This window comes from Macaca mulatta, chromosome 11 (assembly GCF_049350105.2).
Source record: "Macaca mulatta isolate MMU2019108-1 chromosome 11, T2T-MMU8v2.0, whole genome shotgun sequence".
Classification (NCBI taxonomy): Eukaryota; Metazoa; Chordata; class Mammalia; order Primates; family Cercopithecidae; genus Macaca; species Macaca mulatta.
Genome location: NC_133416.1, coordinates 20,562,854 through 20,633,730, shown reverse-complemented (window position 1 = coordinate 20,633,730; position 70,877 = coordinate 20,562,854). Strand labels below are relative to the sequence as shown.

The following is a 70,877-nucleotide window of genomic DNA, read 5'->3' as shown; positions in this document are numbered from 1 at the left end:
GGATTGCTGGGTCAAATGGTATTTCTGGTTCTAGATCCTGGAGGTATCACCACAGTGTCTTCCACAGTAGTTGAACTAATTTACACTCCCACCAACAGCATAAAAGTGTTCTTATTTCTCCACAGCCTCACCAGCATCTATTGTTTCTTGACTTTTCAGTAATCACCATTCTAACTGGCATGAGATGGCATCTCATTGTGGTTTTGAGATGTGTCTGTTCACATTCTTTGTCCACTTTTCGATGGGTTTGTTTGTTTTTTTCTTGTAAATTGTTTTAAGTTCCTTGTGGATCCTGGATATCAGACCTTTATCAGACGGATAGATTGCAAAAATTTTCTCCCATTCTGTAGGTTGCCTGTTCACTCTGATGATAGTTTCTTTTGCTATGTGGAAGTTCTTTAGTTGAATTAGATCCCAGTTGTCAATTTTGGCTTTTGTTGCAATTGCTTTTGGTGTTTTAGTCATGAAGTCTTTGCACATGCCTATGTCCTGAATGGTGTTGCCTGGGTTTCCTTCTAGGGATTTTATGGTTCTAGGTTTTACCTTTAAGTCTTTAATCCATCTTGAGTTAATTTTTGTATAAGGTGAAAGGAAGGGGCCTAGTCTCATCATTTATTAAATAGAGAATCCTTTCCCCATTGCTTGTTTTTGTCAGGTTTGTCAAAGATCAGATGGTTGTAGATGTGTGGTGTTATTTCTGAGGTCTCTGTTCTGTTCCTTTGGTTTACATATCTCTTTTGTTACCAGTACCATGCTGTTTTGGTTACTGTAGTCAGACAGTCTTACTTGTGAAATGTCTAAAGTTTCAAAGCACTGATAAGATCTATTCTATACAAACTTTTCAAAAATTTGAGGAGGTAGAGTGCAAACTTTATGAAGCTCTGTAATACTAACATCAGAACTAGATAGCAAGCTAATAGAGAAAATAACTATAGAAAAAGTTTAATTTACTTAGATGAAAAAATACTAGCAAATAGTATGACATGTTATAATCATGTAGAGTTTAATTAGGCATGCAAGAATAGGTAAATACCTGACAATCTGTCAATATGAAACTACATGTGAAACTATATCTCAAAAATTATAGCAGAATACTTTTAATAAAATTCAATAAATATAAAAGTATCAGGCCCAGAAGTTTTCACTGACGAATTCTACCAAACATTTAAAGAAGAGGTTATATCCATTCATGGCAACTCTTCCAGAAAGTAGAAGCAGATGGAATAATTTTGAAATTATTCTGTGAGGCAAGCATTATCCTAATACTGAAACCAAATAAGGGTGTTGTTACAAGAAAGCAAAACAACAGACCAATCTCTTATGAACATATGTGCAAATATCTTCAACAAAATATTAGCAGATCAAATCCAACATGTACAAAAATAATTATACATGACAGGGCAGCATGTATTACAAGTATAAAAAGATTCAACATTCAAAAATCAACTAAAGAAATTTATCATGTCGACAGGCTAAAGAAGAAAAATCATATGTCAACAGATGCAGAATAAGAGTTTGATAAATTCCAACATACATTTATGATAAAAATTCTAAGTAAACGAGGAATAGAGAGAAACTTCAGAACCATGATTTTTAAAAGAATTTATAAAAGTCTACAGTTAACATCATACTTAATGGCAGGAAACAATATTTCCACCTTTAGAATAAGGCAAGACATCACCTCTCTGCAGTCTTAGTCAACATTGTAGATAATCCAGTAAAACAAGAAAAGAAAATGTATACCAATTGAAAAGAAAGAAATAAAACTTCTATATTCTCAGATACTATGTAGAAAATACCAAAGAATCAACAACAAAAAACCTCATGGAACTAGTAAGTGACTATAGCAAGATTATAGGATACCAGGTTAATATACAAAAGTCAATCATTTTCCTATATACCAGCAGGGAACAACAGAATTTGACACTAAAAACACAGTATCCTTTATATTAGCACCAAAAAATTAAAATACTTAGGTGTAATTTGAACCAGATATACATGACATATATGAGAAAAATAACAAAACTCTAACAAAATAAGTTTATAAAGAACTAAACAAATGGAACAGTATTCCATATTTTGGATAGGAAGACAATATTGTTAAAGTACCTGTTATTTCCAACTTTATTTTTTAGAGTCATTATACTTTCATTAAAATACAAAGAAGTTATTGTATAAATATTCACAAATTGACTCTAAAGTTTATATGAAAATGTTGTAGATCCAGAATAGCTAATACAATAAAAAAGTGGTAAAACTAATATTACCCCAGGATTTAGGATAAAGCTATCAGTATGAATCAGTACAATGTGATAGTGATGAAAGACTATACAGGTAGATAATGGAATAGAATTATGAGCCCAGGAAGAAATGTACACAAATATAGCAAACTCATCATTGATGGAGGAAAGGCAAGTCAAGGGAGGAAAGACTGTCTTTTCACCAAATGGTGCTAGAATAGATGTAAAATTGTGAAGATAGACCAGATGTTACATGTTTCACAAAATTTAACTCAAAATGGATCGTAGACCTAAATGTGAAATACAACATCATAAAACTTCTAGAGGATAATATGGGAAAAAATTAGGTTGAATTTGGTGACCTGTATTGGTTGACTGAATTTGGTAATCACTTTTTAGATACAATACCAGAAGCACTATCTACAGAAGAAAAATTTGGTAAGTTGAACTTCATTAAAATTTTAAAATTCTACTCCACGAGGCACTGTTAGGAGAACAAAAATATATACCGGAGACTGGAAGAAAATATTTGCAAAACACATAGCTGATAAGTGAGTGATATTCAAAATATACAAAGAACTCTTAAAACTCAACAACAAGAAAAGACCCCACTTAATTAAAAATGAACAAAATATCTAACAGAGACGGCATATAAGCATATGAAAAAAATGCTCAGTATCATATGCCATTAGAGAATTGCAATTTAAAATAACAATGAGACACCATAATACTAAACACCCCTTAGAATGGCTAAAATCTATTTTTTTTAAAATAACAAGACTGAAAATATACAATGCTGGCAAAAAATGTTAAGCAAAATGAATTATCATTCATTGTCAATGGGAATGCAAAATTATACAGCCGCTTTAGAAGAGAGTTTGGCAGTTTCTTACAAAGCTATATATAGTCTTACATATGATCCATCAATCATTCTGTTAGGTATTTACCTGAGTTGAAAACATATCCACATCAAAGTCTGCATAAGAGTCTTTATAATACCTTTGTTAATAACTGTCCCAAACTTCAAACAACCAAAATAACTTTCAATACATAAACAGACTATGGGACATCCAGACAATGGATTTTTTTTAGCTGTATAGAGAAATTATCAAGCCACCAAAAATTTATGAAACTTAAATGTACATTACTAAATGATAGAAGCCTATCTGTAAAGGCTACTGTATGATTCCAGCTACATGACATTCTGAAAAAGGCAAGACTACACAGACAGTAAAGGATCAATTGTTGCTGGTGATAAAGAGGTATAGGGAGGAATAGACCAAGCAGAGGATTTTAGGACATTTAAACTATTCTGTATGATAATGTAATGTGAACTCATGCCTTTACGCATTTGTCAAGACCCATAGAGCTTTACTACACAAAAAGTTAATCTTAATGTAAACTATGAATTTAGTTAATAATGATGTATTGATATTCATTCATTGTAACACTCGTATCACACTAATGTAAGATGTTAATTATGTGTGAAACTGTGAGCAGGGAAAAAGGCACATGGGAAATCTATACTATCTGCTCAATTTTTCTGTAAATTCAAAATTATTCTAAAACTAAGTCTACCAAGTAAGATTCCAATATTAGTTTGTATAAAAACCACAGAATAGGATGGAGAAAGCTGGAACATGGTACTGAATGAGGCAAATAAAATATATCCAGAATTCGAGGAGGAATTTGCTTCTTGCTGTCAAGATCTACTACAAAGCTCTATCAATTCACACAAGTTGGTACTGGCACAGGGAAAGGTTAACTGGAACAACTTAATTCATGAAAATTACAGAAACAGACTCATGGACAAATGGAACTTCAATCCCATGAATTAGGAAGCATTGCAAATCAGTGAACAAAGAATGTATTATTCAATGGGGCAGGAAATAATGCTCTTACATGTGGAAAAACATATTAAAATTCTACCTCATACAGAACATATTGAAAGTAATTTCTGATGCATAAAAGAGATATGAGAAAAACAAAGTTTAAAATTTTTGAAAGAAAAAATATAACTATGGCAGTGAAGCATTCCTTGAGTAAGACTCAAAGTCTCCAACCCTAAAATAATATTTGTAGTAATTTGGCTATATTAACAAATGTTTTCCTGAAGGATACAATAAAACTTAATAGAAAAACTGCAGACTAAGAGAAAATAATTACAACACTATATTTGACAAAGGGCTAGTGTACAATGTTTCCTAATTAATATGAGAAACTCAACAACAGAATAGAAAAATGAGAAAAATATGTAACAAAATCTGAGTGACTTTTTATGAATAAATGTTCAATCATTATTTAGAACATTTGGAAAATGCAAAATAAAACGATACTATTTTGCACTCACTAGAAAGGCAAAAGTGAAAATATTTGCTAACACTAAGCTTTGGTAGAATTATGGAGAAACACAGATTTCTAAACCATGATAATGGGAGTATAACTGGTACAATTTGGTAAATAATTTGATAATATCTAGTAAATTTTAAAAATGCACTTTTTACTCAAAAATTCCACTTGAAGCTAAAAAGTTACTATTTTGTTATTGTTATATTCTTGTTAATATGTATGGTTTTGTGTGTCCAATATAGAACTCTAAAAATTCTATTTGTTGTAAAAGTTATATTTTATTTTGACTTTGTTTCAGGACATTCACCCAGCAAACAAAGCATTGGTCATTGGAGAGAAACACATATTTCAAGCATGGCCTTCATTCTATTCAGAAATATAACTATTCAATTGTATTATTATAGTTCTTCAAATAGAAGATAATAGAAATGGTTTCTTTTAACTTACTAGTGAAGATCAAACTTATCTAACTCTTTATTTGGTTTGTTTTTCTCTCAAAAGAGAAAATGGTTTTGAAGGACAAATCATATTTGATACTTTTTGAGAATTCTGGTTCATAGACAAATATCCCACTGGTATTTCCATCATTCACAACAAGCTCGCTCCGTTTTACCTTTTGTGTGGGCTCTGACAATATAATGATTTTCTAAGCCTTTTATTTCTGATCTTGAGCAAGAATCCTGGTGAGGCTGTCAGGATTTTAAATGAAAGTGAAAAGGAATTATACACCATGATGCCAGCAAATGAAAGGCAAATGTATAATTTGAAGTGTTAAATTTTAGAGAAACTAAAAGGAATTTGCTATTTTTAAGAACGTTTACTAGGAATTTATGAGAAAAAGACCTAAGTCAATATATTTCTAACAGCTTGATCATAAATATAACTTACCAATTCTTATATTGATGCAGTAATAACCAATGTTTTTTACACCAACTTTAGGCACTGCAGACATTACTAAAATAGATTTTTTGATTACTATAGTCTTTATCAAATACACTTACTTTGTTAACATTATGTTGTGAGAGTATATTACTCGACTTAGTATAAAAATAAGGAATAAATGTATTTTGAAAATTTCATTAATTATATGAGTTAAAAATATATTTATGAAAGATACTAATCCAAAGTGAATATTCAAATGTGATATTTGATATTTATTTCCTCTTATTACATTATTTCTATTATATGTCTGACTTTCAGGCAGAGAATTAAAAAAAATTCAGTTTAAATACTTTTGGCATCTTAAAATAAAACTTCATTAAAGTTTACTGAAACAAGTTTACAATTGCTTAAATAATACATATTGTGTTTTAACTGTAAGTAATGTGTTCAAGTGTAAGTTCATTTGCTTGACACATAACATTGTCTTACCTTTTCATACTGTAAGCAAACTTCTGAAAATAAATATCCAAGCTAAGAAGAGATACCATTTTCCTTGAAGTATTATTTGTATTTCCCCTTGAGAGGTTTAATTAGGCTAAAATTTATGGTGTTACGAAATTTTTCAAAAACACTTCAGTTAAATTTTGGGTTTAAGGAATAAATTCAACAGAAATTCCTCTTTAAATTATTGTGAAAAATACTTTCCTTAAATTCTACATAATATTTATTTATTATCCTGATAAGATGCAAAGATACACATTTTGAATGTTACATGCAATTCATATTAATTCATTTTTAAGGTTATATTTGGAAACTTTCTAATATTAGTACTCTAAAGCAAAACAATCTATTTCAAAATATTTTTTTCTTTCATGTTCTTAAAGGCAAATAACTATTTTAGGTATTAGTTATTCATATTTTGTCTCATTTATTTATTTTCTTCTCATGTGTTTTAATTCTTATTGGGAAAGGGCCTAGCAGAGCAACTTGAATAGTCTAATGTTATAAAGCTGAAAAGAGAGTAGAAAAATGTTATAATTGCTTTTAGGTTAGCAATTATTAATGACATTTATTTTTAGGATTAAATTTATAAAATTATTTTATATGAATACTGATGTTATATTTCATTGAGAATTGACTATGTGTCAAGCACTCCGGTAAGTAGTTTACCCAGAATATTTTACTTAGCCCTCAAATGACCCTACACATCATTAGGTACTGCTATGATTCCTATTTTATGAAAGCAAGACTGAACTTTAGATAATAGGAAATCACATAACTATTACAGCAAAGCTAGTAAGTGGTACAGCCACTATAGCATATTATCCCTGTCTCTCCCCCTCTCTTTCTCTGTCTCCATCTATCTACTGATTTTCTGTCTGTTTGATCTGTTTATTACTGATAAAAGAAACTTTGAAGACTCCAACTGTAACAAATTTGTCTATTTCTCCTTTTAGTTCTGTCAATTATACTTAAGAATTTTTCGTGGTTTCCCTAGAGTTTACAATATACTTTTTAAATTAACATAAGTCCACCTTTAAATAACACTATATTGCCTCATGTGTCTACCTTATACCAGAGTGTTACCAATTCTACCATTCCACTCTTTGTGATATTTTTCTCATGTGCTTCACTTATCTATTGACTATAGTCATACAATTCATCATTACTACTATTACTTTAAGCAAATGGCAATATTTTAGGTCAATAAAGAATATGAAAAATAAGAGATTTTATTTTTCATTTATTCCTTATCCAATACTCTTCCTTTCTTTATGAGAATCCAAATTTCAGACCTATATTATTTTCTTCTCCCTCAGGAACTTCTTTGAACATTGCTTGCAAGGCACATCTGCTGGTGATAAATACCTCAATTTTTGTTTTCAAAAAATATTTATTTTTTCTTTCATTTTAAAAGACAACTTTACTGCTTATTGAATTCTAGATTTTTTTTTCAATATTTTAAGTACTTCATATTATTCTCTTCTTACTTGCCTGGTTTCAGATGAGGGGCCTATAGAGGAACAGTATAAGGTGCCTTTGTAGGAGCAGTGTAACAATTACAGAAGAGTTCTCATCTGAAACTCTTCTCATCGCCCCACTGCAAACTGGGTTCTGTCAAGATTTTTCCTCTTCTCTGGTTTTATACAATTTGAATATGATATGGCTAGGTTCGGTATTTATCTTGTTTTGTGTTCTGAGTTCTGTGGATTTGTGTTTAATGTCTGTCATTAATTTTTGAAAATTCTTGACCATTGTTACTATAAGAATTCAAGTATTTTCTCTACTCCTTCCTCTTTTACTCTTCTCCTCTGATATTTAAATTAGATGTATTTTATAACTTTTTATACAGTTCCACATTTCTTTGTTTTGTTTGTTTGTTTTGTTTTTCTTGAGACAGGATCTCGCTTTGTCACCCAGGCTGGAGTGCAGTGGTACAATCATAGCTTACTGCAGCCTTGAACTCTTGAGCTCAAGAGGTCCTCCCTCCTCAGCCTCAAGAGTAGCTAAGACAACAGGCATGCACCACCATGCTGAGCTAATTTATTTTTTATTTATTTATATTTTTTGTAGAGACGTGGTCTTGCTATGTTGTCTAGGCTGTTATTGAACTTCTGGCCTCAAGTGATTCTCCTGTCTCAGACTCTCAAAATGCTGGGATTACAGGCATGAACAATTGTGTCCCACCTCACATTTCTTGTATGTTCTGTTTTGTTTTGTTCATTCTTTTTTCCCTTTGCATTTTATAATCTTCAGGTTATATATCTGTGTTTTAGTGAGTCTGTGTATCTGGGCTGTGACCTTCTAAGTATTCTTCCAATGGTACCATTTTCTTTTCCTTTGTTCCTACTGGCTTCCCTATGTGTATTATTTTCAATGTATACCTTTCAAGCCCTGACCTCTGTTAATACCGCCACACCCCACCCCCAACCTCCCTGTAACTTAGATGAAATAGGAGGGCTAGAAGAAGAAGTGGTGAGAGGAATAAGGCTCTGGCAAAGTATTTTTTCTATAGAGTTAGACTTTGATATGGAGAAGGTTCTGGACATGTTTCACAGTGGCTTCTCTTCCCCCGCCATTGCCTGCCCCTCTCCCTCCCAACCTCCACCACCCAACAGAACCAGCCCAGAAACCTTCTTTTGATCTTCACAGTGAGAACTCAAGTTTGTAGGTCTCTCAAGACTGTAGCTCCCAGAAGTTTTTCCACTCTACGTTCAGTGTCTAGCAATTTGTAAAAATTACAATGAAAGTATTTTACCAATGTATGATCCCAGCTTCTGTTCCATGTACATAGATCTTGGTTGTGTCTCTTTAGATTTACCTGTCCTTCCAGATTTTAGTGTGAATGTTTTCCCTGCAACCTCAACTTACTATTTTATCCAAGTAATGGATTTTCAGCTTATCTGGGTTTCTTCTTCCTTCTTCCTTCGTCCTTCTTTCTTCTTTCTTCTTCTTCTTTTTTTTTTAAGACGTCAGTTACAACTTGCATTCTCCTTCTATATCGGAGATGAAAGTGAAAATCCAAGTGCAATCAAAGACTCGGATAAAAGACATTAATTTAGAATCTTGCACCACAGGTATAGAATGTCACTGGTGGGGCTTAAAAAGTCAAATCTTATGCAAATCAAAGACTTTTTTGCTATAATCTTATTTCTTCCCATTTTACCGTCTTTACTGTATGTTGGATCATCTGGCATAAAATCAACTGCTTGTAGCTTTTGTGTTTCCTTGGTCTATAGAAATACATATATATCTTCCCATTAATGCCAATTAGGAGTTGGTGCAAAAGTTATTGCGGTTTTTGCATTGTTGAAATTTGCTGTTTGATATTGGAATACGCTCTTAAATAAATGTGGTTATGTTATACTGTTACTGGTGGAGGGTGTCCAGGTTCTTGGCATCTTAAAGAATTGGACAAAATGCACAAACAAAGCAAAAAAAGAATGAAGCAACAAAAACAAAGTTATTGAAAATGATAATACACTCCACACTGTGGGGGCAGGTCCAACCATATGGGTTCAAGGGCTACATTACACAAATACCCTCTAGAGGATTTCACTGGTTACTAGAGGATTTCACTGGTTACACCCTATGTAAATGAAGAGGATGAAGTAAAGTTACAAAGTCATTTACTCAGTGTATGCCCTACGGAGAGGATATTTCCTGTCATAGCTAAAGTGTGAATCTACCTTGCATTCCCTGTCTCCAGACCATATTTTCCTACCTCATTTCCCCCTGAGAGATGTAATCCCTATAAATCTTTTCAGGAGGCAGTGGGACCGATGGCCTTTCTTCTGTAACTGCTTCATGCTGGCTAACCTATTGGGTATCACAGAATTCTCACCCTGCTCTGTTTAGTGGAGGCAGGGTAGCTTCTTGAAGGCGAGGGTGGTGTTTTCACTTGGAACTAGCTGGAACCTTTGTTGCATGATCATCTGAAGCTTGATGGTCTCCAGGTGAAAGGAAATGAATTTGGTTAAAAGATTTAATAGAAACTTCAAGGAATGCATACCTATTGTTATAAAGTTTTGGTTTCACAAAAGAAATCGCACTTGAATATGAAATTTTCTTTTTAATTCTCAGCAAATCAATGTACTTCTGTAGAAGGGTGTGCCCTTACAGCTGGAGCAATGGTGAGCGCACACTTGGACAAAGGAGGGGAAGGGGTTCTTATTCCTGAGGCACCTGGCCCCTGCTGCTGTGTTGTTCCCCTATTGGCTAGGGTTAGACTGCACAGGCTAAACTAATTCCAATTGGCTAATTTGAAGAGCAGGACAGGATGAGTGGTTTGGCGGAAGTCAGGGTGAGCAGATAAGGGTGGAGCAGGTGATCAGAATGAGTCAGGGCGGAGCCAGTAATTGGAATGAGTCAGCATAGAGCAGGTGATCAAAAAAGTTTGCTTTACGAGGAAGTTAAGTTTAAAAGTAGGAGGCAAAGAATTGAACATACTACATGTTGATTCTTTGTAGAAAAATTTAGAACTCATATCTGATAATTCTCTCCTCTTGCATTTTCCTTACAGCTCTTTCTCTTCAAACTTCTTTAACATGTCCTGGCTTAGCTGTTCTCCTTGATTTTCCAGAAGAAGAATCTTCTCTAGGTAAGGTGGAGGATAGTTAAGGGAGGTTTTAATAAGTGCCATTTCTATGAGCCTCTGCACCAACCCATGGTCGCATGGTATGACACAGTACCTGACAAGAATAATTACATCCATTACAGCTGTGAGGGTGGTAAGAATTGAGGCTATTACACTTTTCCATTTACCGAACCACTTTTCTAGCCATCCTGTAAAGGGGTCATTTACCCGTGAGTTGTTGGATAACTCATTGGACAGAGCAGTCAGACATTACAATACGTTTGTTATACTTCCATCAGGGGCAGTGTTGTTTGCGATGAAGGTACAACATTGAGTTTTAATCATGACACAAACGCCTCCTCTTTCTGCTAATATCATGTCTAAGGCTATCCTATTTTCCAAAGCCATCTGGCTAGCAGCCCCTAATTGCTCAGCTATTCCTTTAACAGCATCTATACATCTACCACAACCAAAAGCAATTTATTAACTACACAAAGCATCTCGAGTATAGTTAATAAATTGCTGTTGGTTGTAGTAGATGTAGTTTATCCAATTTACATTTTTATTCATTGTCACCCACCAAAATATTGACTCAAATTCTGCAGCTATTTGATTTCGGGCTTTAAATTGATCTGGTATTACCCATAGGACTCCAATTCCATTTAAATAGATGTGAGAGTCAAAAGACCCATAAGGGGCTTCTCTTGCTTTACAATGTCTTATTTTCCTTCCCCTGGTTGATGAAATGCCAGGTTGAAAGGGATAGCCAACTGGACTAAAGCACAAGTGCCACTCCAGTAATTCAGCAGAGTGTCCAGTAAAGGTCCACCACAATACCACCACACATCTGCTCAGGGATGAACAAGGGCTGACTGATTGATAAGCGCTTGAGAATTCTTAAGCTCAGTGCATCCCTTCATGTTTCCAAGGAACAGTAAGTTTCCTCCTGGTTGTGAGAGACACGAAGTGAACTTAGTGTTGGGAGATGGAAGCTGGATGGCCCTCTGGGGCTGACCCGCAAGGTGCCAGACTTCGGGATATAGCAGAGAGAGAGCTTGGCACGACTTGTTACTCCAGGCTGTAGAATCCTGGAAAAGAACTACCATGCAGCCCACGCCCAGTTGACTGGAGGACCACCCTAGTGGAGAAGGGACAATCTGGGCCTCTGGCTTGCCATGAGCACAAGCATAACAATTCCTTTTGTTTAACGTGTAGATGCCATTCCAACCAGGCATTTGCATCTTGGTATCCTGTCTTAATTGCCAAAGTTTGTTTTAAGTCTTTCACTTCTATGATAGCTATCTTGGTCTTAACATTGGATGGAGGAGGAGCAATTGTTCCATTGTGAGAGGTTTTGGAAGAATGCTTAGAGGAAGGTGCAGGCAGCAGGGGATCAAATAAACACATTTCAAAGCATCCAATAGGGTCTGTCCCTGAAACCTCAGCCCCTATACCATAAAACCAGCTTAAAGAAGGGAAGTGGCCTAGAAAAGGGGAAGAACTTTGAGGTTTTGTGATAATAACCTGTGTAGGATTGTACTGGTTTAGCTGAGAGTTGCGGGGGAGGGGCTGTCTTTCTGGTAAAATGAATGTATGGTTTTAGGAAATTACAAAAACCGGTTGGGGCAGTCCATTCTTGCTCTTTAGTGGTCCACAGAAGGTTTGACCAACTACGGCATAAAAGCTCTACATCAGGGCAGCAAGATTCCTGGTTGACACTGGGATCTTTATCGAAATCTTTCCGGATTAAATGGTCCCAATTCACTAATGCCCAGTGTGAGGAGAGTCGGGGGTACAGAGGTACTTTTATTAAGTAGAGAGCTGTCTTTGACTTGGCAAGTCCCCACAGGGTATAACAAGGCAAGTATCAAATGCAATAGTTTGAGGCAAAATTGACTTGGTTATGTTAATAACTAGATGGTCAGCAATAGAGCAAGGAAAGAAGAAAGAGTAATAGAATAGATGAAAGAGAGTTAAATTTCTCTTAGCTTTAGTTTGGTAGGGTTTTCCCCTGGGACTATGGCCCATGACTCTGAAAGGGGTGGCACTTTCTTGACTTGGCTGTGATGAGTCCATCCCCTTTCCACTGTACAAACAGCAGTCTCAGTGGTTAGCAGCCCAAGGTAGGGTCCTTCCCAGGCTGGCTCAAATTTTCCTTCTTTCTACCCTCTGATGAGAACACGATCTTCAGACCTGGTGCTGGTTTACCGGAAATTCTAGGGTTAGTACCTGTGCCAAAAGACTTCTAATTTTGAGGGAAAGGAAAGTGGAAGATAAACCAAGTATATAATTTCTAAGAAATTGATCTTTTTTTTAAAATGTGGGGACATCAGCAGTGGACTTTCTAGTCCGTGTGCCTTCTTACTGAGAAATTTTCTTTAGCATCTATTTTCATTAGCTTTTATACCAAAGAAAGCCAAAGACCATTTTATATTTGACAATGCTTCCTGTATGATTTTTATACCAAATAAGCTAAATTTCACTTTATATTAGTGTGTTACTAATGTTAAACTCAATTTTAATAAAACCTTGTAGACATATTTATCCAATTTTAATGTCTAACCATAAGGTAAGATTTTTATAGACTCTTTTTAACTTTTTATAATTTTTTTTAAAGAGCAGGTTAGTGCTTCAAGAAAAACCTGTTTTGCTTTTATTTTGATGTCCAGTTCACAGAAAGACTGGACGACACCCCTTTAACTGTAGCCAATGGGTTTACACACAGAATTTCATTTACAATTAACATTTTTAAAGCTTGCTTAAGCCTTTAAAACAAATTTTTTTAACCTTTTAATTGTAGGTAAAAATCCACATTCTTATGCCTCCTTAAAATCCTTTTTCCAAAAGTATATTTTACTTTTCTTCCACACCTTGCACATAAACTGTTTCTTCAATAGTTTTACCATCAGGAGGCCTAATTACTTTTAAATTATACAACATTTCTTGCATAAATCCCCTTTATCACTTTTTCATGACTTTAACAATCTTTGACATGCCTCAACCTTCTGACTTGTTGCAAACATCCCTTTCTTTAAACAACCAGTTAATTTATTTTAGGGCAAGAATTTACCATATAATAATCTTTTTATATAAATTATTCCCCTCCCCCCACTTTTTTTCCCCATTCTTCTCCAAAGAGAACTTCCTTCATGTCTGTGGACTAGACTGCCTAAGGTCACAAGATTAGAAGTTAGGATAATACATGTTACACTGTTAACTTTTAGCAAACTTTACTTTTGTTGAAAACCTTGTAAGTCTGGGATTTCAATTTTTCTTTGCTATTTATAAGACCTCATTTAGTCCAAATTAACTTAGAAATGATATAGATGGTTCCTTCCTGGTTCTGTAAGTACTTTAAGGCTTGGCTGAATGCAAGCAGCTCACATGTTTGAGCAGAACAATTATTAGGCAATTTTCCTAACTCTGCTTCTACAAGAGTTTCCCTATCAATCACTGCATACCCATTGTACCTTTTTACCTCAGTCACCCAGGAGGAACCATCTATCGTTCTGTCCTGAAGGGAGTTCCTCCTAGGTCTGGTTGGACCTTTGTATAGTAGTTAATTCAGATTTAGATACACTGGTAGGAAACCTGCTGGGTTAAGGGAATTTTTAGTGGTTAATGTTGAATCATTTTTTTTTTTTTTTTTTTTTTTTTTTTTTTTTTTTTTTTTTTACAGAATAGCCTCATACTTTCTTCTGTTAGCAAAGCAGTTGTTGCTACAGAATGAATGTGTTTGGGCCATCCGCAGGTTACTGGGTTAAGGATTTTTGATTAAGAAGGCTACGGGTTGTCAGTGGCCTCAGTGCTCTCGGGCTATGCCCTTGTTTACGCTGACAACAAGGTGGTATTGGAGTGTTATAGGGTTATGGAGAAGACCTTTAATTATCAATTATAGGTTTTAAATTTACCCTGGCTTTTAGAGGAATAGGGTACACTGTTTTCTCTTTACTCCTTCTATGTCTCTCTTTCTCTCTTTCTTTCTCTGTTTGATTTTCTGTCTCTCTCTTCCTCTGTCTCTCTTTGACTCCCTCTTTGTCTCTGTCTCTTCCTCTCTCTCTCTGCCTCTCTCTTTCTCCCTCTTTGACTCTGTCTCTTTCTCTCTCTCTCCTTTTCCTCTCTGCTGATCTTTCCCTGCCTCTACCAGCTGCTTACGCTGCTGTTTTCCCCTCTCTTTCCCCTTCCCCTAGAGGAGGGACCAGCGGGAGTGGAGATACTTTCTTCTCCCAGGAAGAAAGGAAAGGGGGGCTTTGTGTGAGGGTCAACCCCTCAAACTAGGGATGTTTTGCCTTGTCTTCCCTGGAAGGCTTAGCCCTTCAAACCAGGGGTGTCTTGTTTTAACTGCCCTGGAAGGCTCAACCTCTCAAACCAGGGGTGTCTTTCTTGTCTTGCCTGTCCTGGAAGTTTGACCTGTTTCCCCCCTTTCCCTCTCTTAAGGTCCTTTGCACACTTCTCACTCATGGAAAGAACACATTCACTTCGTCCAGCAGTAGGACTTGTCACCATCCATGTGAACAACACTGCAAGCAGGGTTGTTTGTGATCATTCACACACCTCCACACACACATTCAGCCCTCCAGAATTTGGCCACCAAGGAAGTACTTTACTGTCTCCTGTGGCTTCTCCTTTCTTGGTCTGTGCCCAGAGTCGTCGCTGCAGTATGTGAGGATCCTTTACCCTTGGTTGCTGGCCAGTTTCTTTTTGCATTGCTGAGAGCGCGGGTTATGCCTCACACTAGGTAGGTCCTGATTTCTCACCCTGAAGCCACCATAAGGAGGTGGGGCATGCCTCCTCAAGAGAGAAGCAGAGGCCACCCCCAGAGGGGAAATGTAATCCCGGATGAGCCCCCAAATTCTTATAAATAAAGTTTCGGTGCTGCAAAAGAAATAGCACTTAAATATAAAATTTTCTTTTTAATTCTCAGCAAGGCAATGTACTTCTATAGAAGCGTGCACCCTCACAGGTGGAGCAATGGTGAGCACACACTTAGAAAAGGGAGGGGAAGGGCTTCTTATCCCTGGGACGAATGTGGCCCCTGCTGCTGTGTCATTCCCCTATTGGCTAGAATTAGACAGCACAGGGTAAACTAATTCGATTGGCTAATTTAAAGACAGTGATGGGGTGAGTGGTTTGGTGAGAGTCATAGTGGAGCAGATAAAGGTGGAGCAGGTGCTCAGAATGAGTCAGGGTGGAGCCAGTAATTGGAATGAGTCAGGGTGGAGCAGGTGATCAAAAAAGGTTGCTTTTTGAGGAAGTTATGTTTAAAAGTAGAAGGCAAAGAACCGAACATAGTGACATATTGATTCTTTGAAGGGAAATTTAGAACTCATATCTAATACTATGTTCAGGAATGTTTGTTATAAAGATTTGTAGGAGGAAAAAACAAAACCTGGTCTGTTGTAGAATTTATGTGTTTCCTTAAAGTCTTAGCAGAAGCAACTCTATTTTTGGTTTGGTTTGGTCTGTTGGGGCCTAGTACATGAGCTTAGTCTAAAACCATGGTGTCCCAGGATTTTTTTTAAAAAAATTCCCCCTTTATGCTCAGGCTCTTACTTAGGTGAAAGTGTGACCAAAATGTAGGGCCTTAGCACCACTCTCAGTTACCAGCATTTTGAGTTTCCAGTCTCAGCATGTTATTATATGTTATGGTGTCCTCATGGTTGCACATTTATTTCAGCTCTTGTCATTCCATTTGAAGAGAGAACATTTGACTTTCTGGAGATGGCTGCATGCAAGCATTTAAAGCCTTGAGAGAATATAGAGCACCAGGGAGACTATTATTATGACTATTGGGAGAATAATAGCAAGAGTTCAGAGTAGGCTCCTTACCCAAGGTCTCCATAAACCAAACATTCTAAAATCAAATAGATCAATGAATGAGCTAGATAGAGTTTCCTCACTTAAGTAAGCAGTCTCTTTGTTAATCCCCTACCACTGAATTTCTATAATCTTCACTTGATGTGTTTCTCCATAGGCCACAAGTGCCAGCAACTGCACAGACACTCTTCTGTTCAGCCAATTCTATCATAACTTTCACAAGAGAATTCAAAGTTTGTTGTGTAACTGTAGCCTTTACAGTAGAATTTGCTATACAGCCTATCACGGAGGATACATTTCTATTCATTGCTTCTTTTACTCTAAACCATTGAAAAAGAACCTAACAAATGATTCCCTCCTAGAAGAGTGGAGGCCTCCTGGCAATGTTCTCTTTAACCCATGATGAGGGTTAAAAGGAATGAATCAATTGTTTTGTTTCTGACAGATTATGAAGCAATGTATGTAACATAGTTTACAAATGTTGGAGAAAGTAGAAGAGAAAGTAGAGAGAGAGAAATATGACTCAAATTCTGTTTCTGAGAGCATACTTGACACACTTAAAGTATCAAGAAGCTTAAAATCCAAAAAGTTAGTTTAAGGTTTAAAGGCTAGTGTGCTCCATTAATTCCTGTGGGCTTCAGAAAGGTAGCTTAGGAATTCCAGATAAATGAAACAAATGATGCCTTGCTAGAAATGCACAGGGAACAAAAAAGTATTCACAGAGCCAAATAAGAGCCTTAACGGTATATTTTTTTAAAAATTGCCAAACTGCCAATGCATTTATTTTTACAATACTTCTTATTTCACTTGAATTAAAACTAAGAGCTTTAACTATGAAAATGTTAATTAGCCAAATGTCTACAATTCTATGTCAGCTTTAAAAAAATATTTTATTATGTAAACTTTTTCCACATCTTTCTCTCCTACTTAATGGTTCCTTACTACATTCTTTCATAAATAACCCTTTTATCTGCAATTTGAACTATCTTTTGGCTAACTTCTGAATTAGACAAAATTATTTTTCTTTTCACTAATAACATTACCCTTTCTGGCATATTTTGTTTACAGAATTACGTGTTGACTAAAATTCTCATTGTTAGTAACCTAAAACTTCAGTAAAACCCTAAAAAGCAAGAAATCCTGAACTATCAGATATGAGCATTTATAGATAAGAAAAATTCCACAATTTTAGAAACAAACATATCACGACTCTTTCTTAATTGGAAAAGACCCAGATAGTAAATGAGCATTAAAAATAACTTTAAGATTTTAATTTAAAAGACCAGAGAATGATAGACGTTGAGTTCTTTGCCAACTTCTCCTGTAGTTGTAAAAGGATCAGCTTCGATGATTGCTCTCTATTGGTCATAGTCAGCTTCTGATGGCTGGCCACTACACTCCTCATCATCAAAGCTGATCTTCTTACAACTACAGGAGAAATTGCCAAAGAACTCAATGTCGACCACTCTGTGGTCTTTTAACATTTGAAGCAAATTGGAAAGGTAAAAAAGCTCTGTAAGTGGGTGCTTCATGAGCTGAGCAAAAATTTTAAAAAATTGCAGTTTGGAAGTATCATCCTCTCTTATTCTATGCAACAACAATGAACCATTTATTGATCGAATTGTGATGTGCAATGGAAAGTGGATTTTATACAACTGGTGATAACCAGCTCAGGGGTTGAACTGAGAAGAAGTTCCAAAGGACTCCCCAAAGCCAAACTTGCACTAAAAAAAGGTCATGGTCACTGTTTGGTGGTCTGCTACTGGTCTGATCCACTACAGCTTTCTGAATCCAGGTAAAACCATTACACCTGGGAAGTATGCTCAGCAAATTGATGAGATGCACCGAAAACTGCAATGTCTGCAGCCGGCATTGGTCAATAGAAAGGGCCAAATTCTTCTCCACAATACCCAACCACACAGTGCACAACCAATGCCTCAAAAGTTGAATGAATTGGGCTACAAAGTTTTGCCTCATCCATTATATTCACCTGAACTCTCACCAACCGACTATCACTTCTTCAAGCATCTCAACAAGTTTTTGCAGGGAAAATGCTTCCACAACCAGCAGGATGCAGAAAATGCTTCCCAAGAGTTCATCAAATCCCAAAGCATGGATTTTTATGCTACAGGAGTAAACAAGTTTACTCTTGTTGTTGGCAAAAATGTGTTGACTGTAATGGTTCCTATTTTGATTAGTAAAGATGTGTTTGAACCTAGTTCTTAGATAATGATTTAAAATTCATGGTCCAAAACTGCAAATACTTTTGCACCAACCTATAGGAATAGGAAGCCAACTGAAGTTTAGAGAATTGAATTTAAGAAACTCTGAGTATGACTTATCCATATACATCCATATCTATATGTATATGTTGTAAGCCTAATTCTCCACCCACAAAATTAATGTATTCAAGCTTGCCTGAAGAACATTTTACACTTTCTCATTTTTCTATTCCATTCCACCTAAGTCATTTAGGAGACTCTCTTGAATATTTACTACCACTTAAATATTTTCTTCAAGTCACTGTGCTTTTGAGCTCAACTTTCTCAGTAGATATTCAGAGCTGTGTAGAGCTGTGATGGATTGAAGCACTCAGATAGAAGGAAATTTTTTATTTCACTAAAATGTGTAATTCAATCTTTCTATAATATAATGTGAGTGAAGCTCATGAATACATTCTAGTTCTGAACAAAAGGACAATACCAAAGTTGATAATTTAATATTACATCAAATAATTTGGTGATAAAATGACCATATATTGTTGTCTGTGCTTTCATATGCAAAGATGTTGAGGCCTTTTCACATCTCACTGTGATTTCTGCAGATGTAACCCAAACCTTTTCTGTTCTCCAGTAGTAGATATTTTAGTTTTCCACTACTGCAGTATATAAAATTTTTAGGGTTGATTTGAATATTAATGTATTAATGTAGGATATAGTAATGACAATTATAAGAGTAACATCTTAAAACATCAGCATTTAATTTAACTCAGTGTTATTAAAATCTCAAAGAAAAATGTCCAGATTTTATTTTTGAGAAAGAATAAGGCAAAGAATTTATTTTCTTTTTGTCAAAAGTAAATTTTTCAATTTATCTTAATGTGACAGTTTTGCTAGACAAAAAGCTTCTCCAGGCTAAAGAAGCAAGATACTCTACGTACTGATTCTTTTCATTAAATAAATATTATTATTCTTACTAACTCCAATTAACAGAAAGTCAACTGAGGTTTCGAGAGTTTAAGAAACTCTGAGGGTGGAACTCTGGCATCATCCGTGACTGTTTCCAGCCATATGGGATAAGTCACTTTTTAGCAAGTGAGAATCAGAACAGGTAAAGGGAAGAGACAGAGAAACAGGAGAGTACATGCGGGAACCTGATTTGGTGAGCTTCCCTCTTGCTTTGTCGATGGTTTGGTTAGCTATATAATTTGTGTGTAACATATAAGCATACTGGCAAGAATCTAATTTCAGTCACTGCAACATAGAGGCCCTAAATATTCATGGATGAAGCAAATAAAAGTTTGTTTCCTGATTGGCTCTGCTCTAAGGGACCCCTTCAATGATAAAGAGGTGGAAATATAAAAGAAAAGTAGATTCAGATATTTGGGGCTGTATGAGTCTGAGTAAAACAGATTTTAAGTTTTGCAGACTTTAGACACATACTCATGATGGTGAGTAGGGGCTTAACTCTCCAACGCAGAAAACTGAGGCTCTGAGAAGTGAAATACGATGCCGAAGGTTGTACTCTCCCCATTGCAAGCATGTAGACAAAAGGTAATCAAAACTCAGGTTATTCTGACCCTAAGAACCCCCTAATAAGCTTTATATTCTCACAGTGAACTGAACCATTGAACAATTAGTTCAATTTTGATAGAAATGGGAAGAAAGATAGCATTATAGGCAAGGTTAACGGTATAAAAAATGATTGTAACAGTCATATTTTCCACACCTCAGTGACTTTTTTAGACATGCGGCCTACAGAATCTGGTACAATTCCAGTTCCGAAGTAGCAAAAAGCATAGTAGGAACATTTGCAGTTTGAGACAAAAATTGTTTAAATTAGGTAACATCATTTAAAAAGCATGCTTTGCCCTGAAGCTGTGTTAAATTATAGTGCTTGATGGTAGTTCATGAATCCATCTACTCACATATTCTAGGTCAGGTGCATATTTCAGGACCTGCTACATATTTTATTCTGCCTGTTTATAAAATAAGAAAATGCCAAACATATCATTTAAAAGGCTTTCATTGCCTTGCAGAAGTAAACTTAAGATTCTCTGGAGGGGAGCTACAACATAAATCAGTATTTCTGAAATACCGTAGCGTTGTTTGAACACCAAGAATAGCTTCGTGCCCTGGCACAGCTCTGATTTACAAATTAATAATTTCATTTTCTAGAAATAAAGTGGAGTTCTTGTTTAAAGGCTAAGATATTCCCGTTTTCTCTGGATATCAGTAATAATTTAAATTCATGATTCTGTATTATTCATGCAGCTCAATTTTTTTTTTTTTTTTTTTTTTTTTGAGACAGTGTCTCACTCTTTTGCCCAGGCTGGAGTGCAATGGAACAATCTTGGATGCAACCTTTGCCTCCCAGATTCAAGCATTTCTCCTGCCTCAGCCTCCCAAGTAACTGAGATTACAGGTGCTCGCCACCACGTCCGGCTAATTTTTGTATTTTTAGTAGAGACGGAGTGTCTCCACTTTGGTCAGGCTGGTCTGGAACTCCTGACCTCAGGTGATCCACCCACCTCGGTCTCCCAAAGTGCTGGGATTACAGGCATGAGCCACTGCTCTCAGCCATGTGGCCCAATTTAATAACTGTTTTTATGTTCAATGTTAATGAAGGGTATGCCTTAAGGGTACCCTGAGCTTTGCAACAAACAGATGCCAGAAGTAACTACCTAGTGTGCTCCCCATATGAATCAAAGCCTAAAATATATATTTTTAGTAATTTGAGCACAAAAAAAGAGAATATTTTTCTTGAAATAAGGAAAATCTTAGAAAAATTCAAACTTTCAAAACAAGTATATAAAAAGGTTATTGCTTACAAAAGGAGTTTCATCTTTATAGTGGGAGTCATATTTTAGAAGTTGAGGTATGTTGATAGTGGATTTCTTCAATTATGGCATAACGTGTTTATCATAGAGAAACAGTGTTTTAGAAAATAATACTAACTAGGAAAATACTCAACTGGGAAAAATATTAAAGCTTTTAGACATGCCATAATATTCAGTAAGAAAATATGGCACCTTAGGATGCAATGTAAGTGTAAACTGTCATTTTAGATATAACACCAAAATTGCTATATAAAGAGTAGGGGATGTGAATAGAGGTATTACACATCTATTTTATGAAGAGAGAACTCCTTTATAAAATTATGCTTATAGAACATTTAAATGATGACAGTGATTTTTATTTATATGAATTTGGTATTTACATCAGCCTTTTAGATAGATAATATATGCCTGTATTAATGGATCTCTCATTAAAGTTATGCAATTTTCACTGTTGCTATACTCTTTCCTCATTTAACTATTTAAAAAGTTAATGAGGTATCTTTGAAGGAACATGATATTAAAACTACTATTGATAGATTAGATTTTACTTGGAATATGCTACTTATTTTCAAGAAGAAACTGGTTTTTAGAAATAATTTTGAAAACTCTTTTTAGCTGTTCTCAAATATAAAGAATATCTGCTTAAGATTATATTCTGATGAAGGTGAAAGTAGTTAAGGAGTAGTTATGTGAAAGATTTCTGGTAACTTTCCAAAGGTTGTGAATTTGGCAATGTTAAATTTAGTTTAAAATTTAAATTTAACACAGCTTAATTAAGCAGAATACTAATAATAACATAATAAGATTTGAGAATCAGGTAGCCCCTAGAATCAAAGCAGATTCAGAGAGACTCCAAGGATGCCATGTGGTCAGAGCAAATTTATATACAGAAAAATGATAGTGTTGCACAGAAAATGGAAGTGAGGTACAAAAACAGCCAGATTGTTTATAGCTCAGCATTTGCCTTATTTGACCACGGTTTGAACAGTTGGCTCTCTGTCAGTGGTTAAAGTATGGCTGCTGGGATAGAAGCATCCTCCTCAGTTAGGAGTATGCCTATCTACTAAATTAGGTTACAGTTCATCCATAAGGACTCAAGAATAAGAATACTTTCTCGGGCCAGATTTTAGTTTGATTTAGCAATCCACTCCTTTTGCTCAGTCTCTCGATTTAGAGAGACTGACCAAACTTTAGGCATTGACTTTACTCGCCGTCACCTTCGTAAATGATTTATTTTGTCTCAATATGAAATTCACAAGGGTTATGTAGTCTTAGTATGAAGTTTACAAGTCCTCTTTGGTGTCAGCATGGAGTTCACAAGTCACAGTTAAACACCAGCTGAATGATTCTTTCTGTTCTTGCTGACCTAGTCAAAGTGAAACCATTTAACTCTCAACGAATGGCTGCACACAAAACATTTAAGACTTCAGAGGCTATAGAACACAAGAGGGACTATTATCATGACTATCAAAAAGATAACATCAAAATACAAAGGAGTATTTCTTAACAAGAGTTTTTATGAAATGAACCAAACCATGTTAAACAAACCAAAGCTCAGGCAATGTAGGCAGTTCAATAGCATTAGTGTCTAATTGGTCATAGTCATTATTTGGAGTATGATAGAGATTAAGAACCATGGTTGTAACGTGGTCTGATTTAAAGAGGTATCCATTTTCACTGTTACCCTGGTAACACAAGTCATAATAACCTGGAGACCTAACTAGAAAAAATAAAAAGATTAGAAACCTTTGGAAATCCCAAGCTTGCCATCCATTATTTAGGATGTTTGCAAACCAAATGCTAATTGTTCCTGTAAACATTTCATGTGTTATTTTCTCTTGGGAGGTCTCTTTAATGTGTTTGTTGGCAGTGCCTAAGGAAACAGCAGTACCAGCCACATTTTTATTAATAATTAAGTTTTCTGTGGTAACAAAATCAGGGGAGAGAGAAGTATAACACTGAGTTTTGTTAAATGCCAAACACAGGCTCCTACCTTGAGTAAAAAGATCTAAAGCTGCATGATATTTAAGTGTTTCTATTGAACACATATGTTACTTTCTATCTTTCAGAAAGTGGCTTTTACCCACCTGAAACCATAGGAGGTTTGAGTAGCTGAACAATATGGTTTGGCTGTGTCCCCACCCAAATCTCATCTTGAATTGTAGCTCCCATAATTCCCATGTGTCATGGGAGGGACCTGGTGGGAGGTAATTGAATCATGGAGTTTGACTCCCATAATTCCCATGTGTCATGGGAAGGACCAGTGAGAGGTAATTGAATCATGGGCTTTTCTCATGCTGTTCTCATGACAGTGAAAGCCTTACTATTCACTATTAACCGTTCTTGTGATAGTGAATAAGTCTCACTGTAAAATTTGATGGTTTTATTAAGAGAAGTTTCCTTGCACATACACTCTTGCCTTCTGCCATGTAAGATGTGACTTTGCTCCTCATTTGCCTTCTATCATAGTTGTGAGGCCTCCCCAGCTATGTGGAACTGCAAGTCCATTAAACCTGTCTCCTTTATAAATTACCCAGTCTCAGGTGTGTCCTTGTTAGCATCATGAAAACAGACTAATACACTGAAAATCCAATTTTTCTCAATTTATAGATTAGCTTTAAATTTCATACAACTGGTACCCCACTACTCCAAGAGCAAGCCCCCAGAAACCTCCTTAGAATCTTTCCCCTGTGGAAACTAGCTCATCTTTGTCTATTTCAACGCTACTGATAATTTTGGTTATTGATTGTGTTGGCTTCTGATCGTAAGACTTGCCCATTATGAGAATTTTCAGGGAAAGCTATTCAAAAGCAGGAGTGAACTAAGTCAAATAGCAAGATCCAAACCAAAGAGGAGGTTAAAAAATGAAATATGCAGATTTTCTGCAGATCCAATATAGGTCCTCAGAGATTGGAAAAGAGGGTCACCTAGTTGCATTTGAGCAGGAGTCAGTTAGATTTGTTTGCCCATAAATCTGCATAGTTCCTGAACAAGGGCCGGTATGAAATTCACTTTTCTATGGCTCCCTATAAGTGTTAGGGTGTAAGAGCATATGTATATGCACACTAAATGTGGATATATATACACACACACATTTATATATTCCTCTCTATATACATATATATTCCTCTATATATGTATGTCTCCACATTTATGTGTGTGTGTGTATATATATATACACACATAAATGTAGAGACGTATATATATATAAATGTGGAGATATATAAATGCATATATATGCATTAGTGTGCATATGTGTATGTGTATATATATACATATCTCCACATTTAGTCAAAAGAGACCCAACTGGATTTAATCCAAGCAAATAATTGTAACCACATAGATGATTCCCAGATCTTGAATGTGTGATGCCAGGAAGCACAACATACCTTTTGCAGGCATCACTTGGATTTATTTTCTATATTTGGTAATAATCAGATTATTAAAATATAATAGAGTGCTGTTTTTAGTGAATGCAGGAAAGCAAGTAGCAGCAGTGTTTAGAATATCAAGGATAGCTTTTTAGTCTTCCCTTGGAGTTTCAAGGTGATTGTCATTGGGAATGTGGAGAGGCACTGGCATCAGTGTAAGTTTCTTGATTTTTTGGCATTAACTCACTAACTCAACAATTAATGGCTTTGCGTTAGAGCATAATCTTGAGCTAAAGCCATCCATTGCATATGGTCCCATGGACTTTCCTGTAGGGAAAAGGAAAGGATTAGAGCAACAGAAAATAAGAAAAAAAAAAAAAAAGCACATAAAGTTTTCATGTTGGCAGCAAAGTTTTGATCTGTGATCTTGAGAAAGAAGCTCACGACTAGGATTCTATCTGCTTTTATGGGGAGATTTCCCTGGTCAGCTTTACCTTAAAATCTCCAACAGATGTACAGTTCCAGGAGTCTGAAGGGACTTTTGAGGTGTGAGATGTGGATCCAATGTTTAAGGTCCTGAAGCATCACTGCAGTGTGGGTTGTGAGAAGAACATGGTATGACCCCTTCCAACAAGATTCAAGAGCAGCCTTCCTCTGATGGCGTTTCCAGAAGACCCATTCTCTAGGTTCTAGACTGTGGAGGGTTTGATTGCCCTCAGTTTGTGGATCTCAAAAACTTTCTTTACCTGGTAAAAGTACACTTTGGCATAATGCATTAAAGCCTTGCAGTATTTAGTCATAGCAGAGTTTAGGGGAGCAGGACATGCATGAAGTCCTATTATTAGGGGTACATACCTTCCAGTGTCTATTTCATAAGGGGTAACTTATGTTTTCCAGTGAGAGTGGACATGATTACCATTAAAGCCAAAGGCATTACTTTGACCAAGGCAACCCAATTGATTCCGTTAACTTTGCCAATTTCAGTTTAAATATGCCATTTTTTTCTTTCAACCTTTTCCAGAAAAGTGAAAGTGACTAATACCTTATTTAACTTATTTATAACTTACCCAGTGAAATAAGTTTCCCAATCACTGGAGATTTTTCCAGGGATGCTCCATAAAGGAAACATGTTTTCTAATAATTTCTTAGCTACTGTCATAGCATTGGCTTTCCCACCCAGGAAGACCTCTACCCAATCAGAAAATCTGCAAACCATTACAAGAACTTACTGATACCTCACTAGGGGTGGCAGCTGAGTGAAGTCCACCTGTAAATGTACTTTGTTCCATCAGGTAGTGGAAATACTCCACCTAAAGTTTTAATTATTCTTCCAGGATTATGAGTTTGACAAGCCAAACATTGTTATAGACCATTTTAGCAATTTTGGAACAATCACCTAAACTGTCCTTATTTCATAATTTAGATTATTTTGTCTGTTTAATGAAAAGCTGTGGAATGCAGAGCTTTTAAGAACAGAAGCTTCAAAAACTCAGGAAGAACCAGGAGCCTGTCCGGCCCCTCCGTGAGCCTGCACTTAACATTAAATTTACATTTTTTAAGATACAAATTTTGTTTTTTCAAATCAGGTACATTGCACTGCTTATTAAATAGGTCACCGCAAGGGAGTTGGCTTGGATTAATCTTATGGAGTTTATTCAGATTGCATATCCAAACAGTTTAAGCACTAGCTGATTTAGCATAAAAATGTGATAAATCATTCCCTGAACCAAAATAGGTTCAGATCTATAGGTATGAGCTTCAATGTTAGTAAGGGTGATCTATTATGGTAACAAGATAGCAAAAATGAGTTTATCTACTTGGAGTCCATTTTTGATGGGCATCCCACTAAAAGTGAGAAACTCTCATAGTTTCCATATTATGTCTAAATTGTGAATTACTCCAAAAGCATATCTGCCATCCGTATTAAGATTTACTCACTTGTATTTACTTACATGACAAACAATGGGTATGGACAAAACGCTCTGCAGGTTGAGTTGACTTAAATTGAGGAAGAATTTCATTCCCTATTTATTTATTGTAAGTGGCAACAACACACCCTGCCTGATATTTTCCTTCTGAGTTTTTGGCATAGAACCCATGAATAAAAAGTTTTAATTCAATATTACCCAATGGAGCATCTCATAAGTCCACAGGAGAGGTAACTACTTCTGACACTATCCTTACACAATTGTGGTCTTCATCATTGTTAGGCAGAGGTAATAGAGTAGGAGGGTTACGTGTACTGAGCATTTTAGACAAAGATTAGGAAATTGGAGAAGTATTTTATAAGATGTTAGTCTACTTACTGAAAAATGTTGGGTTTTGTTTGAATTTACAGACTTTCCACAACATGTAGGACTTGCAAATTATGTTCATTTCCTAAAACCAGATCAGATGAAGCTTTTACAGCTTGGCTGCTGCTGCTACTGCTTTTAAACAACTAGGATATGCCTTAGCTACTGGGTCTAATTCTGGGATATAATATGCAATTGGCCTATGTTTTTCCCCATGTTCTTCACTAAGAACTCCTAATGCCTGACAGTTACGTTCATGAATGAACAAGGTAACAGGTTTAGTGTAATTTGGAATTTCTAAAGCTTAAGGCTGTTGTAAAGTCAATTTCACTTGGCTAAAAGTCTGCTCATGACTGTCTTCCCAAGGTAAAGCCTCCGGTACAGCATTTTTAGTGGACTCATACAATGACGAGGCCATTAAGAAAAAATTTGGAACTCAGAATCTGTAACATCCTGCAAGTCCAAGAAAACCTCTCAATTGTCTTTTGGTTGCACGTTGAGGAAAACTGAATAGTTTGTACTCTCTTAGGTGAGAGGGAAATCCCTTTAGCCATCAAGTCATGTCCCAAATAGTGGGATCTTTCTCTGAAAACTGAAGTTTTTCCATAAAAGCCTTGTGACTTTTATGGAGAGTTGCTGTGAAAGGCAAACAGTCCACTTCAGAGCACTCTGCTCTTTAGTGGGAGAGTATAACAAGAAGTCACCTACCTCCTGAATGAGGGTAGGATTTTAAGGAAACTGTAGTGTAATTAAGTCCTGATGCAATGCCTATGAAAAATAGGAAGGGGCTTTGGTAAATCCCAGTGGCATTATAGCCCAGGGGTACTGCTGATGTTTTCTAGTAGGCAAACAAGTGTTGATGCTCTTTATGAAAGAGTAGTCTAAAGAAGACTAAGCATATCAATTGCCGTGAGCTACTTGGCATCCGTGGGTACATTAAATAATAGAGTATTAGGATTTTGGACTACAGAAAATCTTGATAGTACAATTTGATTGCTTGCCCCTAAATTTTGAGCAAATCTCCAACCTTATCCATTTGGCTTTTTAACTGGTAGGACCGGAGTGTTACAGGGCTGGTGCATGAAATTATAAGTCCTTGTTTAATTAAATCTTCTATGATTGGTGAGAGCACTTAAATTGCTTCAAGATTTAGTGGATATTGTGATAATTTAAGCAAAAGTGTAGAATGGTCTATTTGGACTTTTATAGGTTCCACACTTTAATTCTTCCTATATCAATTGAAGAAGAGGCCCATGAAGATTCAGGTATTTTTGAATGATTGGGGTATTGCAAGCCTGAGTTTTGTTCTTATCAATTTCTGCCTGTAGACAGCATAACAATTCTGGTTCAGGAGACTCAGGAAACTCTAATATTTTTTCTCCCCTCTAAGAAAAATTTTATGTGCCCTTTTAGCTTTGAGAGTAAGTCTTGCCCTAGCAAATTTACCGGAGTGATTTCACATAGTAAAAAGGAGTGTTTTTCTGAAGAGACCCCCAACTTCAGATATTGGAATCTCTTGAATTGAAAAGTATCCATCAGGACTTTACATGACTCCCCATTTATTTTAACCTCTGTTTCTCCATGTTTATTTAAGGGTATAATGGGGAGCAATTTACCACAGAATCCCTTGGAGCTGCATCAATGTTATCATCAAATCAAAGGTCTCTTGGGCTTCCTCTAGTGGCAGAACAGTTTGGCCTAAAGGGAGGCTTATGGCTGTACTGTTACTAAAGGGGGACAATCTCTTTTCCACTGTCCTAGTTGTTTGCAAATAAAGCAGATATCTTAGAGCAAAGAATTTCTTGTTCTAGGACCTCTTGGTTGTGATTTAAAAGGAGAATGGGAAGGTCTGTTTGGTCCCAGCCCCTGTAACTGTTCTAATTAAAGAGATTTAAGTTTGTTAATCTTCTGGGTTTTTTTCTGGCTCTAGAGTCCTCTCAAAATGTTCAGTTAAGGCCACTAATTTAGTCATATCTATAACTTCTCATCCCAGTTTATATTTTTAATTAAATTGCTAAGTTCAAAATGGAATCTACTTATAAATAGAGCAGTTAATGACATTTCTGTTCCTGCAGAAAATACTCCTTGCTGAACTTTGAGCCCAGAATGTTTGACAAACAAGTGTTTCTAACAGTGTTTCTACAGAGTTTATAATCTGAAACTGGTTTATCCTGTTTTTGTTTTCATGATGGACTGATAAACTTTTTGTGGAAAATTTAGAAATTGAATTTAAGAGGTTTTTAGCATTTTTTCTAACTCTTTTTGTTTCTTCTCAGGTTTATCCCATTCTGCTGCTGTCATCCATTTGCAAGCTTTATCAGGCCTCAATATCAAGTGATTAAATTGATAAAGGTCAGGGAGTCCTGGATCATAACCTTCTATGAGGATCCTAAATTCCTAGGAAATTTTTGAGAAGTTCCTCTTGGATCAGGGAAGTACTTTCCAATGGCTCTAAGCTCAGTTTTAGACCATGGAGACAGAGTGGTTACAGCAGATGGGCCTGGCTGATCAGAAGGCCTTACTTTGTTAGGTATCTGTCTAATTTCTCTTTTTTTCATCATCTTCCGAGTGAAAGGGTAATTTAGCAAAAAGGTCAGTGGTGTCAGAGTATGCAGGCAGAAATGGATAAAGAGAAGGAACAGTTGGGGTTAGTTCATTTGCTTTTTGCAAAGAATTTTTTAAGGAAAAAATTTTGATTAGTTTAGTCTTTTAGGGGCCTCTGCATACCAATGAAAGAGCACATTGCAAGGATTTTGTGGGGGTTTTTGATCTCATTTTTTAGTATGCCTCAAAATTAACAATTTTATTCAAATTAAAAGTCCTCCATTGTGGCTATCTTGATTCTAAGTTTTGTCTAATAAGGTTAACCCATTTTCCTAACGATGCACACATTCTAGGCCCATAATTTTTGTATATAAAATTAGCTGAAGTCCCAGAAGTTGGAGTCCCAGACTCATTGGATTGAGACAAACTCATTATCAAAAATAAGAGTACCTAAGTACCTAAGGCTTCAAAGTAAATCCCATCCAGTTAATTATCAAATGTAATTTGATTCTGTACCCAGTTCAGTCTAAACATTGCTCAAATAAATTCAGAGCTCAGATCACAAATTAATGAAGGTCAGAATCCTAGAGAAATCTCATCTATGACCTCCAGTTGCAATCAAAGGAGCAGTGAACACAACTAGTGCTGTGGGCACCTCTTCTGGTCACCTGGCATTCCTGGAGGTTACTGGAATTTTGCCTTGGATCCCACTCGTGACACCAGATCTGTTTGAAGAAAAAGTTTAGACAAATCAAATGTAACAGAGTTTAATTGAACCAGAAAAAGAAAATAATATGTGAATTGGGCAGTCCCCAGAATCACAGCAGATTGAGAGAGACTCCATGGATATTGCATAGTTGAAGCCAATTTATGGACAGAAAAAGGATAATAATGTATAGAAAACAGGCGTGAGGTAAAGAAACTGCTGGATTGGCTACAACTTGGCATTTGCCTGATTTGAAAATGATTTAAACAGTCGGCTACCTGTGAGTGGTTGAAGTATGTCTGCTAGGGTTAGCTGATACTAAGTTGTTATTGCCAATGCATACTCCTTCATTAGGGTTTCAGTCTGCCTATCTACTAAGATGTGTTATGGCTTGTTTACAGGGACTCATGCATGGAAATACAGAGGATTTTCTCAGGCCAGATTTCAGTTTGCTTTAACAATAAGAATATAGATAGACATTATTGGGCAGCAACCGATGCTCAATCCTGAATTCTTTTTAATTTTAACTGAAGGAGTTTGGTCAAGTTATTTAATTGTTTAAAACCCACATTATTATCTACAAAATGGGGATAAATAATTAATAGTGAATAACGGCACTTTTTTATGTGGAGTAAATGAGGTAATCTGCATTAGGGCTTGATTTGTAACTAGTATTCACAAAATATTATTAAAATGCCATTAGTTTTCTTTCATTAGTTTTTTTTACAGTTCAAAAGAATGTTGCAATACCAGCAAAAGAAAAATAACTGCCTAAGAACTCTGACAAGAAATAAGAGCTATCCGAAAATGGAAAAGTATTAACGTCTTCAGCAGTAACCCAAGTAGAAGTGAATTTTCTTTTGTTTGCCTTTATTCTCTTGTAGCTTTGAAGTGAGAACAGATCTGGTTCATGGGACTGACTGGTGGCATAGCTGATATTTAAATGACACCCCACCCAACAAGAGCAGAATATACCTTCCTTTCAGATACACATGCAACTTCCAACTAAACCATTTAATGAGCTACAAAAATCCTTAGTAATTTGAAAATAATGAAAATTATACAAAGTATGAGCTCAAATGATGATAAAATTAAACTGGAAATCAGTAACAAAAACATCTTGAAAACCGTCTATATTTAGGAAATAATCAACAAACTTTGTCCTTTGTTAGAATGTCGCAAGGGAAATCACACATTTTTTAACTGAAGCGAGTGAAAATGCAATATACAAATGTGTAGTATTCTGTTAAAGCAGTGTCTTGAGGAAAATTTATAGCAAAAAATACTTTTAGAAGAAAATAAGAAAGGACTCAAATCGATGATCTAACTTTTAAGATATAGGAATAAGCAAAGCAAGTGAAAGTTGAAGTAAGCATGTAATGCCCAGACCGTTTGTTCCCCAAAGAAACCACCAGAGTCCAGAGTCAAAGCCAAGCGGCAAGGATCTTTTACTGCAAGTTCGAACTTGGTCCCTCCATTCCACAGCGTACAAGAGGGCCTCGAACAATGCGAATGCTTGCTTTTTATAGCCCGATGTAAATAAGATACATAAAGTTACAGAGGAACAAGGGAATTCTTTTGGTTACAGCATTACAATTGGTTTACATTTTAAGTTATACATTTAGTAGTTTTTCTATTGGTTCCCGCGCTTTCAGTAAAACCACAAACGGCTGTGTCCTTATCGGGGATTTTCCAGGTGGTGTTTGTACTGGGCTCAGGAAATTGAGAGATATATGGTGGGATGTGTTTGTACTGGGCTCAGGAAGTTGAGAGATATATGGTGTTTGTACTGGGCTCAGGAAATTGAGAGATATATGGTGGGATGTGTTTGTACTGGGCCTGTTTGTGTTGAGCCCGGGGCTGAGGAATGTGCCTGATTTCTTTCAAGCAGAAGTAAGAAAATCTTTTTTTTTTTAAATTTTGAGATGGAGTCTCACTCTGTCACCCAGGCTGGAGTGCAGTGGCATGATCTCGGCTCACTGCAACCTCCGTCTCCTAGGTTCAAGTGATACTCCTGCCTTAGCCTCTCGAATAGCTGGGATTACAGGTGTGTGCTACCACAGCTGCCTAATTTTTATATTTTTAGTAGAGATGGGGTTTCATCATGTTGGCCAGGCTGGTCTTGAACTCCTGACCTCGGGTGATCCACCTGCCTCAGCTTCCCAAAGTGCTGGGATTACAGGTGTGAGCCACTGCGCCTGGCCACATCTTTAAAAATATTAATAAAATTGGTAAATTTGTAGCCAGATTGACAGAAATAGAGATACAGAGATTCTATATTACCATTATTAGGAATGAAGACAAAGAATCATTACAGTAATTCAAATTGATAAGAAAATATTATAAACAACTTTATACCAATAATTTCAAAAGCTTAAACTAGATCAATTACTTGAAAAGACACAAACTGTTAAAAAAAAAAAAACTCACTAAGAAGAAACATACAATGAATAGTGTTACACTGATTAAAGAAATTGAATTTGAGTTTAAAACGGAACAAAAGAAACTCCATTCATGGATAGTCTTACTGATTAATCCTTTAACAGAGTTAGATAAACTGAAGATAATTGGAATCTTTCTAACTCATTGTATAATACCAGGTTTACCTAATTACCAAAACTAGATGAAAACATTGTTGTAACCACCCAATAGGTTCACTTTGTCCACTGCCTAGACAGAGCCAGTGTATCAAGACAGGGAATTGTAATAGAGAAGGAGTAATTCACATAGAGCCAGTTGTGCAGGAGACCGGAGTTTTATTCCTACACAAATCAGTCTCCTAGAACATTTGGGGATTGGAATTTTTAAAGATAATTTGGTGGGTAGGGATTTGGGAAGTGGGAAGTTCTGATTGGTCAGATTGGAGACAGAATCATAGTGGGGTTGAAGTGAGGTTTTCTTGCTATCTTCTCTTCCTGGGTGGGATCATAGAACCAGCTGAGTCGGACTACTGGTCTGAGTGGTGTCAGCTGATCAACTGAGTGCAGGGTCTGCAAAATATCTCAAACACTGATCTTAGGTTTTACAATAGTGGTGTTATCCCTAGGAGCAATTTCGGGAAGTTCAGACTCTTGCAGCCAGAGGCTGCATGAGCCCTAAACCATAATTTCTAATCTTATAGCTAATTTGTTAGTCTTAAGAAGGCAGACTGGTCCCAACGCAAGAAGGGGGTCTTTTCAGGAAAGTGCTATTAGCAATTTTATTTCAGAGTCAAACCATAAACTAAACTCCTTCCCTAGGTTAATTTGGCCTATGGCTAGGAAAGAACAAGGACAGTTTAAAGGTTAGAAGAAAGATGGAGTCAGTTAGGTCTGATCTCTTTCACTGTTATAATTTCCTCAGTTATAATTTTTGAAAAGGTAGTTTCATTATGAGAAAAGAACACTACAGACCAACATTCCTCAAAAACATAGGGACAAAAATCTATAACGAAGTATCAGTATGTGAAATCCAGGATTACATATCAGTATGTGAAATCCAGGATTTGGATTTGAATGTAAGGTGAATTTTCTCACCAGAATGACAGGTAGATGTCTACGGTTAGCCAGGCTGGCTTATCTTTCTCTTCCCTTGTCTTGCAGAAGAGTACTTTAATAACTAAAATATTTGCAAATGCTTAATCTATAAATTATTACATTAAAAATTTTGTAACATTTGAAAGATTACTGGACAAGGCCTCTATAGATAATGGGGGGAGAATCAAAACAATGCTTTTCTACTATCTCTGATAAAATAGCACAACTTATTAGAGGATGCCGGCTGTAATGGAAAAAAGGATCTGGAGACCGAACTGGAGAGGACTTCAAAAGTGGGATGAGTGTATCTTGCATTACCCTGAGTATAAGTTTATTCACTTGGTCCAAGGAGTTGGTAAGCATTGGAAGTTCAAGAATCTCTAGATATCCTTAAGACAGAGTGGTTTTGCCCTCTCTAGATGACCTGGAATTCAGGAAAGTCACAGCTCTTAAGTATGAAGCTCCTCTATTTGCCAGGGTCCTCCAGAGAAACAGAGCTAATAGGATTAGCCAGCTAGCTAGCTAGACAAAGAGATTTATGTTATTTATTTTAGGGATTTGGCTCACACAGTCATGAAGGCAGAGAAGTCCCACAATCTGCTGTCTGCAAGCTGGTGACCCAGGAGAGCTGATGGTGTAATTTCCGTCCAAGTGTAGAAGACATGAAAACCAATCAGGCAGAGAGGGAATTCCCCCTTACCATGGCTTTTGTTCTATTTAGGCTTCCAGTGGATTGAATGAGGTCCACCCACACTGGGGAGGGTAATTTACTTTACCCAGTCTACTTATTCAAAAGTTAATCTCATCCAGAAACACCCTTACAAACGCACCACCAACAACATTTAACCAATTATCTTGGCAGCCCATGTCTCACTCAAGTTGATACGTACATTAACAATAACCTCTCTCGACAGTAGGCTGAGCTGAGTTTTACACATACATGACGAGGGCTTTTGATACCAATTGAAATTTCTGAGCATGGGTGTTTTTATTTTAATTTTAAATACACATTTTTAAAAACATATAATATGTGCCTCAGGCTTCTTAATCTATTCAACATGTATAATTTAACATCTGCTTCAAAAATTCAGGTATACACACACACGTACACACATACATCCATGTGCATTTTCTGAACGGCTAAGATATAATATCATAAACTTTTTGTATATTTATAGCTTTAGGTACAGAGAGATAAATGGGCACAGAGAAGGCTCTGTAACTTAATTTATTGAAAAAGATCCTGATGTAGTTTCATTGTCTAATAATATATCCTCTCCTTCAAGAAACTCTGAGTCGCTTATTTCTGCCACCTCTTCATCTTCTTTTTCCCCCACTCCACATACCAAATATCACAGGTATCTCTTGTTATTGATTTGTCTTTATTGTGGAACCCTGATTTTCTTAAAGGCCTCTTACCCTGCTTCTACATGCCAATGTTTCTAACTTTTGCTTATTTGTTGCTGAACCATATTTTTCCTCATCTCTATTTCTGAAAGTCTCAACTGCTGCTAGGTAGCACTGTTTTAAATGACCATTTCTGCTGTCATCAGATTTAAATGAAGGTGACTTTTCTATCTCGCTTTATTTCTCTTCATTTTTTCCTTCTCTTGTCTGCTTTTGCCAATAAAAACTTCATCTATCAGATATTCTAGAAAGTATTTTAAATTTCCAATAAGCAAACTTTAAACATTGCAATAATAATGACTTCCAAGTACTAGCATCCGGCAATCAATTATTTGTGGTTTAAGAGTGCAACTTTTGGAGTTGGACATGGCTGTGCTCTTTCCAAACATTTATTCATTTATTTAACAAATATTTGTTGAGCTTCTACTATGAACAAAGGACAGTGCTAGATGCTGCAGATACAGTGAAAAATAGGATTAACATTTTCCTCCCCTAATCGAATTATGGCAGAGGTGATTCTGATCGTGCTAATGTTTAACAATTAATTACCCAAATTGTTTTCCTCTCTTTTCTTGAGATGGAGTCTTGCTCTTGTTGCCCAGGCTGGAGTGCAGTGGCACGACCCCGGCTCACTGCAACCTCTGTCTCCTAGATTAAAGTGATTCTCCTGCCTTAGTCTCCCGAGTAGCTGGGATTACAGGCGTGTGCCACCACACTCAGCTAATTTTTGTATTTTTAGTAGAGACGAGGTTTCTCCATTTTGGTCAGGCTGGTCTCGAACTCCCGACCCCAGGTGATCTACCCGCCTCAGCCTCCCAAAAAGTGCTGGGATTACAGGTGTGAACCACTGTGCCCAACCTTATCCCAGATTATTTTAATAGATGAATCTGTTTTGGTCTTCAAGGAGAAGGAAGTGTGTATGAAGTTGGAATTAAGAGTAAAAGTGACTGGCCGGACGCGGTGGCTCAAGCCTGTAATCCCAGCACTTTGGGAGGCCGAGACGGGCGGATCACGAGGTCAGGAGATCGAGACCATCCTGGCTAACACGGTGAAACCCCGTCTCTATTAAGAAATACAAAAAAAACTAGCCGGGCGAGGTGGCGGGCGCCTGTAGTCCCAGCTACTTGGGAGGCTGAGGCCGGAGAATGGCGTGAACCCGGGAGGCAGAGCTTGCAGTGAGCTGAGATTCGGCCACTGCACTCCAGCCTGGGTGACAGAGCGAGACTCCGTCTCAAAAAAAAAAAAAAAAGAGTAAAAGTGACTAGCTAAGTGAAGAGGAGGAGGCAACCATTCCAGGCAGAGGAAACAGTAGGTGAGATGATCTGACATAAAAGAGCTTGGTACACTGAGAAGCTCATGTGTAAAGGCCACTCACAGGTAAGGCTCAAGGTTCAAAAATGAGAAGGGCTGGGAAGGTAGGCAGAGCAGTTCATGGAGGGCTTTGCAGGCTGGATGATGGGTTGGGATTTTCCTTTAAGAGCAAGGAAATTTCAAGAGTTTTATATGCAAATCACACTCCAGTCACACTCAGTTTACACCTCTGTAATGGGGATGATAATAATATGAATCACAGGGTTGTAATTGGAATTATATATGATTAAATTTAAAAAGTGTTAATTTTAGTTTTTAAAATATTAATCACCTAATGAATTATGGTTATTATTAATTTATTGTTAATTATTGTTTTATGATGTGCTTTTACATGCATGATTTCTAAACCTTAAAACTATCCTAAATGCTTGCAGTCCTCTCTTAACAGATAAGATGTTCAAAGCTCAGGTAAGGTGATATCTTACCCAAGGTTATGGTCAAAACATTAATACAGAATCTTGAACAATTGTGACCCACCAGGTGGTACGCCTCTCTGCCTGAGGTGACTAACCCCACCATGCTTTGTAACCTGCCTATGTCTTTGCAAAAACTTTTCCCTCCGTCTTCAGAACACAGATCAGATACCATCTATTTAGGAAGTCTTCCTGAGTCCTAGGTAAAGTAAATCTGTTTTTATTCTGCGTAATTCTGTGAACATATTTCAGCTGTGATATCATCATGCCCTCAGATTGTATTTGTTCACTTACCTATCTTCCTTACTTGACTGGAGCTTTCTGCTACCCTCAGTCTAATTCCATATCTATGTGTCTCCAGTACATTTCACAATGCCTGGCAGATAATGCCTTATTAATGTTTGTTAAATTGAGTTGAAAATAACCAAGACATTTACAACTGTAACATTTTATATATTGATTAAAAGATACTATGCATCTTTGTCATCATGGTTTACTCTTCCCATATTTAGATAGCTACCTTTTTTTCCTATACATTATGTATTTGAGTGTGAGTATATTGGTTTATTCATAAGTATGTATATCTGCTATTTTGAAATCCTGACCTTCTTTTGGTCCATTTTTTTCTACATTGTTTTTTGCTTGGCTGAATCATCTTGTTATCAGCCTTGTTAAAGATAAATAACTAAAGCTAGAAGCTTGTCCTTGCATCACGTTGTGCCTTAAATATCTAGCCTAGCTGTTAAACTACTTAAACTCTGTGATGCATATTCAGTTTATAGCATATTATGGGGCTTGCATAGTACTCATCTCCCATGAAGCTGGAACTTTCTAAAGCTTATTGTTTACTAGAGTGCTTGTAGAACACTACAGAGGAAAAGCTTCATATAGTGCTAGCTTGCCCACAGAGTAGTGGATTTTTTCATATGTTAGCAGGAAGATATGATATATTAAACTGTTTTGAATTTAGTGCCAATTTAGCTTTGAAAAATGAATGTTTTAAAGTTTAGATTCTACTTTTACTACTCCTCTCTTAGCATACTAACATTAACAAAATAAAATTTTTGACAAAAGGGATTTTCCACATGTCCCCTCAATCTTTAATTCAGTGTAACTGTGATACATCTTAGAATGAAATCAACTTTCACTTATGAAAACACATCTGTTTTGTATCTGGCCATGCTTTAAATATTGTGAGATATGTAGGAGGTAGTATTCAAATGGTTTTTTTTTTTTTTTTTTTTTTTTTTTTTTTTTTTTTTGGAGACGGAGGCTTGCTCTGTCATCAGGCTGGAGTGTAGTGGTGCGATCTTGGCTCACTGCAGCCTCTGCCTCCTGAGCTCAAGCATTCTCTTGCCTCAGCCTCCTGAGTAACTGGGACTACAGGTGTGTGCCACCATCCTGGGCTACTTTTTGTATTTTTACTAGAGACGGGGTTTCACCATGTTGGCCAGGATGGTCTCGATCTCTTGACCTTGTGATCCACCCTCCTCGGCCTTCCAAAGTGCTGAGATTACAGGCATGAGCCACCGCGCTGGGCCCTATACAAATACTTTCAATAAAAATTATTTGTATGGACCATTTGGTTTTATTTTATGTTTGTATGTACCATTTGATTTGATTTGAGGTGTTATAAAATTAAAACCCATCCTCAAAAGAAACAGAAAAATAAAAAATAAAAAAAACATTTCTCAAATATATAGACGAATAATCAGGAGAGAAATGTTTACACGTAAGTATATAAACATCACAGTTTTACGCACTCGTATATGAGAATGAACTTATACACTTTGAACAATCAGGGCTATACTGATTGCAATAATAGTCATACTGCATACTTTTAGACATACTTCACACAAGGAACTGATAAAATATCCCTTTATCACTCTTCTATTTATTTCTGCCGTTTAGTGCTAAAGTAAGTCCAGGAAAAAGGAGAGAGCACTTAAAATTCCCCTGCTACTTATAATTTTCTTAATTTTTCCCCTTTCTATATGTACTACATGTACATTTTTTTCTTTACTATTTGTAATGTAACTTATTTGTGTCATAACTCTTTTTTTCTCTATTTTAGCAAAGGTTTAAAATCAGGTCTTAATGTTTTTATCTTCCTTCTGCTCTTTTAAATTAATTTATACTATTTGTTTTAAATGTTTTCCTTTCATTTTTAAGTTTAGATTTACTCTTGTTCTTTTTCCAAGCTTCTTGAGTTGACTGCTTAATTATTTTTCAGGGTGTCGTATTTTATTAATAGATGTATTTGCAGTTTTACAATTTTCACCAAAAATTATTTAGCTGCATTCCACATCTATTGCTATGCAATGTTTCTATTGTCTGCACTTTTGAATATTTTGGGTAAACGTTATCTCTTTTTTTTTTTTTTTTTTTTTTTGAGACAGGGTCTTGCTCCTTCACCTGGGCTGGGGTGCAGTGGTGTGACTACTGCTCACTGCAGCCTGGAATTCCCAGGCTAACGCAATCCTCCCAACTCCGCCTCCTGAGGGGCTAGGACAACAGGTGCATGCCACCATACTTGACTCATTTTTGTATTTTTTGTTGAGACAGAGTCTCACTGTTACCTAGGCTGGTCTGGAACCCCTGGGTTCAAGTAATCCTCCTGCTTTGGGCTCCTAAAGTGCTGGTATTACAGTCATGAGCCACCACACCAGACTCTTTTTTTTTTTTAAGCTATGAGGGCAGGCAGAGATCCAGACTAAAGAACCTTGCATGGTTTGTGTCACATTTCGTTGATTAGAATTAATCACAGAGGAGTGACTCACTGCAAAGGAGGGGAGGAGTACAAACTCCAATGTCCAGAAAGACAGGATCGCCAGCTACCAGTGAGCACCAGTGATCCCACTACAATGTTTGAATTATGCTTTATATTGTTATGTGCTATGTCTATTCACTTCTCTGATTTTACATTAAATTTACCCTCATTTTAAGGTTAATATGTCAGTTTTCTAAATTGATCTGTGTAATATGCTCTTACATTGACTCTTTCAAAAATTATTTTTCTGGACTTTTTGCTGAATATTTTTCAGTGAGATGTACATTTACCATATCGTCTTGTTTAGGTAGATTTATCATATGTCTTGATTCAGATTAGGCCTGAAGTTTTATTTTAATTTTCTTATTTAAATAGATAAATACCACTTGTTTATATTTGTTTGTGTGTGTATTCACAAAAACGCATACTTATTTTGTGTTTATTTCCCAGTTCTATTTTTTAAATTCATCACTTTCTTTTGCTTTATAAATTTGGTTGGACAGTATATGTATTCTCACTCTCTTTCTCATGCTTCTGTTGTTTTAGAAGTGATGGAGTATTTATCTATTACAATACTTAGCTTTAAGTGTGGAATGTACATATATAACTAAGTTTTTTAAGACAATTTAAAATCTTGCAACATTATTCTTTCCCATCTTTAAAAGACAAGAAACATCGGCTGGGCACGGTGGCTCACGCCTGTAATCCCAGCACTTTGGGAGGCTGAGGCGGGCAGATCCCGAGGTCAGGAGATCGAGACCATCCTGGCTTGGCTAACATGGTGAAACCCCTTCTCTACTAAAGATACAAAAAATTAGCCAGGCATGGTGGCGCACGCCTGTAGTTCCAGCTGCTTGGGAGGCCGAGGCAGGAGAATGGTGTGAACCTGGGAGGTGGAGCTTGCAGTGAGCCGAGATCGCACCACTGCACTCCAGCCTGGGCGACAGAGCAAGACTCTGTCTCCAAAAAAAAAAAAAAAAAAAAAGAAGGAACATCAGTCCTTTAACTCTGAACCATTCCCTTCCTAGTAGTACTAATTAGAATGTTAGTTTTATCATTTATATTTTTTAGTTTCTGATTAGCTATGCTAGGTTTCATAAATCAATAACTAATTATTTTGCCATTTTACATCATAATATTCATATGACTACTCCTGTCTATCTTGGATGTTTTCTTCTTATATAAGCATATAGATATATACACACATATGTGTGTGGGTATACATATATATATATAACTTTTTCTTTTTTTTTTTTTTGAGACAGTGTCTTGCTCTGTCACCCAAGCTAGAGTGCAGTGGTGTGATCTTATCTCACTGCAACCTCCACCTCCCGGGTTCTAGCGATTCTCCCGCCTCAGTCTCCTGAGTAGCTGGGACTACAAACGCGTGCCATCATGTCGGCTGATTTTTTTGTATTTTTAGTAGAGATGAGGCTTCACTGTTAACCGGGATGATCTCGATTTCCTGACCTCATGATCTGCCCACCTTGGCCTCCCAAAGTGCAGGGATTACAGGCATGAACTTCCGTGCCTGGGCAAGCATATATTTTCATTAGTCTTTCAGTGTGAATTTGGGGACTATCAATTTTCTCATTTTTTTAATACCTGAAAATATCTTTATCAGTCTTCTTGAACGTTAGTGTGGCCAAAATTAGAAATTTCAGTGGAAAGTTATTTTTCTTTGGCACATTAAGGATATCATACTTTTGTCTGCCAGTATTTTTTATTGCTGATAAATATATTGAGAGTCTAATTGTCTCTAATTTCTTTTTGGCGATCTGACTTTCTTCTCCATCTACATTTATAATTGATTATTTTTAATTTATGATGAATGTAAGTTTTCTCTCAAGACTCAAGTATTTCACTGAGCTTTTGCTTCTTTAAATGATTTCCTACCATTCAGTCATGCTTCTTGGATTCCTATTAAAGTTGAAGACTCTCAATTTATCCTTTATGTCTCTTAGCTGCTCCTTTATATTTTAAAAATTTACTTGTCTCTCATTACTCACACCAAGAAAATTCCTCATTGTCTTCTATTAATTTTTTGACTTTGTTCACGTCTCTTCTATTGAATGCTTTTCTTCTAGAGATAATATGTTGATTTTTTTAGATATTCACTCTATTAACTTTTTATGTCATTTTTAATTGCCATCGTTTCACTTTTGGAGTTGATTCTTTAATGATGCAATTCTTTTATTTAGCTTTCTACAGACGGAACATACTTGTTCCTGTTTTTATCTTTTAAAACACTTTGGTTATTTTCATTTTATCTGGCATGAATGCAACTTTCAAGTGTTAGTATTTTGGATTGTTAGATTTGATTATTTATTTTGGAATTTTTTCTTTCAGGCTCAGTGGAGTGAGACTTTTCACTTTCTCTAAACTCTGCGTATCTTTTAGTTTTTTGTTGACTGCACTCAATTGTTTAGGAATTCTAGTGCAGAATGAAATCTTTGATTAACAATTCTGATTTTCTGTCCAACAGTGATATAATTTTCAATAGCAGAAGAACATGGCAATTTTATCTGGCTTCATTTCATAAGAAATAATTTAAGGAATTGCATGGCTTGAAATAATGAGCTCAGTTCCCACCCTTGTCTTGCACTTCTTTTGGTTTTTGACTGCATATCTTTATAATTTTTAACTTTTTATAATTTATCCATTACTATTACGTGTATGGTAGTGTCTTGGAGTATAATGTACATACAGTTAACTTGACTGAAAGTGCATACTGCCTAATGTTTTATTGTTGTTTGAAGATATAGTGGAGTCATAATTTACGTGGATGTTAGGTCCTAAAAACAGCATGCGTTTTCATGAGTTACATGTAAGTACAATTCAATGCCATTCTACGTACTGTAGAATATTGGAAAGGACTTCCTTATTTATCTTTATGTCACCAGTGCATAGCACTCACTCATGTTAAGCCAGAGAAGCAATAATTTTTTTGAAACATTCTCTTTTGTTTCTCCTAATATAGGCAGAAGTTGACATTCTTTTACTTGAAAAGTAAATATTTCATTTTTAAACCTATAAGAATAAATGTTCTCTTTCCCAAATATAGTGATAGTCTCTCATGACATGGAAACTGAATTATTGCTTTAGATAGACAATAATTTTGAGTAAAAACTATTGTAAGTGCGAAATATTTTTCTATGCAAAATATAGCATGTGACAATGGAGAAAATTAATTAACTATTTTTGAGATTTTCCAGGGGAGACTCTTGAACTAAGCTTAGAAAGACGTGTTTATAACTTTCAGGCAGAGAGAGCAAAATTTGCCAAGGCAGGAAGTTATGAAATAGCATTACAAATTTGAGCAATATACTTCTGATTTTGATACGTCAGATGTAGAAGTTTTCAAAGGGTATCCATGAACAATAAAGTTGAAGGGAAAGTCTGAGACAAATTCATGGAGACCTTTGTGTGCTGTGAAAAAGTGCTTGACATTTATCCTGTAGGCAATTGCAAGGCTTTAAAAAGAAGAGTGTTAATGAGATTGACAGGATAGAAAACTACTTGATGGCAGTGTGGAGAATGGATTGGAAAAGAGCTGGGCTGTAGTAGTGCAGGAGCTGATACATATGGAAAGGTATTAGTGAAAATCAAGAGAAGAACACATTTTTTTCTTTTCACGTGTCAAGACAAATGAAATTACGTATTTTATGAGCTATCAGGAATTTATGGTGAAGATAAAAGATATTTCCTTTACAATTCTGTCAGCCTGATTATTCTTTGTTTTCCTTAATGGGCTTCAACACCAAAAGATCAGTGCTAAAGAAAACATGATCTGGGCACCAGCAACAATGACAATATCAATAATAAATATGACCATTCTTTAGTGATTAATGTTTCCCAAAGATTTTAGTGAGTGCTTTACATACACAGCTCTGCCATGACCTCACCTGTAAAATTGGAACATGAGTAGCATTTACCTCATAGGCTACAGTGGGACTTAAAGGGGTTAACAAAAGTAAAATGAAAAGAGTACACCATACATGGTATGCATTATACAAGTGTTTAGTGCTACTATGGTTATAATGTTCTGATTTGTTCATATGGGACTGTCTGTTCTCCCTTTACCTCCCCTCGAAGCTCATTTGTTCAATCAATTTGAGATCGCAAATGAAATAACAATTCATATCTTTGTATAAACTTTAAAATGTATAATAACAAGTAGAAACTACTAATCACACTCCTATCCAAAAACCTGCATACATACATTTAGTTCTTTTAAAGTTTATATTACAAAATAAGCTTGGCTGGTTAGTTCAGTTAGCTAGAGCATGGTGCTAATAAAAATTTTATAACACAATACAACCAAAATATTGAAACAAAAGAGGACAATGTAATAAGCACTCATATATTAATGTCTTTCACTCAGCAGTATCTAATAATTATGTCATTTCTTCAAATATTGTTTGAGGAGAGGTTAAACACCCCAGATAGAGTTGAAGTCTTCCTTAAGTAAACCCAATCCTACAGTTTGTTATTCTGAGATGTAACCACTCTCATGAATCCAGTGCTTACTAACCCGATAAATGCTTTCAAATTTTTACAATATATTTCTGTTTCCTTTGCATAGATGTTCTATAAATATGTGTAATATTGCAGGCTTAAAACTTTACATAAATATTATTAGACTGTGTTTAAGTTTATGTAATTTGTTTCTGTGATCCAATATTGATGTGAAGGTTTAATATTGGACTCTAATTTAGCCACCTCCACTACCTCTGCCACACAAATCTGCACCTCTTTCATTCTTTGTTTCTCTACATTGTGTCATTAAAAGGAAAAAATTCTATTCTTTTTACCTATAGTCTATATTCCCTCACCATAACATAGATTGTAGGAATAGTCTGTACTTCTTTTCTTTCTTTGTTTCTTTACATTGTGTATCGTTTAAAAATAAACAGATTATTCTTTTCTTCATATAGTCTATATTCGCTTACTATAACATAGATTATAAGAGTACAGAAATGGTGTATGTTTTGTTAATTGTCCTCAGCACTTAGAATAATACCTAGCACACAATAGCACATCAATAAATACTTGTTAAATGTTTGCATAAAATTCTTTTGCAGCTGTAAAATATTTTAGTATATAAGTTTTAGCATTTTTTGTTCTATTTGTGAGAATTTTGGTGTTTTTTTCTTGCTTTCTCACTTTTATTATCAACAAGGTAGGGATGAATATGTTTATACATGTCTTGTGAACATGTGCAAGAGATAAGAAAATGAAGATTTTTCCCCCCAATATCAAACTGTAAGAAATACAGTTTGAAAGGGCTGGAAAGGGCAAAAGTGCATGAACATTCTGTCATTGCATGGCAGAAGAGCAAAAGGTAGCAAACCCACTTCCTCACATTTTTCAACAAAATCCTTAATTCCATCCATGATTACTCTTCCTTCATGATTTAACGACCTCCTAAAGGCCTCACTTATTTGCATTACATTGGCAATCAAATTTCAACATATGAATTTTAGAGGACACATTCAGATCACAGAGATAGATATTTATAAGATTTTTACATATTGCCTAAATATTCATCTAGATTTTAATTGTTAATATGATATTATTGCATTTTAAACTCTAATATGTTTAGAAATTTGATTTAACATAGTCAATAAATATTCCCACACATAAAATATTACAGATAATTCTGAATTTTTAATTCATAGAAATAAAATTTTTTACTTAAAGAGTCCAAATATATTTAGAGTTGCTTTATTGAGAGTATTCCCAACATGCTCAGAAAATTATATTGATTTACTTTTCTATATCACAAAATTCTATGCCAAACAATTTAGTGCAAATAAAGTAGAAATATGGTGATAACAAACATTACTGAGACAAGGGTTTGCTTTGAATGAGGCCACTGATAACCTTTTGGAATCTTCCATCTAGGGCCAAGGCTTGATTGCTAGAAAAGGAGTGAATTTAATCATGGATGAAGCAATAATCGAATTATCATTTATCTCATTAAAATATTTCTGAATACACAGCAATTTTTAATATCAAGTGCATTGCATAGTTCTTACTATCTTACTTGACCTCTTTAGCATTATTACATAACTCATCACTCTTAATTTTTGACAGCTCTTTTTCCTCTGACTCCTTTCTTTCAGAAATATATAGCTAAAATAGAAATATTTGAAAAGAGGAAAACCTGAAGGTCAACAATATAAATGAACAGCAAAATGTACTCAAAGAAAACAAAAGAAGAAAAATAATAAAGGTAAGAGAATAAATTAGTAAAAGTGAAAAAAATTAATAAAATTATTAATGAATTAAACTAATGAAATAGACAACACAAACTAGTAAACATCAAATAAGGCAAAATTTGGTTCAAAAGAAGTCACTAAGACTTAATAAGCCTCCAGATCACTAGATCTGGAAAAAGAGAGAAAAGAAAACATTTTTAAATTAATATCAAGAGCATAAAAGCAGACATACCAAAGGGTGTTCATTTATAAAGATAATTGTATGAACAAGTATAGGTTAATAAATTTGGAAAGTTAGATAAAACGTGCATTTATTTAAATATAGAACTTAACAAAACAAATAAAAAGAGGTGGGAAAATCTCGATTTAAAAACTGATACAGAATGAAACCATGATGTAAGATCTTCAAAAATTCAAAAATTTCAAGATATTTCCAGTGAATTGCACTGAACATTTAAGGAAAAAATATATCAAACTTAAAGAGTTTTATAGAATAGGAAAAGAGGGACAGCTTTTTAACTCATTAATGAGAGCAGCAAAACCTTGATACAATATCCCGACAAGGACTTTTCAAGAAGTAAACATCATAGGCCCATTTTACTTTAAAATAGAAATGCAAATATCCTCACAAAATATTTAAAAAACTCTCATCATACTATGTTTAAAAGCATAATATATCAATGAGAAACTGAGTTTATATTGGGCAATCAATTTTTTTGTTTTGTTTTAACTATGAGCAGAGAGAAACTTTCTTTATAAAATGTTTGTGTGAAAACCTATTGCCAACCTCATATCTAATGCTGGCACTTTGATAGTTTTGTCTGTAACATATTGAATGAATATAGAATACATGATTTTCATTCATTATTGTACTGAGTTTGCTGGCCAGTAAAATAAGACAAAAAAGGAATTAAAAAATACAGAGTTGTAAGTATTAAACAAAATAATATATTCAATAATAAAAACAATATACCTTTGTATGTAGACTCTAAAGATGATAATTATAATTAAAGACAGTATATCAAAGTTTATGGATACCAGACAATATAAAAGTTTAGCTGTATTTTCATACTTTAGCTTCGAATAATTAGAAAATGCAATTTGTTAGAGATAATCTTGCAATACTGAAAGACACAACTCTGCATATGTAAACAGTTAAAGATTCATTTAAAAATACTCTGAGCAACAAAGCCTGATTAAATTGCAATCTACAAGCAAAATTCAATTCAAGGTGTGTTCATAATGCCCTTTATTAAAAACTCTAAATGGATAAACGTGATCCCAGTAAATGTGTCAGTTGAAGAAAATGGCTCAAAGCAAAATGACTGAGTTTGGCTCACCCAAGATAGCCTGATAACTTTAGACAGAGCTTTGTCGTGAAAATAACTGTGGGTGTTTCTCCTGGCACATTTCCAACACTTAGATGTATAAAATGGACAAAATTTCAATAATGTTTGAGAGGATTATACTGCTAAAGCACAACCAGCCTGAATTAAGAGTGTTTCTTCAAGATGTACAATGGCCTAAGTTTCCTACATGTCTACTTGCAAGAAGCATTGCTTTTCAGATGTAGCTGAAGAGAAAGCAACAACAACAACAACAACAACAAACACAATACCCAGAGAATAAAATCAAAAGAATAAGGACTGAGAGACGACTCCCAGGAAACAAGCATAAGAGTCCAAGGAACACTCCTTATCATCCAGAAAAGCTCTCTTGCAGAACTGCCAGCAGGAATTCACAGCCACTATGGATCTGTGTCCCTTGCTTGTTTTTGACAGAAGGGTTGGTTGTGATTATTATTATAACTATACTTCTGAAATTGTTATGTCATCTTATGCACTTAAGTTTGGTAATTTAAACATAGAAACAGTTTCAAATGGTCTGTTCTCATTTTGCTTCTTTGGAATTTTATGGTAGTATATTAGTCTGAGTTAAATGCAGAAAGCAGATGCACTTTATGTATTCCAAGAAGTTTGGCTGTAATACAGGAAATTAGAGGTTTATGCATCCATTGAACTGGACTGGGGAGTAAAGTTCAGAAAAGTTGCTGCTAGAGGTTATAAAAATTACATTGCAGGCAATGATTTCAGCTACCTACAACCCTCAAATGCAAAATCTGTAGAACCCCCATACAAAATGTTATTACCCTGAACAATCTTGGGAAAACCTGCAGATCCCAGGTGCCTGTAAGCACTGAGATGCATGATTTACAGAAATTGTTTTGGATATTGCTGCAAACCTCTCATTTGCTACTTATCCATATCCCTTGTTTGCAAAAAAAAAAGGGTTTATCTCTTTCCTTTGCAGATCTCAACTGAGAGTCTCCCATTGTCAGATTTTGACCTAGGACCATCTCAGAAAGGGATTCTTCTGATTCAGAGGAGAAGGTAAGGAGTGAAGTAGGATGTAGAGTTGATGCAGACAATTCAATAAATAGACAAAAGAACACATCCGATGTAATGAGGAGACATATTTATTTTGGAATGTTTTTCTAATTGGAATTCTTAGCTGATGACAATTATAAATATCATCCTGAAACAAGTAATTTAATATAAACAGAAACCATCAATGTAACAATCTCTTTTGATGTGAAGATATTTTGTTATTTTGATATATGCTTAACTACTTAACCACTCTACAATTTGTTATCGAGGACAACCAAAGGAAGTCCAAAAAAAGGCAAATACACGATGAGAAAAAAATTTGTGTGTGAATGTAACAGACAAGCCACCATAATTCGTGTAGCAAATTTTAAGAGTGAAACCTTAATGTTTGCCAAATCTCTGGTTGATTCACTTAGTCATAGTGCTGTTTTAAAATAGCTCATAGATTTTAAAAAATATAAATAGGAAAATCATTCTTTAACATGATTGCAACAGTTGCTTTTGAAATCCTATATTTGTTTTTAGAATAGTAAAACCTTTAGGTTCTGCTTTGGAAAAACTTAAGGTTTATACCGTTTCAGTCAAAGATTTGTGTGTATAGAGTAATGTCACCATCTTGTGGTCTTTTAAGATATTGCTGCTAAGAATATTAAGTATTTTAGTATCCATGAATAATATGAAGGCACTGTCTTTTAGTACTTTTCTCTCAGTAAGATCAAATATATATAATCAATGAATCAACACTTTTAACCCTTATATAATAAAAAACTGCTTTAAAACTTTTTTAAATATGATTTTCTGTTTTTGAAAATATCTATTAAATGGAAGACTTTTATTAAGTTGAATTCCACTTAAAAATCTTATTTGCTTGTTTATTTATTTATGATTATTGTCTGCCTCTCCCAGAAAAATGTAAGTTACATGAAAAGAGGGATTTTTATCTTGTTCACAGCTGAATTCTAGAGAAAAGAACTATGTGCTGGGCACATAGCTGACCTAACAAATACTTAATGAATCAGTGAATACAGATGTGAATAAATGGATTCTGTCTGTTACAAATATTGTAACGCAAATTAGTTCCATAATTTTCTTGGTTTTGTAACAAACCACACAAATTAAAACGTAGTTTTGTTTAAGCCAATCAAATGGGTAAGCTCCGAAGGACATTGGTGTTTGGTTTTGTGTTTTATCAAAGATATTGTAAGGGGACCTAGCTGGATGTTATACAATCAGCTTGATTTTGTTCTAATTCGCTACAGTCGTGCATATGTAGGTTTGTAATTTAATTAATTTGGCTCACTATGCCTGATGCAATGTGGTGGAAAAGGGGTAGCCTTTGAAGTCAGTCAAGCTAATGTTCACTTCTAGCTCTGCCAGAAATGTGTTTTGGGGAAACTAAAGTTTCTCAGCATTGATTTCCTTTTCTGAATCTGGGAAAAATAACCTCCCTCATAGCATGTATGTAAACTAGAAATGTGAACTTTTACCATTTTGAATATTTAGTTATTCTAAACCACATTTTGCCTCCATGAGTGGATCAGTTACCAAACACTTAAAGGTGAATCTATTTCATGTTAGGCATAATCAGGGGAAGAACAAACATGTAAGACATAGTGCTCCTTTTCAAAAGCTAATACTCAATGGCTGTTGAATCAAAACCCTTATGAAAAGCAAATTACTATTCATTTGATTTGAAGCTCCAGTTAAGTCCCAGCCCTGACATTTATTAAAATGAATTTGTACTAATATGATAATTGTGCAAATCTTGTAATATATTTTGTGTTTCAGGTGGGTTCTCCACAGCTAGCTTCAATTCTGTCTTCCATCACATCCAGCATAGAGGGAGGGAGGAGAGGGAAAGTAATGGGGTAATCTTCATTTGTAGGTCCTTTCTAGCTTCTGCGGTCTGGCAGATAGTTAAAGAGAACTCTTCCGGGCCTTCAGGAGGGATATCTGCTGGGTCCCTCTCCCCTGAAGTTTTTTGATGTGGCTATTTGTGACCCATTCCTCAGTCCCCAGGTATGAAGAGTCACAGCTTCCTTCTGCTCCCCGGTGTGCAAGACTCTCATCCCTGGGAAACATTTATGGAACAGTCTGAAAACTGCTAGAGTGCAGAACTATCCCATGGCAATGGTATTCCCTGGATCTGCCACTGAAACATTCGTTGTCCTCTAGATTTTCCAGGTAGGAGTCATACAACCGATTCAAAGGTGAAGCAAAAGCCCTCACCAGAGAAAACTTCTTTGTGAAATTTCTTTGATTATTTTAATTTCTCAAAATAGGTGAGGGGGTTCAGCTATAGGTGAACTGACTGGTCTTCGAACCAAGTCTCATAGCTATTCTTTGGAAAATTATATTTTGGTCTGGCAATTTGTGTCATAATTTCATATCTATTGCAACTCGTGCTTCAGTTTGAAGCACACTCAGTATATTTGGACACTCAATAAAAATAATACTATATAAAATCATATTTGCACATTTTCTGATCTGCTATAACAAACTATGCTTTGGGAAACTTTAATGCCCCAATAAACAAACAGTCACATCAATGTTACATCACTCTACAAGATCCAAATAAAATTGTGTTTAAGGGATACACTTAATATTTGCTGTCATTCTTTAGTAATATTTATCAATATCAGTGCATCTGCAACTGAAGTTTGATTTTTAGTTAAATGATTTCACGCACCATATTAAATACACCTTATATGCAAAAAAATCACGTCACTGTTCATTTGAAAGAACAGATGTATTATAGAAAATTATCAGAGGCCAAGCAGAGAAAACATATCTGATGTTTTTGAGACTATCAGCTGCATAAGTGGACACTTAGTGGTGAGTAAATCAGGTAGCAGGGATGAGAAAATTTTGTGTGAAATGTAGTGTTATAAATTAAATTACAGAATAAAAATAAAAGGGCTTAGTCAGAGACATTTATAAGTACAATGAGTCATTAAACTGCCAAGTGTCTGAAAGACTGCAAAGACATCTTTTGCTCTTTTTATAGAATTCTCCAAGGATAGATTTCATTGAAGAGATTTTAGAAGAAAAAAAATCAATGGACTTTTAAAATTCCAAAGTAATTCTTTGGCCGGATTAATATGGCTGTCTTTTTAAGAATTTAAGGCAAAAGATAAGGTGACTTAATTAAATGATCCCAAGTTTTCAAAATAATAAATATGAAAACACACTGAAACCATCTTTATTGTCATCATAGGGCCATCTCTTTTTTTCTCTTGTGGCTTTTTCATATTGATCCAAATATAATTTAAGACCCCTGCACTAAATTTAGGCTGCACTAAATTTTTTTACGTGTGTATTTTTTCTGATAATTAGGCCCATAAATGAGGTTAAAAGGAAATTAGGTAATAGAAAATTTTAGACTGGAATAAGTCCTATTAGGTAAGGTCTACTTATTTTACAAAACCAAATTAACCGTCTCGTAGTCCCTGTCGGTATAAAAGGCCCTAAAGTAAAAACATGGTATTTATGTAGTGTTACTATGAAAATTAACATGCAAAAATAAAAAATTAGCATATTCAGTTTTACTACAATTAAGTTTTGATTAGTCAGGGGCAGCCGTCTGAGCTCTTGCAAATGGAAGTATTTTATAGTTGAACACAAACATTTACAAATGGGTCATTCAAGCCATCTTTCATATTTAAGAGAGGATCTGTTATTTCTTAGCATAGGAGAATCCCAAGACTTGTTTAAGAAGTAAAAATAAAAAATAGTTCTCTCAGGACAACTACTCTTAAAATCAAGCTACCCTTTCAAATAATGAAATTACAATCTGTTAATGGTAGCAAAGACCTCACATAATACAGTTATGACTGTCTAATGGTCAGTTTTAAAACTAGTGCTGGATAATTATAACACAAATGTGTTCAATTACTGGTTACAGAATATGGTTATGCAGCCTATATTCTGACCTTACAAAAGTAGGGAAAGAGTAGAGTTTCTTGCCTTAATTAAGATAAAGAGGAGGTTGGAGAGTCCACATGAGATCAGGCTTCATGTCTGTGAGCTACAACAATATGTACCTTTCCAATAGAAAAATGTAATAGCTAGCGGAATGTAGATGAGGTCACTAGCTAGAGTCTCCAGTATATTTTGCTTGCCATGAATTGTAATATCTTCTCTGGGTAAGTTTAAAATGTGTATCAATAGTTTCCTGTGATCATGCGCAGTCTGTAACCTTTATCCTAGAAACCCAGCTCTCTTTCATAGCTGTCTCGCTTTCTGGAATCACTGCTTTCTTTCCTTTGTTTCAAAGAAGAAGTTGTAAGTTTTTAAAGGTAGATACAATTCTTGTAGGAACCTTCCCAAATCACAAGCTTTAAGTCATCATTGCTTCATTACCTTAACTGACCCATAGTTTTCCCCCATCTGATTTTCAACTCCACTCCAAATAATACATGTATATTGTTTTCAGATTGAGTTCTGTTACCAGTCAACTATTGTTGCAAAAATCCTGCCTAACAATCACATAATCTCATTGAAATAAAACAGTAAGGAATTACTATTAATGTCTGCAGACTTGCATCAAATAGGTAGCTGTGTTTCAGGCTGTATGTCTGCTTGGACTTGGGTCCTTGCTGCTACTAATGTGTTAATTCTGTGGTCCAATCGAAAGGGGCACAACTGTTTTCTCATTACAAAGTCAGAGATGCAAGAAAGCAAAATCCAATGTACAAGCTCATTTCACATCCTTTCTTTGGCCAGAGTGAATCATATGACTAACTTTAACATCAATGGGTAGCAAATGTTTCCTGAATAATCCAGATGATCAGAGATTTCTTGTTCTAATTACTACTGATATACAAAAAATTCCTCGAAAAATTAGTGATTAAAAAACTATATTGTTTTGTGCATGATTTTATAGGTCATACATTTGGAGAAGCCTTGCCTGCACTGTTCATGTATTTGATATCTCAGTCATTGTAGTCAGACGGTAGCTGAGGCTGCAGTAATTTAGAGCCCACTATGCTAGATACGTATCCTAGATGACTCACCTGTAGGGCTTGCCATTAATCTTGGCTGTTGGCTAAAAATTTGGTGGGCAGTTAACTGAGGAGCTTATATGTTTCCTCTCCAGCATAGAGGCCACAGGATAGTGAGACTTCTTACATGGCAGAGTCCAAGCAGAGTGAGAGGGAATTGTAGCGAGAGTGGAAAAGTGTGGAACAGAAAGTGCCTCAATCACCTTGTGATTGGATATTGGAGTTCTCCAGGCCTCACGGGTATTTAAAGCTGTTTTTTTTGTGTGTGTGGCGATATTTTCCAATTTTTGGAAGTTAGTCTCTAGTGTCAGAAACATTCTTATAGTTTTAAAGGACAATGCACAGCCTCTGGAATGCTCTTTTACTACTATGCTTCCAGTGATTCTCTTCTTTAGGTTGAGGACACTTCCTCTGGAAGAAAACCCTCCTAAATGACCTCTTGACAACTTCCCATAAGGTCCAAGTAAGGTCTACAGGAAACAATACCTCTGACATGCTGATGGTGAACGGCACAGCTGGATTCTGTTGTAACTACCTCTAATCACTCTGTTGACTCCAGAGAAAACTTTCCTCTAATTCTTAGGCATAGGTTAAATACAAATAGTTAATGTATTCTCCAAATGTGAAGCTTCTGGTCCTGGTGCCTCAGGATTTTGCTGTCTGATTTCCAAGTCTTCTGGCACCTGGGAATTCCAAACTGTTGTCTCCTCAGACCAACAAGATCACTCATCTCTGTTTGTGTCACTCGAATGGAAGAAACTGGAAGGTCACCTCAAGGACAAATGGGGATCAATGTGGAGCCTATTGTATGTTTATCTTGTTTCAAGTATTACAGTCACTCTGTTTCCTAACTCCATTTCCTAATTGCTCCCCAGTGTCATCAAGTAGCTATGTGCCCCCTCTCTGCTTTTGTAACTGTTCCTAAATTGAAGATCAGTTAGATTCAAACTACTCCATCATACACAAAAGTGAAAGCTAAATACTTATCTCCTGTCATCTGTCCTTTGGTATTACCTAGGTAACAACTCAAGACTATTTTTTTTTTTGGTAACTACACTATACTTAGGGCTTAAGTTGGCACTAACACTTGCTTATCTCTAGAATATCCTCATTTTTCTCTTTCAAAATTATTGTTCTTGTTTGTTAACAATGTTATATTTTTATTATATTTTATTTGACACTATAGTTGTATCAATGGAGAAAGTTGTTTGGATAACTCTTAGTCTGTCAGATACTGGAAATGAAGTGCTAAGTCCACTTTTCCATACTTATTCCAGAATTGTGATGCTAAAAATTAAATACAAGCATGTTATCCTCTGTATGAACTTTGTCATAACCTTCCCATTTCCTAAATTCTACACTCCTCAAATAGCATACACTGCCACACCTGAAAAGAGTCGGATCCTGCAGGCCTTCTCAAATTCATTTTGACTGACTCTCTTTTCTTTTTCAACAGCACAAAATTGCTTTTAGCCTAGACATCCCAAGCTACTTCATAGCCCAATGCCTTACTTTTGTTGCCTCATTTTCCAGGAGAACTTTACAGTTTTCACTGTCTGCTTCAGTTGATAAAGCTACTCATTTCAAGTACTAATCTAAGAAGCCTTTTTTGACAGCTCTCCAACACACACACACACACACACACACACACACACACACACACACACACACACATCTTTATCATCATATTCAATACAATTATAGATCCTGTGCCATGGAGTTTCTGGTCTCTTTTATACTATATGTTACTTCTTCAACTAGATTTTATACACCTTAATATTCTAGGATGTCTCTCTCTTTTTTTTTTTTTTTTTTTTTTGGAGACAGAATCTCGCTCTGTCGCCCAGGCTGGAGTGCAGTGGTGCGATCTCAGCTCACTGCAAGCTCTGCCTCCTAGGTTCATGCCATTCTCCTGCCTCAGCCTTCCGAGTAGCTGAGACTACAGGCACCTGCCACCACGCCCAGCTAACTTTTTGTATTTTTAGTAGAGATGGGGTTTCACAGTGTTAGCCAGGATGGCCTCGATCTCCTGACCTCGTGATCTGCCCGCCTCAGCCTCCCAAAGTGCTGGGATAACAGGCATGAGCCACCGTGCCCGGCCTCTGGGATGTTTCTTTTATAGTCTGCTATGTATTAGAAGACTCTCTGCTTATAGTGGGGCATCATTCAGTGCTTTTTGGATTTACTTACAACTGTATTATACATAAACCAAAATACTATTTGCCTTTAAAAATCAGAATTGAAGCAATAATGTATGTAATAATTCAGTCATTGCTCTTATCTTTTAAAATTCTCTTGCTTATACTGACAAACCACTCATATCTATGTATATTAAACATGAAAATTATTATTATTTAATTGAATAGATGTATTAGTCAGTTCTCACACTGTTAATGAAGACATACCCAAAACTGTGTAATTTATAAAGAAAAAGAGTTTTAATGGACTCACAGTTCCACGTAGCTGGGGAGGCCTCAATCATGGTTGAAGGCAAAGGAGAAGAAAGGCACATCTTACATGGTAGCAGGCAAGAGAGCTTGTGCAGGGAAACGCCCATTTACAAAACCATCAGATCTCATGAGACTTATTCACTACCACAAGAACAGTATCAGAGAACACCAACCCTCCCACAATCCAGTTATTTCCACTTGGCCCCACCCTTGACACATGGGGATTATTACAATTCAAGGTGAGATTTGGGTGGGGACACAGCTAAAGCATACCAATAGTAAACTGAGAAATCTAGCACATCATAATCATCATCAGTTCTTTTTAAGATCAATGCTGGACTGATCTAGAGGACAATTAAACATTCAGCTGTCTGATTAAAATATTTTGTAAAATATTTACCACGTACAAATATAACTTAAAAAGAAATGCTATCTGTATAATGTTGTATATATTTACAGTCCTAAAAGAGACTTTAGAAGAGGTGAGAGTATCTACATAGATGAATAATTTAATTGCTTTATGATTACACTGAACTTACCTCTATCTTGTTTAATCTATATTCTCTGTTTTCATAGATTATCACTAGATATACAAAGGGAAATTTATGCCACTCTCGCAGATTTAAACTACTTTAGTAGTCTCATGTTGTATTCAACACAGAAAGGGTTACTTTTAGAACATGGTTTAATCTCAATATCTATATGGATTATTTTAAACATTGTTATTCTCATGTATGTTCTCTATAATTTTTGGTTCCCATGTATCTCTTGTGAATCATTTTTATTTATTTGTTTTTATTTATTTATTTGAGATGGAGTTTTGTTGCCTAGGCTGGAGTGCAATGATGCGATCTCGACTTAACGCAACCTCTGCCTACCAGGTTCAAGCGATTCTCCTGCCTCAGCTTCCCGAGTAGCTGGGAATACAGGCATGCACCACCATGCCCAGTTAATTTTGTATTTTTAGTAGAGATGGGGTTTCTCCATGTTGGTCAGGCTGGTCTTGAACTCCTGACCTCAGGTGATCCACCCACCTCAGCCTCCCAAAGGGCTGGGATTAAAGGCATGAGCCACTATTTCTGGCAAATGATTTTTAAAATAAAGCAAATAGTTTGGAATATGGGTTGACTGAATTCTTTCAGTCATTACTACATTTTGCATATTTATTAAATATTTCTAAAAACTTTGCTTTACATTCAGAATGCAGAAATGTAACGTATTTATTCTATGCTCTTTAATGGTGATTATACCCTACTGGACTTTCTCATCCGGTACTTCTACTGGATGTATCCTATGGTAGTTTGTTCTTATCTAATTTCTAATTGTGCCTCTTTCTCACCAATATTCTTGATCTATCTTTAGTTCCATGTTAGTTGCTTAGACTATCTGATTGCTTCCAATACTCATTAGTATCTAATTTATTCTATTGTTACACATAGTTCAGACATTTTTACACTTCTTAAAACTTGAAAACTTACATTAAGTGATTTTATGCTAAAATAATCAATTCTTATAGTTACCTCCTTTTTTGTAAATTACAAGCAAATATGTCATATGCTTGCATTGATAGGATGGAATAATTGTGTGAAATATATGTCCATTTAAATATGGGTAAAATAAGCTAATTTTGTATAGAAAGGGTTTTACACTTCTATAAATGTGTTTTTTTTTGTTTCCCACTAACAATGCAGGCTCTTAATTTTAAATATTAGAACTAAGTGCTTTTTCAGTAGTTTTATTTCGCTTTATTTGTAAAATGGCCCTTTCCCACTGGTTCCCATCTGACCCGTGTTTCTGCTTGATATTTCATTAGACAAAGATAATACAAAGTCATGGATGTAGTAAACATGCTTTTAAAATAAAACCTCAATTTCTAAAATGAAAGACGAAGGAAATTATGTGAAAATTTTAGAGCCATGATTTTATTTCATTGCTACTCCATGTGTCTCATTTTACCCCCAAAATACCTTGTAAGCTGAACAATTTTCACTCAAGTAAAAAACATGCAGGCATTTAATAAAAATGTATAACTTGAAAATTTTAAATTTAAAAGTGATAATAGACATGATCTAGAGCAAGATGACAGCATGTGATATCTTGAAAGTGGTGGAGGGATGTAAAATTAAAACCAAACAGCTAATTTTCCAAATTATACATTCATGGACTCTAAATGATATGTCATACATTAATAATAAAATAGCTATGGAAGCCAAATAAAAGTATAGCTCAGTTAAACTCCTTTGATTACAAATTTTGATTAGTACATTGGAATGGAAAATAGAAACCACGAAGATGAAGGTATGAAATTTGGTATGAACATTTAAAACATTTGTATTCATTAAAATATTATGGATTAGAGATATGTGATAAGAAACTCAAATAAATCAGGAATATGAGATATAAAATGAAAAATATGTAGTCATTGCAGGCACATTTTCAGTAGGATTTGATGTTAGGTATCTGACTAAATGAACTGAAACTCTTTTCAGACATATGTTATAAAACAAGTTCATCTACAAGTAATTTAATTTACATATGTGAAAAAGCTCAGCAGTGCTCTGTGTGGCATTAGGTGTCTTAGTCATATCACAAAAGCAATTAGATCATACTGGAAACCAGCTGTGCATCAAGTAGATTGCTTTTATCTAAGTGATAAAAACCTTGTAGAGTGTGAACAATACTGGGTATAAAATGTAACATTTTAATGAACAGCATAAAAGATGAATAGAATGAACAGGAGAAATGGCACATTTGCAGGGGGCATGTACAGCTGGAGGAAGGGAAAAAGAAATTGAGAAATGTTTGTACTAGGTTGAAATAAAATGTTCACCTGTACTGATTTTTAATCAGAAAGGTTTCAACATCATTTAATTAATTTATGAAATACAAAATCTTAACTTTATAATTTAGCCATGCTGGACAAATTCAGAGTTTACAGATCATATTCTGAAAGAAGGCATACATAAGGTTATCAATATTTATTCTTTACTAGGGAAGTTTTTGCAGTAAAGAAGGAATGAAGGAAGAGGCATGGATGAAGAATAAGAGAGAATTGAATTATTTTGAAGGACACTCGTGACCAAAAAAAGGCAAGTTCAGACAGGCCTGCTCATATCATTTAGACCAAGTACTATCATATTGTCATCACTTAATAAAAGTTGGATGAATGAATGGATGGATGGGATACATTTACCTGATTAGAAATATATCTAAAGCCAAGAAAGAGAAAAAGAATAATCAATAATACCACAAAGTTTTCTCAGTATTATTAAGAATATGATTTATTTTACTTTTTAACTTTCTGTAGTGACTTTTAACATCTATCAAGTCTACTAACAGATTTTACATTTTAAATAGTCTCAAACATTTTTAGAAGACAAGAACACAACTGTAAACTGCATCTGATTACAGGAACTCATATATCCAGGGGAATTACAGTATTATTTCCCACCCTAAATTATTTATAATTGCTGCCACTTATTGAGCATTTACTATATGCCAAGCCATCTGCAAACCATATTAAGTTTAATTCATTTTATTTAATCAACTCTCCTGAAGACTTGAATTGAATTTTAATGGCAATATCTAAGACATGACATTTTAAAGCTGTCATATGACCCTATGAATTACGTAGCATACTTGTTTTCAACGTTTCCTCAAAATATACGTAAATGTGCAAATATATTAATAAGAATAATCACTAGCCCAACTTAAGAAGCTACGAGTGATTAAACAGTCCTGATTTTAAAAAAATAAATAAAACAAAACAACAAACAAACAAAAAAAGTTTTCTTTAAAACCAAATTCGTGTTAAGTCAGTGGTGTCGGTAGTTAAAATGAAATTTTTAGTAGAATAGTATAGTTACAGTTATGGAACTTCTTAAAAGGAATCAAAATTTCATATAACTGGCTCGGAAATAACCTGTAAATGAAAGGAGAAAGGAAGTATACAGAAAACAAGAATGTATAACAGTGTTTATTGTTCTTATTTTTCCCTTAATATTTGTATTCTACAATGATATACATGTAAAACAGTTGAAAAGGTGACCAAAATTGTAAGAAAAGAAATCTAAAAGAATATGTACTTTCTATGATGATTGTAAAAGTATTTTGGTTGTAGAAGTAAAATGTAATGTGAAATTTATTGATGGAGACAGTTTGAAAATGTTCATGAGTGTGACTTTAAGGTGTTGAAAGGAAGATAAATGACAAAAATTTCTAGATTCCAATTTTTCTTATTTCTAGATAGTTCATTTTTCAATACGTATGGTAATAATTGTTGTATTAGTCTGTTTCACACTGCTGATTAAGACATACCCAGGACTGGGTAAATTACAAAGAAAAATAGGTTTATTGGACTTACAGTTCCACATGGCTGGAGGGGCCACAACATCACGGGAGAAGGTAAGGAGGAATAAGGCACACTTATGTGGATGGCAGCAGGCAAAGAGAGAACATGTGAACAGAAACTCCCGTTTTTAAAACCATTAATTCTCATGAGACCCATTCACTAACACAAGAACAGCACAGGAAAGACCTGCCCCCATGATTCAATCATCTCCCACCGGCTCCCTCTCACAAGATGTGGGAATTATGGGAGCTATAGGATGAGATTTGGGTGGGGACACAGAGCCAAATCATATAATTCTGCCACTGGCCCTTCCCAAATCTCATATCTTCACATTTCAAAACCTGTCATGCTGTCCCAACAGTCCCCCAAAGTCTCAACTCATTTCAGCATTAACTTAAAAGTCCACAGTCCAAAGTCTGATCTGAGACAAGGCAAGTCCCTTCTGCCTATAAACCTGTAAAATCAATGCAAGTTAGTTACTCCCTAGATACATTGGGAGTACAGGTATTGGGTAAATGCAGTCATTCCAAATGGGAGACATTTGCCAAAATGAAGGGGCTCCAGCCTCCAGGCAATTCTGAAATCCAGTGGGCCAGGCAAATCTTAAAGCTCCAAAATGATCTCCCCTTTGACTCCAAGTCTCACATCCAGGTCACACTGATGCAAGATGTGGGTTCCCATGGTCTTGGGCAGGTCTGCTCCTGTGGCTTTGCTGGTTACAGCCTCCCTCTTGGCTGCCTTCACATGCTAGTGCTAGGTGTCTGCGGCTTTTCCCTGCACATGGCGCAAGCTGTCAGTGGATGTACCATGCTGGGGTCTGGAGGATGGTGGCCTGCTTCTCACAGCTCCACGGGGCAGTGCCCCAGTAGGGACTCTTTGTGGGGCCTCTGATCCCCCTCATGGAGGTTCTCCATGAGCACCCTGCCCCTACAGCAAACTTCTGCATGGGCATCCAGGCATTTCCACACATTTTCTGAAATCTAGGTGGAGGTTTCCAAACCTCAATTACTGACTTCTATGTACTCACAGGCTCAACACCATGTGGAAGTTGGCAAGGCTTGAGGCTTGCACCTCTGAAGCCACAACCCGAGCTCTATGTTGGCTGCTTTCAGCCACAGCTGAAGTGACTGGGATTCAGGGAACTAAGTTTCTAGGCTGCGCACAGCAGGAGGACCCTGGGCCTGGTCCATGAAACCACTTTTTCCTCCTAGGTCTCAGGGCCTGTGATGGGAGGGGCTGCCACAAAGGTCTCTGACATGCCTTGGAGACATTTTCCCCACTGTCTTGGTGATTAACATTACGCTCATTGTAAATTATGCAAATATCGGCAGCAGGCCTGAATTTCTCCTTAGAAAATGTTTTGGTTTTTTTTTTTTTTTTTTCTATTGCATTGTCAGGCTGCAAATTTTCCAAATTTTTATGCTCTGTTTCCCTTTTGAAACTGAATGCCTTTGACAGCACCCAAGTCAAATCTTGAATGCATAGCTGCTTACTGATTTCTTCCACTAGATACCGTAAATCATCTCTCTCAAGTTCCAAGTTCCAAAAATCTTTAGGGTGGGTCAAAATGCCACCAGTGTATTTGCTAAAACATAATAAGAGTCACTTTTGCTCCAGTTCCCAACAAGTTCCTTATCTCCATCGAGACCACTTCACACTGGATTTCATTGTCCATATCATTATCAGCATTTTGGTCAAAGTCATTCAACAAGTCTCCAGGGAGTTCCAAACTTTACCACATTTTCCTGTCTTTTTCTGAGTTCTCCAAACTGTTTCAATATTTGCCTGCTACCCAGTTCCAAAGTCACCCCCAGATTTTGGGGTATCTTTTCAGCAGCGCTCCACTCAACTGGTACCATTTCACTGCATTAGTCTGTTTTCACATTGCCAATAAAGACATATCCAAGACTGGGCAATTTACAAAAGAAAGAGGTTTAATGGACTTACTGTTCCATGTGGCTGGGGAAGTCCCACAATCATGGCAGAAGAAAAGGAGGAGCAAGTCACATTTTACATGGATGACAACAAGCAAAGAGAGCTTGTGTAGAGAAACTTCCATTTTTGACACTATCAGATCTCATTGGACCCATTCACTATCACTAGAATAGCACGGGAAAGACCTGCTCCCATGATTCAACCATCTCTCACTGGGTCCCTCACAGCAGGTGGAATTAAGGGAGCTACAATATAAGATTTGGGTGGAGACAGAGTCAAACCATAACAATTGTATTGGCCATTTCTTATCTTAGTTTTTCTAGTATTATTTTCTTCCAATCTCTGATGGTGTGACTGTTTTATGGAAAAAAAAAAAGTTTTCCTCCATTCTGATGACTACATTCTGAACACACAAAGGAAATCCCAAGCAGCTGGGTGTGGTGGCTTATGCCTGTAATCCTAGCACTTTGGGAGGCTGAGGCGGGTAGATCATGAAGTCAGGAGATCAAGACCATACTGGCCAACATGGTGAAACCCTATCTCTACTAAAAATATAAAAATTATCTGGGCGTGGTGGTGTGTGCATGTAATCCCAACTACTCGGGAGGCTGAGGCAGGAGAATCGCTTGAACCAGGGAGTCAGAGGTTGCAGTGGGCCGAGATTACACCACTGCACTCCAGCCTGGCAACAGAGAGCGACTCTGTCTCAAAAAAAAAAAAAGAAAGAAAGAAAGAAAGAAAGAAAGAAAGAAAGAAAGAAAGAAAGAAAGAAAGAAAGAAAGAAAGAAAGAAAGAAAGAAAGAAAAGAAAAAAGAAAAAACAAAGGAAAACTACATACTGAAACCATTGTAATAGACATGGGACAGAGCTTATCAAATAGAAGCATTCTGAGCCAACTTGCAACTTTTTCTACTGAGTGGGGAAGCAGTATTCTTAGAGAGTCATATTAGAAAATCCACAAAAATAATTATATAACATGAATGAGACAAAGGATAAAAGTATCTACATTTGATATACTGTATTATTAATTTTATTGTATTATTTAAAAATTAATAATAAAACAAACTTTTCTTCCCACAACTAGAAACCATTACTTAACAACTTAATAAAATATTAAATTTTAAACTTAATTTAGGACCATGAAAACATAATTCTAGAGATCATAGCCAATGCAATAAAATAGGAAAAATTATGCACTTATAAATTTTGAATAGTTTTATAACTTATGAGTTATAATTATAGAAACATAAAAGAAACAAATATATTTCTGTATTTTTTAAATTTTGAGATAAATAAGAAACAGGCTGGGCATGGTGGCTCACATCTCTAATCCCAGCACTTTGGGAGACCGAGGTGGGCAGATCACCTGACGTTGGGAGTTCAAGACCAGCCTGACCAACATGGAGAAACCCTGTCTCTACTAAAAATACAAAATTAGCCAGGCATGGTGACTCATGCCTGTAATCCCAGCTACTCGGGAGGCTGAGACAGGAGAATCGCTTGAACCTGGAGGTGGAGGTTGCAGTGATGTGAGATCGTGCTGTCGCACTCCAGCCTGGGTAACAAGAGCAGAACTCTGACTCAAAAAAAAAGAAAAAAAAGTTTAAAAAAACTATTAATTCTACTGTACTGTGTTCAGTACATTGACAAAAATGTTACCCTTACCTATATCAGAAATAACTAGTTAGAAAAGCTGAAAGTAAAATATGTCACCACAAAGTAACAGCATGTTATAAACTAGGAATTCATTTAAAAAACACAATACCTATTTAATTTAATAGTGAAATGCTTTTTATAATTTTAAATAAATGAAGTAACTTGTAAGTTTCCTGTAAGGAATGATTCAATATTTAATTATATTAGCACCATGCAATATACCAATGGGACAAATCTGCACATGTATCTCCTGAATCTAAAAGTTGAAATAATAAAAAAGTCTACCTTATACATTTTCAAAAAATGTAATTCTCTAAATAAAATTCTCATCATAAAATAGAGAAAACTGAGGAAAATTCCCAAAAAGTAGAAGAAAATAGGGAGCATAAAAACCAATATTTTGTTTGAGAAATAAAAGTCAATTATTTAAACTATAAAATAGAAGTAAATATGTTCACACAAACACACTCATAGACAGGCAGTTCTGGCTTTGCTTGGTTCTAATATACATTCGTTTTAGTTACTGCAGTTTAGTTAAATACCAATCCCCCAACAATACAATTCATATTTTACTTACCATTTTCTCTTACCTGTGGGTAATTACATAAAGCACAAACTTTGCTGTTAGTCTTACAGTCCACACATTACTAAGAAACAGATGCACATCACAGTCTCTGACCAGTTGTCACTTCTTTGACAGTCTGTCAGTGATGAGTCTCTGTGTATCTGTTACTCAGTTCACCCTGAGACAGCAAAGTGTGTAGTTGTGTTGCCTCCTTATTTCCCAGTGAAAAATCGATGTGACATTTACAAAAGTGGGTAACTAGAAAATGGCCATTGGCCAAAAAGATAAAAATGCAGCAAATAAGTGAAAAGTGACAAGGCAGGAAATAAAACTAAAATAGGGTGCAAATGAAGTTACAGAAAAAAAAAATGGCTGCTTTCAAGAATGTTGAAAATACTGTTGTTAGTGCAGATACGGAGGCAGACACATGTAGCAAAGGCAAATTTACCAACAGAATGAGGCAAGATGTCCCAAAGGAACTGATGTTGATAAAAATTCACATTAGAGGGACTCTCAGAGATATTTCATGATAATAAAAGCTACAGAATAAAATGTTGGAAGCTGATTCAAATTTTAAAAGGAGTAATTCTATTTACTAAGGCATAGAGAGGATGCTTGCTTGTATTGTAATTTATGTGACAAAAGAATCCATCTTTATTCAAAGTACTCTTCACAAGTTTTTTTGTTTGTTTGTTTGTTTGTTTTTACAAAGAAATCAAACACTGTAATGTTTCTAAAGTTTTACTTTAGAGTATACTAAAAACATATTTGTTTAACATTTTTTCATTTCCTTATAATCTTATAACTGTTAATAAAGGTTTAAACATTTTGTGAAAAAATATTGTTTTGGGAAAAAAAATCACAATTTTCCTATTGATTATTAAGATTGCCTTGTATTGTTCCAGCTGGCATGGTCATTCTTAGAGTCCCTCATTACCATCCAAAATGAGCACTGCCTACCAGACAATTGAGATCATATTTAAGGGTCCTCCTATTATTTCTAGGAGTTTCCAAAAGAGTGCCTCACCTATACCCACAGAGCATTGCTCTGTTTACAGCCACTTTGCGGTATCTTCCAGGAACCATCTTTCTTTTCCGAATACACTTCTGCCTCTCTAACGTTACAAAGACACTTAAGGGTCTCATTTCTTTTACAGCTGTCAGCTCCTGTATGAGAATACCAACAGCAGTGACAAGGTTGCTATCCCTGCATGATTATAAACTGCAGCTATTTAGATTGTCAAAGAGGAGTAAGATGTTCACAGTGATCACTGCATGGGCTTTTATCACAGCAATGGGCTACAAGTGATCCCCTGGAGATGACAAAGCAACTCTGACCATTGCTTGGGTCTCTATCTCAGGACCTGTTTCCATCAGATCTTGGTCATTAATGAGTAGACAGAGTCCCTGCTCTTCATATTTTTCCTTCGTGTAAGCCTTGCTCCCTGCAACCTCTAATTATCTTTTCAAGATAAAAAACTAAATCTTCATAAGTCACTCTAAAGACAACATGTAGGTCCTGAGTTACATGTAAGTCCTGACTAAAGCAGTCAAAATATTGAGTTACATGCAGGTCCTGACTAAACTTGAGTTACATGCAGGTCCTGACTAAACCAGTCAAAATATTTTGTAACTAAGAGTATAAGAAAATTCCAGTAAAACCTAAAGAGGTTTTTTAAAAATATGACAAATTAGATAAATATGAAAAAAGTAAAAAATGCTTCAAAAGATGTCAGATAATTAGAAACTATTATCAATGTCATAATTCTGCTTAAATGAAGAGTGTGATCTTGATATAAGAGTAACTAAAATAATACAGTGTGTGCATGTGTGTTTGTGTGTGTGTGTGTGTGTGTATCACACCAACTGAGGTCATCCTTCTATTTACTACTATCTAGTTGGCAGTTCATTGCTTTTCTCTCAGTTTCAGGACTTGTGTCTCACAATTACTTCAGCCTCAATTCCTGTCCTTGTTTTTCTTTTGTAAGACAAAAGGCCCAAGAATATGGGCCTAACCAGGTAACTCATCCCTGTTGCTTGAAATATTAGAATTTGTAGCAGAATATACAAGTTGGGGAATGAGAGAGTGCTTTAAAAGGGCAGCAATGGAAACATTTTAGACTGTCTTTCTTCATTAACCACACTGCCTCACTTTTTGCATCAACCATATCCATCATTCTCTATCTTATGTTTTAAATATTGGTGTCTGAAATTCTTACTGATTCACTTGATTTTGTATTTATTATTTTTCTCTCATCTAAAATATAAGCTTTTTGAGGGATTTATGACTCAATAGCCAGAATAACGTCTTTGCCATAAACATTTAATAAATGTTTGAATTTAAAAAGGAAGAAATCTCCATGTGAATGTCCTTCAGCCACCAAGCAAGTTATTCTTTCATGTGAGACTTCCTCTATTACTTGACATTTTCCTCTCTCCTTCTTTCTACTACTCTCTTTTTTAGGAATTCTCTCTCCTTAATTTTATTTTTCTTATTTCTTCAGAGCATACACCTCCTGCTAGATGCTCTCAAAAAATCATTTTCCATCCCTAAGCAATTGTCAAAATATGTTTTTCGTAGAGTTCTATATTAAATTTTGTCACCAGCAATTGAAATAATATATATTTTTATCACATGCAAAACAAAGAACCACTGTATGTAAAATAAATGAAAATTTGAAAACACAAAAAAGTTGGTAAAAATAAATATTATATTTCAAGCCTTTTGAGAAAACATTAATTGTATGTAATAATTAAAATTAAAAATCATTCAATAATAGTTGTAGGATCATTAATTATTTTGACAGAAATTTTTAGAAATACCTCAAGCTAGGCTGGACACGGTGGCTCACACCTGTAATCCCAGCAGTTTGGGAGGCCAAGGCAGGCTGATCACGAGGTCAGGAGGTCAAGACCAGCCTGGCCAGCATGGTGAAACCCCGTATCTACTAAAAATACAAAAAGTTAGTCGGGCATGGTGGCACGCACCTGTAGTCCTAGCTACTCAGGAGGCTAAGACAGGAGAATTGCTTGAACCCAGCAGGCGGAGGTTGCAGTGAGCCGAGATCATGCCACTGGACCTCATCCTGGGTGACAGAGCAAGACTCCGTCTCAAAAACAAACACAAAATAAGAAATACCTCAAACTATGTATCAATAAATTTCAAATAGATTAAGGAGATAAAGATATAAAAGTAATAATTAGATGTCTAGATAAGTAATTATCTGTTTAATCTGATGGTAAAATATTTTATATCCATTAAGATACATAAAAGAAAACTAGTAATTAAAAACAATTGATAATAAATTAATTTTTTTGCCAATAAAGTTTGTCCTGAGTAAAAATAAAATAATTGTACTTAGTGCTTGTGATTGAGAATTACCACCTATAAATATCTCAGCTAGATGAGATTCTTTTTCTGATAAGTGAGCTGAAACCTGTGTGTTTACATAGGTTGAATCCTTGCTGGTCCTGACTTTATTAGGTTGGCATTTTCAAATTTCCAATGTACTAGCACTCTCAGAAGAGGAATACTAAGGGGTGTGTCATTGATGACTTCTCAGTTTCAGGTATATTCTCCTTAGCTTCATTGAGTAACTCCGGCTTCATTTCCCCTGAGAAATTAGAATCTGTCATACCAGCCAATACAGTGATCTCTCACTTTGTCTGCAGAATCAGGAGCACAAGGAGGCCAGAATTGCCAGGAGTCGTCTCAGCTTTCAATTTAATAGGATCATGTGTACCCTACTGGAAACACTAACCTTTTGCGAACTAAAACCTTCTGGTCCACTAACTGAGTTCACAGATATGTGTAAGTGGTTTACTTGTTGTCAATGAGAGGGCTGTTTTCTTTTCTTTTCCTTTGTTCCTAGGGTAGATGACTCTAGAGTAGATGACACCACATGTGGCCTCTGGTTTGAAGCATACCTCACATATTATAAGAGAGTGTTCTGAGTGTACAGCTGTTATATCCCAGATGATGTTATAACTGAGCCTTCAGTAGGTTACCACACCATCCCTTTGCCATGAAATGAGTTTCTTCATGTGTGGAATGTCAAAGTGATTGTTCAATCATGAATGGTGGTGCTGACAGAAGTGTTTCAGACAGGAAAAGCACATCTGTAACTGAGATATGAATCTGTTCTTAGTGTAAATGATTGCTTCTGCAACAATGCAAGGGGGTAGTGGAAACAACCTGCCACCATGGCTGGTACTGCCAGGAAATTGTGCCAGATTAGGGGCTCATTGTCACTGCATTTGGGCCCTTCATGGTAGTGAGAATATCAGGCTTGGTGAGACGTGTTTGGTATTTTGAGACCATGCACAGCCTTTCTTCCTGCTGCCGTGGACTCTGTAAACACATAAGATTGTGTCCGACAGACTCTCCCAGGATGGTTTGTCTTACTCACTTCATTATGAAGACTTCCCTCTTTATGGATCCTTTCTGGTCAGCATGTTATAGAACACAGATTTCATCAACAATATGCTTATTCCCAGAGATATATGCTTCTGGCTGAGATTACTTTCTCACCTGCCTTTTAATATTATAAAAACTGTGACTTCATTTTAATGTATATTACTTTAATATTTTTATTTTTATTTTTATTTTTTGAGATGGAGTCTAGCTGTGTTGCTTAGGCTGGAATGTGATGATGTGATCTCAGCTCACTGCAACCTTGGTTCACTGCAATTTCCGCCTCCCAGGTTTAAGCAATTCTCCTGCCTCAGCCTCCTGAGTAGCTGGGATTACAGATGCCCGCCACCATGCCCAGCTAATTTTTATATTTTTAGTAGAGACAGAGTTTCACCATGTTGGTCAGGCGGGTCTTGAACTCCTGTAATCCACCCACCTCGGCCTCTCAAAGTGCTGGGATTACAGGCATGAACCACCGTGCCTGACCCTATATTACTTCAAAGGGCATATCAATCCAAGACTGAATCATTGCAGGAAAAAACTTCAAGAAAGTTATATAAATTGAAAACAGTAACAAAGGCATAATGTTACTAAATGCTATTCTGGTAGGTTACAAAATGAGATCATTAAATACATGTAAGATCAAATATATCAGATATACCTGGGTAAATTTGAAGGACAGAGTAAATTTTGAACTGGGCTTGATGAGTACTTGAATTTCAATAGCAGAAATATTCTTGCTCTTTACCTAAAGAGGACACGCATACTACAGCTTCACAATATTCTTTCAACATATATTTTTAAATTCCAACAGTCTTAGCAGGTAAGGACACACCACAATGACTACATAATAGAAATAATAATTTCTAGTTGCCAGGATTTGACTAACCAATCTCATATTCCCATAATAGATCTTTCATACTATTTTAAGCAAAAACATTCTTTAGAGTTTTTGCCACCAAATTGTCAAAATAACATTGCTTTTCATTCCACCCTGGCTATAAAATAAGAAATGTATGGCCATCAATCATATAAACTTGAGGGTGAAAGTTTCTAATATTTTAAAGTCCCAAATGTCATGTGAATGTTCCCTTCATAAACCTGTGCCTGAGAAAGGTCAGTCCTGGTCTAAAAGTAGAAACATAAAAGTCACGAGTAGGCTCAGAACTTTTCAACCTCTGTTCTCTGTTTTAGAATAAACTTCTGCTAACACAGTTAGAGCTTCTTTATGTCAGAAGATCAGAGTCAATATTAGAAAGTCAAATCACATATTTCTTAATTATAATAAAATCTCATGAAATTTAGAATACAGTCTTTTGTGGTTCATGGTCATTTGGCTTTAGTAAACTTGTTAAATTTATAAATAAGAAGTTTAGTTAAAAGGCTGTAACTTTTTAAAAGGTGGAAAATATATAAAGTAATTTAAGATAATCAAACATAAATTATACTTTTTACACTAATAAAAAACATTTACATGCCTTTTGGAATGTTTTATATTATGAACCTTCTAAGTGTAAGAAATATTTTGAACTGTGTACAACATTTAAAAAGAATGATGAACAATCTAGACTAACAAAGAAATGATTATACCTTCCTCTATATTGAAAGTTTATTGAAATGCCTTATTTATTGCAGTTAGCTTATTTGGAAATATGTGATGCATACTTTTCAGATTTCTTCAAATTATTCTTTCCTTAGGTTTCATTAATGCACCTACATATTTAAGATAAAATCACAGCTGATAGCTTGGAAGCTGCACTCCTCTCTCTTTCCCTTCCACCCCACATCTGGAGAAGCTGATGAGAAAGCCTGAGTGCTTCCTGGTCCCTGCATGAAGTTCAAACCCCACAGGCCCTGGTACATGTGCACTGGACCCCTCGCTCCAGCCCTACCCCTGATCCCACTAAAAGCTAAGACAGTGACAATTCCCTGCTTTTCTAAGGCATTTGGGCCTGCTTAGGAGGCTGCACTGTTCTTCCCAGAAAGCCTCTTTATTTGAGTAATAAGCTTTTGTATCCTCTCTTGGTGTGGGTTACCCTTTTCAATATCCAAACCAAAATTTGGGTAGGGTACATCC

At 35.7% G+C, this 70,877-nt stretch overlaps 1 long non-coding RNA gene across 1 annotated transcript; it reads left to right on the top strand.

The window, feature by feature from the left end:
- The first annotated feature begins 10,469 nt into the window (after positions 1-10,469).
- On the top strand, positions 10,470-51,890 carry LOC114670802 (uncharacterized). The gene is made up of 4 exons (XR_013400650.1): positions 10,470-10,572; positions 45,944-46,053; positions 48,350-48,429; positions 50,439-51,890. It is a non-coding gene; the product is annotated as an uncharacterized LOC114670802 (long non-coding RNA).
- Positions 51,891-70,877: the final 18,987 nt, after the last annotated feature.